We start from the raw sequence: 60,948 nt of genomic DNA, 5'->3' as shown, positions 1-60,948 counted from the left end.
TAAGTGTGGTTTTGGTGTGATCTTTGCAGAGCAGACATTCGTAGGGACAGTAGCAACAGTCCTGAATTTGTCCAGCTGCAGACTGATGAACACACAGGTCTTTATAAATGACTTTGTAGCCTTTTCCAGCTCCATGTGTCTCAATAATGCTTCTTCTAATGTCCTGTAACAGTTGGGATTGAGATATGGATCACACTTAGCAGTCTTTGCTGAGAACTGGTTACTTTTGTTCATAGGGTGAAGCATCTCTACAGCCCACACTTCCATTTATTTGTTAATCTTTTATTTATCTCCTTAATTGGAACACAAAGCAGCTTTTGGAGAAGCACAGAAGTTTGCATATTTTATTTCAGCCTAAACTTTGAGTTATTACTTAAAATGTAGGCGTTGTAAGTACAAAAATCTGTGTGATATTAGCTTAGACAGACTACATTTGCCCACGGTTTTTACTTGGATGAAGATCGGACCATATTTCATGAGAAATCAATGTAGGAGTCCTGGTAAATCCAAAGCATTCACGAACTTTAATGTAAAAACTGTAATGTACCATCTGCCCACTGGGGGGAGACATTGAGCTGCTGTATGTGCAAAACAAAAAACCCTAACTGATAGGTTGTATCCATTTGCTCAACGAAACTTAAAATCTGTTATAAATTAATCCATGACTACTCCAGTTTTAAAAATGCAACTTTTCATTCATCATTTGTGACCTTTTTTTTTTTTTTTTTAAATCAGGCTTCATCCAGTTAATAACACACTATCACTCACTTTTTCCCGTAAGAGCTTTTATGACTGAGATCATTTTGCAGTAATATTTTCAAAACTTGATTATTAACAGTTGTACTTGGCTCTGGGACACACCAGCACTTGCTGTTTAGCGGTTGTTGGTCATTTTTTAAGATGGAAAAGTTCACTTTCTTCCTTCATTTTTTAATCTGCAATGCCTTGTTTTAGAGAGTGTTTATTCCTGCTGGCAGCTCTTCCAGACTGTATAAACTCTTTGGTATGAAGGTATTTACCTGCGCTTAAGAGCACTTTTAATGAAAAGAGCCTCTGTGTGCTTTGTCAGGCTCGTGTCTGACTTCACTTGGCATGATTCACCATCTCTAAGATCTCTTAAAAATAGTTGCAGTGATTCATCTTGCTGTACATCACATGGAGACGTGGAACATGTCGGGTTCAAAGAACAAAGGAAACGACGACGGGCCAAAACTCTGGCGTGTTCGCAGAGGAAAACACACACAGATTTATAACAGCAGAAATCTGGCTTGGCTCAGAGTCACACCAGCGCTGAGAGGAAATGCATATTTGCTGGTTGCTTTACGTTGTCTGTTTCTGTGTCCCGGCCTGTTTTAGTTGACAGTGATGTCGTAAAACTAAACACTCTGATGAGACGGAGGATTATAAGTCTGGAAAACCGGGTGGAGTGAACTAAATGACTGTTTAATAGGTAGCACTTTTCTCTCTCACACACACACACACACACAGAGAGACACAGACACACACACACACACACACACACACACACACACTCTTCTGTTAATTATAGGTGATAACTTCGCTCCAATACTTGCAGTGTCATCACATAAAATAACTTTATTTTAAAATTAAAACAACACAGATCTTTCTTTCCACCAGCAGCTGATCCAGTGCATCACAGCTCTCTCTTATGAATCATAACTCCTTTGGTGATTTATCGGACAGTAAGAGAGCACCGATGGCTTCATGTTGTTCCTTCAAATGTTGAATGTACAAACCACTGACCTATGTGCACATGGTGGATGTAAAAAGATAGAAACCTCTCTTAAAATGCAGCTTGGGGTGAATTTATGACCAAAACCAGCTACCTGAAGTGATTCTCTGACAACTCCCCATGAAGATTTCACAGCATCTTCCATAAACGGCTTGTTTCTTAAACTGGACTCTGAGTCTTCTTGGCTCACGAGGTGACAACATTTCATGAAGTCTTCTCCAAAAGCAGCAATGAAGCAGAGCGATGTCTGTTTCATCCTCTGCTACCTGACCCTTTTCCCTACTGTGGCCGTTTGAGGTTTCCCTGTAGCTTTGATAAAGTCCTTGGTGATCACTTCCTCCTCGCCCAGCCTCCGGACGCAGCGCTGGACCACTCGGAGGACCTTCTGTAACCTGCGGTCCAGAGCTAAGAGGTGGGGCTCGGTCAGGACCGGACGTAGAGGGTCTCCCTCAAGGGATTCCCTCATCACGTCGCTGAGCCTGAACTCTGATCGGGCTAGGAGCTGCAGCCTCAGCAGCGTGGAGCGTTTTATCCTGAGGAACAAGAACAGAGGAGCGAGTACATGAACCCATAAACCTGCCAGCGGGTTTGAAAAGCATGTTGTCTATAAGATATCACTTAAATTACATCATTTACCAGAGTCAGACACTGTAAAAACGGAAAGAATCGTCAGATTTTCACCTTTTTGTTGGGCCAAGTAACCAAATTTAAGCCTAAAATCAGGATGTTTAATCAAAATCACTTCATTGTACATACATTTGCCCAAAATATATTGTTTATTCTAACCAGATTCTGTAAAAAACTAACATTTCTGCTGTACTCAACACAACTGAGAAAGAGAGGAGACAAGCAAACAAATAAAACATGTAAGTAGAAAAACATCAGTGGCATGTGGAGCCCACATTTCTTTCCAGTTTTTGTAATAACTGTGGGCACTTGGAAAAATGTTGCACACATGTTGATTCTAGCATTTTTTCAATTTTGGAAAATAAGTAATCAAAAAAATCTAACTTTTGTTTTTCTTTTTTCCATGATTTATGGCATAACTTTCATACTGCATGCTGCACATTTCTGAGTTCTTGCTCCTTCTTCATGGTTGTGCTGTTTCCATACAGGTGCAGGACTTTGTATAGCAGTTAAAAATGAGCTCAAAGTGAGGAGAAATGTGACAGGAGCAAAGTAAGATCCAGCTTGGAGTTCAGAGGGTTAACTTGGTTTGGTTCATGATGCAGCAGCGAGACGGTTCACAAACACTCGGCACAGGGATACTCATTACTCCAGTCCTGGCTGAATTACAGTGGCTCCTCATTCATTATAGAATCCAGATTCTGTTGGTTGCTTTTAAATCTCTACATGCTTTGGCTCCAGTCTACTTCTCGGAACTCTTAACCTCTTATTTTGCACCTAAACTGCTCAAATCAGACAATCAGCATCTGTTAAAAGTTCAGCATTCCAGGCTTTAACAAAGGAGTGTCGTGCTTTTATATGCTTTATTTGTCTCATTTTTAGAACAGCTGAGTTCAAAAAGCTTTTAAAAACCCACCTGCACAGATTGGCATTGTATTTTATATTGGTCTTTCTAATGTTTTATGGCTGCTCTTTTAATGGTCTTTTCTAACATTTTATTGTCTTTCTTAGTGTTTTATTGTTGCTTTTTTTTTTGGGTAAATCACCTTGCAGCGCTGGCTTTCCAAAGTGCTACAAAAATAAGTTAATAATAATAATAATAATAATAATAATAATAATAATAATAATAATAATAATAATAATAATAATAATAATAATAATAATAAAAATAAAAATTAAAAAAAAAAGATTTGTAAATGCTGCCTTATAAATTCCAGACAGCTCCTTGTGGGTCATTCCAGAAGTGGAGGACATTTTTTGTCCCACCCATCACATTTCAAAAAATCCATGTACAAAACACTAAAACAAGCAGTTGTGTAAATGTACTTTTCCTGAGACCAAATGTTAAAAAAAAAAAAAAAAAAAAGATTTTTAAAATACCAAATAAGTGTGGAGTTCCCCCTAAAATGCTGTTTTTCTCTTGTCCCACCCCTCTGATGACCAAATTGAATCACAAATAAAACAGTTAAAATGAAATTTAAATCTCCCTTTTTTTGGGTATTTTTTTCACTGATATCTCTGGTAATTGTGGGAATTTTTTTTTTGAATCAACACAATATTTTAAATAATAATTATCATGGTTAGCATAACCTTTTTAGCTGGTAGAAGAAGAATAAAACAGTGAACCACAATACACTGGAAGTTTTCCTAAAGAATGGGGAGAGCAAAGCTATGTCCTCTCATCTGTTTTTCATATTTTCATAACATTGTCATTCTTTTTACTTTTTTCTTTACTGTTTTCCATCAGTAAGTTTGTCCTCTTGGTCGGCAGTAACAGCTAGCTAAATATCTAGCTTCTGCTGCTGAGAAAAAGCTAACATTAGCATGGATTAGCAACCCTGCTAGCAAACAACAAATAAAACATGGAATAAAAATGTTACCACTGACGTGTAAACTGAGCCAATCAAGCCTTTGATCGTTTATTACCTAATATTGAGGAATATGTAGCAGAAAATTGTAAAAGAGAAGAATTTTTTTTTTGAAAAATTTTGAAGCCCAAATGTCCTCCAATTCTGGGATGACCTTTATGTACTTGCACAATTCTGGTAAAATCTGTCAGCTCTAACTCCACAACAAACCCATTAGACTGACTCTACTCACATGCAGCACTGAGACAGAGGAGCCAGGATGGACGTCTCATCCTGAGAGTGTTTCCCAAACCTGAACACAGGATGTGACACCAAATGTGATGAAGAAATGAAACTTCTACACGTCAGTTCACAACAATATAACTCCTGCTTTATAATTCTGTCTCACCCTCTGGCATTGTCCAAGTGGAGGAGGAAACCTTCATCCCCAAATTTGGTAAAAATCTCGTAGTGGTGTCTGTCCATGTTACCTGTAGTAGAAGGCAAAAACTTGCTAACATAAAGGGAAAGATTGGTTGATGTGGCATTTTTTAGTGCTTTTATATACAGTCGATAATCCAGTGGATTAAAATACCCGTCAGAAAGTCGAAGATGGACATGTCTATGATGTTAAGGAGCCTGTTGCCTGAGTTGTACGGATAGAGCTGCTTCACTGTGTCGCAGTAGAATGGATTCACTTCCCACCTTTAAAAAACACAAACGAGAGGAACGAAAAGTGATTTATAGAGAATATTATTAGAGAATCGAATAAACATTTGTTATAATGTTAGCAAACTGTCTAAATTTCCATACAAGATTTATTTTGCTCTGTTTGTTAGAGGCTGCTCTTACAATTCTAAAAGTCAGTAAATAATCCCTATATTATTTTGTTCTTTATATAATATTAAACTGATGTAACCCAACTACAGTGTCCTTAAAAAGGCAGGTGGTCTCCACTGCTGTCACTGATTTCAGTTATTTATGGCACATAAAGGGAAATCATTTCCATTCATTTGTTGCAAACTGACATCAAAAGTTACAAAGCTGATGAATGAAAAGAAATATAACTTGAAAGAACAACTCTTTTGTCCTAAAATGGAAAAAAAGATGAGCATCAAATTTATTTAATACCTTTATGTAAATGATATGGTTTCAGTAGCAGAAACATCCTGGCTACCATCATCTCCATCCATCTACAGTCTCCCTCTTTGCCACCTTAATATCTGTTTCCATTTTTATGTAAAGTGACGCTGAGTAAAGTAAATTACGCCTTCATATAAACACCCACTTAAGCTGTGAACCTGAAAACAACAGTTGAGCTGCTAAACTGCTTTCAAGACATACAGAAGTCAAAGTTACCAAATTTCCTGCTTCTAAACACAGATAAAGCAAAGATATTGATAGTAGGTCAAGATAATGGAAAAATCCAATTCTTCATTTATCATATCAGACAGTTTCTTTCAACTAAAAATATCTTTTACTATTTATCACTAATTGATTAGACTCCTGTAATGCCTGCAATCTGCTCATCTATCGCTTTGATTTTGACCCAGGTTTTAAAAATGAGCACATTTCACTGACTTCACTAAAGTTGCTTCCTGTTGTCCTCAGCACTGATTTCAAAATGTTGCTGCCCTGAAAGGTCTCAACTCTGATTACTTATCTGAAATCTTGTTGTGCTATCCTGCCACGAGATCCTCGAATGTGTAATTTTTTGATGTTCAAAGATCCAAAATTGACAAAGAAAAAAAGACGGTAGAATGTTTGAAATCAGGGCTTCTTGGTGACCTACCTGAGTGGATCAGGGCCTTTAAAATGTCATTTAAAACACACTTTTAAATGCTTTTTTGTGTGTTATTTGTGTCTCTTTTTTAAATTTATTATTATTATTTTAACTTGTGTGTCTCCCTTTGTGTTTTTAGTATTTATGACTGTTAGTTTGTTTTATCTCAGTCAAATTTTAATCTGTTTTGTACATTGATCTGCATTTTAAAAGTTGCTGTATCAGGTTTATTGTTACTAGTACTATACACTCTATATTATAATAGGCAGTCCCAGTGTCGGCCAAAGACATAGCCCTGTCAGTACTGATGTCAGGATATCCTCACTGAACAGCACAAAAACCATTAATCAGCCTACCGTGCTTTAAAATAATAATTTCTCTCGGGTGAACAGAGGTTGGGATCTTACTCTTCGCGTCCGGTGAAGGTGTAGGAGCGTGTCCAGGGGTTGGGGATGGAGATGCGGGGGGCGATGCTGAGGCCGGGCAGGTAGGCAGACAGGGATCCCTCCAGCAGGTCGGGGCGGCCGCACACTGCATATTCAGTCTTACACACATACAGGCACTTGGCAAAGAAACACGTGTTGTTGGCTGTTTTGAAAGCAAAACGAGAAAAGAAAAAATGAGTTCACACGCAATGACAAGCTTTTCGATCAACTCTGCCTTTCTCTGTGCTGGACGCCATATCATCAGCAAAGAAAAACATGAAACCAGAACCTAAATAATTCATCGATAAGCTTATGTTTATACTGATAGGCTTGTTTGGTCACCTTGTTACACCCCTGCCAGGAAAAAATACTTTATGTACACTACTGTTCAAAAGTTTGGGGTCACCCAGGCAATTTCATGTTTTCCATGAAAACTCACGCTTTTATTCATGTGCTAACATAACTGTACAAGGGTTTTCTAATCATCAGTTAGCCTTTCAACACCATTAGCTAACACAATGTAGCATTAGAACACAGGAGTGATGGTTGCTGGAAATGTTCCTCTGTACCCCTATGGAGATATTCCATTAAAAACACATTTTAACATTAACAATGTCTAGACCGTATTTCTGATTAATTTAATGTTACCTTCATAGAACAAAGTGTATATAACTTTTTCAAAAAGAAAAAAGAAACTATAAAAATATTTGAGCTGCTACAGACTTTTAATACTTCAACATTTTTCCGTTTAAAAAAAAAACAACAACAAAGTAACACAAACTACAGGAGACACGAAAAAAGTTCCACATTTTGGTAAAACCAGATATTTACCAAGCAGGTATGAGAGTGGTGTCAGTCTTTTTTATTTTTATTTAATTTTTTTTTTACATATAAATCTGAAGAGCTAGACAAAAATGTATAGTTTAACCTCTTCCATCCAGGAGATCCTTGTACCAGTCTAAAAATGTTTGGTTGAGTTGCAGCTGAGAGGCTTGAGAACAAGTTAAATGAAACCAGTGTCGCCGCCTTTTTCGTACAAGATGGTATTTTGCTCGAATTTTGATAATGTAGAAGTAAAAATCTAAGCTTTTGCTGAAGTTGTTCAGATCTTACCCTAAACTGGTAATAAGAACAGTTTATTAGATCTGAAAATTCTCCAAACTGTCTCTTATCCATACAGATTATTGTGATACAGACGTCTTTATTGGGGTGGAATTTTTAAAAAGGAGTTCTCAGGGTTCTTTACCTGGTGAGGTGAAGAACACAGCTCTCAGGTCTTCATTGTGGGTCACTTGGAGAACTTCTCCTGTGACGTTCACCAGCCTGCCAGCGACCGGCGGGACCCTCTGGAAGTCCAGGATCCTGAATCAGAAGAAAACCCGCATAGAAGTGAGTTATCTGCTTCTACTTTTCAGTCCCTGCTTGCATAAATGTAAATGTATTGTGGACCTCCTGAAGATGATTGCAGTCTCATCTCTGTCTCCTCACCTCATTTCACAGGAGCCCACGCTTCAGTTTTACTGATTCTTATCAATGGATGCGTCCCCTCGACAGCCTCCGCACTGTGTAATTCAGTCGGCTGTGTTTATACACACTATCAAGAGCTTACACCTCCCCGAGGGCCAGTCGTGTCTCACAAACAGTAATCAAGCAACAATCAGTGTGTGGAGCTGAATTGCTGTTTTTAAAATTGATGGCCTTCCCCAACCCCTGATTGCGAGTGATAATGATAAGGGCCTGTGGCAGCCGAGTCAGACACAGCAGAGAGAGACGACATGCTGCCACGGACTGAAAACATGTTCAATTAAAAATAGGAGGGGGCAGAAAGTGTGAAACGGATGTCCAGAATGTGAGCAGATATACAGTACACTGTTTTGAGTGTAATTCCAGTAACTGTTTGAGCTGCTGGCTCCTCTAGTTGTTGTCTGCAGCTTTATGTGTGTGGCTTCTTAATGACACCGTCTGGCTCCGATGACTGTATTTCAGAGCGAATCACCTCACCTCAGCTAATGTGCTATTGCATCAAGATGTGTGTGTCCTCATCTGTGTCCAAACACTGTGGTTTCCACTGATCAGCGAGTTGGGAAATCCTGGGCTGGGCTCACATGTTGCAATCTTTCTGGAGGCTTGCTGACGCATTCTGGGGTAGAAGGAGACTCTTTTTTTCTGTTTGTTGGAGAGTATGTGGAATTTTTATCATTTTTTTTTTTGTTTTTGTTTATCAGTGTGTGCTATTACAACAGCGTGTTTCTGTGATTACCATCTAATTTAATTACTGTTCCTCTAAGGCACAGTAAATGTTTTTGATCATTTCTGTGGTTTCTACCATCTGAACTTCAACAAGACTAAGAGTCCACAACCGGGGTGATGGCACGAATGCTGATGCACGCTTACGGTGGTATGTTTACCATATTCAACTGCAAGTTAATGTTCTAGCATTTGCTAATTAGCTCCAAACACAAAGGGAAATTTGACCTGATGATGACATTTATGAAAAGTCATCAAAGTTATTGCAGTTCTTCAGTCAGAACCGTCCGTACCAAAGGCCAATCAACTGATATTGCCATCAACAGAACAACTAGCACGACTGAATATTAATATAATGAACAAGAGCATACACAAGCTGTGAAAGAAATATTTAGATCCAATGTAAAAGTACTCTATTACAAGGAAAAATCCTGCTTAAGTAAAAGCATAAAAGTATTAGCAGCAAAAATGAAGTTAGTACTTCATTTTTAGTACTTCTTGATATATATCATCATTAGATTATTAAAACTGAAGCTTCAGTGCATCAGCAGCAGACAGCAGATGAATCTAGGGGATTGTCAGATGATTAATGGGAGAGAAAAGAAGAAAAAAAAAGTTCTGATACAAAAATCTGTGTTGAATTTTTGGACTTTTTGTCTATGATTTTTATGGATATTGGATTTGAACATCTATTGAAATGAAATAGGGGCTACACAGTGGCTTGGTGGTTAGCGCTTTCGCCTTGCAGCTAGAGATCCCTGGTTTGCGTCCTGGACTTCCAGGGATCTTTCTGCATAGAGTTTGCATGTTCTCCCTGTGCATGAGTGGGTTTCCTCTGGGTGCTCCGGCTTCCTATCACAGTCCAAAAACATGCTGAGGTTAATTGTTTATTCTAAATTGTCTGTAGGTGTGATTGTGAGTGTGATTGTTTGTATATGTAGCCCTGTGATAGACTGGTGAACTGTCCAGGGTGTCCTCCGCCTTCACCCTAAGTCAGCTGGGATACGCTTCAGCCTCCCGCAACCCTAATGATTAAACAGTGCAGATAATGGATGGATGGATGAAATTAAATCATGTGAAGTGATGTCAAGTGTAGAAGAATGAATCACTTTTTGGTGAAGCTTTTAACAGTCCACGTATGTATCCTCAGCTACACACTGAGAACAATGTGCTGTATTTTAAAAGCTCATTATTTTATCCACAGTGTCAGACCTTCATCGCAAAGGTAACTCACGCTATCATATAAATGCAGGGAAGTAGAAAGTACATTATGTCCCTCTGAAATGTAGTGGAAGGAAATTGCAAAGTATCATAAAATTGAAATACTAGTAGTAAAGTACCCTAAAACTGCGCCTAAGTAAAGTACTTGAGTAAATGCCCTTATTAACTTTCCACCACTGGTGTACCCATGGAAATAAGTGGCACCAATAAAATAACAGATGTGTAACCAAAACCAAAATTACCCCCAAGCATTGCTGTCGCTTCGTTTTAAAGAGCAAACAGTAAAAACAGCCAGAGTGTGAAACTGCAAACACAATAAAGTGATAATGAGGCTGCACCTGTCCAGGTGGAAAGCAGCGATCTCTGCGTTGTGTCTCTGGAAGTCGACAAAGTAGAACGAGTCCTCTGGAGTCTCCTCGTCCCTCTGCTGCCTGAGACACACACAGACACACACAGTGATGAAGCTGCCAGTCACTATGGTCTCCTCTGTAACATATAATCAACAAGACATTTACTGTAATGTTAAGAAGCAGCCTCAGGATGAACACATTAATTAAGACACTTACTGCTAGACTTACTGTACTGTTATATAATTATGTAACTTAATGCAATTTTTCATGGCATGTTGGATTTCACATCAGCTCCATGCTTCAACCGCACACTCAGAGGCGGAAAGTACATTTACTCAAGTACTGTGCTTCAGTGTAATTGTGACAGACTTCACTCAAATATTTCCATTTTATGCTGCTTTATACTTTCACTGTTCTTCATTTTAAAAGGAAATTATTGTACTTTCAGCTCATCTGACAGCTTTAGTTCCTTTAAGATGAAGATTTTACAGAAGATGAAGACAACATAACAAGCTTTTCAAATACAACGCATTATTAAAGATTAAACCAGTGGCTTTCAACTTCTTTGAGCTTTTGATGTCTTACAAAAAGCAGTGTGCAGCCAGTCAGATTGCAGATGTCTTTGAGTTCCACCAAATGGATTTTTTTCCCCCCTACAAACTGCTCACTTGGTTTCATTTCCATATCTGTTCAAATGATCCAATATCTCACTGAAAATCAAAGGTTAATAAAACTGAAACATGAAAACAGATTTGTGCCTCAGAATTTTGTTTATTCTTCTTCCTTCTAACATAAATCATCCGATGACACCTCAGATTTATCTGCTGTTTCTGTGTATAAAAGCGAATATAAAGTAGTTCAAATCTTCCGCAGCTGCAACAGTAACATGCTGCTGACACACGGATGCTTCACTATTAATAATCTAATGGTGTCATATATAATAATATATTATTCAAAGGGAACAAACCAGAATTTTTACTGCTAATACCTGTAGGACTTTTCCATGTAATGGATGTAACGGAGTATTTCTACATCACTATATTGCTAGTTTAATTAAAATGAAGGATCTGAATACTTCTTCCATCACTGCATATATAGTGTTTTTGATCAAAATGAGGTAATTATAAAATCTAGATTCACCTCATTGGTTTGAACATGGCTTTTGCAAAGTTCTTCATTTTCAGAGCCAGCTTCAAGTGATGTCCGCTGGGTTTCACCACTGTAGGAGAGACACACAAAGAAGATGCATACGAGTTTAAATGAACCAACTTTCTATCTGTTTATTATTTAGAAACTGACTCCCACTTTACGCCGAGTCAAATCTGTGCTTGAACATTAGAGAAAAAATGAGCATCAGGTAACAGAGTCGGTCTTGGAGTTTTCAGCTTTGAATCCCCAGAGGCCAGTTTGAACTATGGAATATTTTCTGGGTCTGCCTGTTCCCTGTGATAAAGTAATTGGAGGTTAGTCACACAGCTTGCGCTCTTTCAGCGGGCAGCATTCCTCCCTCTCAGTCAGTGTGTATATTATGTCACAGCAGTAGGCCAGACTAACCACACACACGCCGGGGACCTTGCAGCTTTTTGTGGCTGATGAACGGCGTCGCCCTTTTGGTCACTGAAATAATGAGGAAGTTTCATGAGGTTAAATTTAAACACGAGGGACTGATTGTTTTGCTGCTCACTTCTTTCTTGGCAGTAAATCATGTTTGTGTGGTCACAGAGACAGGACAAAATGAATAGAACTGGCTTCATCTGTATTGGTCTGTGTTGGAGTCAAACACATACTATGAAGTTACGATTATGACTAAAATATTTAAAAAAACTGAGGTATTTTTAATCCTTAAGGCTCACATTAGTAGCTGAGAAGCACATTAGACACATGTGTTCTATCCATTTGTAAGCCTCATTAAGTTCACTTAGCCAACAGCTAGCTGCAACAGTACTCCATCCATCTATTGTTTGTCATGTCAGTGACTTTCAATTATCCATCCGTGCATTTGCAGCTTTGTCTTGCATGTGGCTCTGAGGTAAAGTAGGAGATGGCAGCGTAGGTGGTGGCTGCTGTGCGAGACGTTGGCTTCCCTCTGAGCACAAAACACATCAAACATTCAATTAAGAGCTCTGTCTTTGAACCCGAATGAATGCCTGGTGTTTATGCCCCAGAGCAAGTGTCTTACACGAGGAGACAAATCTGAATTTTGGTGCCAAACCAACAGCAAAATCCGCATTATCACAAAGGCGGCAGTGTGTTAGTCTTCCGATGGTACCGCCAGGCAGAGAGGAGAAGCAGGGAGGGAAACAAAACAGAGAAACAAAGAGGCGAGTCAGAAATCATGCTGTTACACACTGCGCGCAAAAAGCAGAATTACCCAGCGTGAGATAACGAACATAAAAACCCAAACTCCCTGGAAAGTCTCATGAAAGGCAGGGGTGAGCAGACCATACCTTGAGTGCAATCACAGGCTCCTTTTAGGGCTTTCTCATCTTGAGTGTAATCTGGAAGAGAATTGATCAAAATACAGGTTTTATATGTAGAACACTGAACAAAAATGACCATACTGAGTGTAAAGCATACATTTTTTAAAACCGATTCCCTGCATAGGCTACATAGGTTTTAAATCCCATTCACCTGCGCTGACGACTGCCATGTTCTGCATGTCCTTGAGGAGCTGCAGGACAGCGGGGTCATCACGGGAGTACAGAGCGTAGCGGTTGATTCCCAGGTGGAACTTCATCCAGCTGGCGTCAGGGTCGTAGGTCACTTCATGCTCGGTCACGCTGATGTTGGCCACAGCTGCCGCCTCACTGTACAGCTTCATATGTCTGAGGAGGAAGAACAGAGGTTACAGGACATTATGATCTCTCCAATCTAGTACCAGAACTTTAAGAAAATAGTTGACATATTCACTTGCTGTAAGGAACTTTTTCTGTAAAACGACTATAAATTCTGTGTTAGTTAAAATCAAGGTGGCTGACTTAAAGAGGCCAGGGCTTCTGCTTTGGCTGAACCTGAGTCAGCAACTGTAACCCAGTAGGACCCAAATATAGAAAAAAAGAGCAAAAAATAAGCAAATTAAACAAAAAAATATACATATATATATACAATCAAGCCTAAAATTATTCATACCCCTAGCAAATTTTAACTTAAAGTTACTTTAAAATGTAAACAAAAGCTGAGAAATGATTTTTTCCATAATGATGCCTCTTGCACATCATCTTATTATCTTTTGGGAAATACCTGCGTCATTTCCAATCCCCCAAAAAAAGTTGCTGGTTGAATGAAAGTAACTTTAAGTCAAAATTTGTTACGGGTGTGAATAATTTCGAGTTTGACTGTGTGTGTGTGTGTGTGTGTGTGTGTGTGTGTGTGTGTGTGTGTGTGTGTGTGTGTGTGTGTGTGTGTGTGTGTGTGTGTGTGTGTGTGTGTGTGAGAGAGAGAAAATATAATAACACTAAAACTAAAATAAAATTATTATTATTATTACTATTATTATTAGGTATATATAAACCCAAATATATATAAAAATATTGCAAAACATAAAATAAAACAAAATAAATAAAAGATAACAAGTTAAATATAACAGAAAATAATAAAAAGCATATATATATATATATATATATATATATGTAATAGATAATATAATGACATATAATAAAAAAATAGAACTGATGTATTTTTACAACAGTGGGTTTTACAGGGTTAAACTACTTCCTCGGTCATTGAATAAACCTCTCAAAATTCATCTTTCTAAGTTCCACATATAGAAATTTTCTCTTTTAGAAAAAAATCCTTTCCTGCCTTAAAACGGCCTAATACATGAATCTATAAAATCGATCATATGTCTTCTAGCAAATAAAATGACACATAAAAACACCATATGGGCATGTTAGCAAGATAAAAAAAAAAGCAGTTTTTATTGGAGAATGTCTTCAAGCAACTGCTATATGGGAATCCCAAGCAGGAAGGTTAAAATTACTCCGAACATTTTTTATGGCCAGTGTTTCATTTTGTGTAGCCCACAGACTTGCAGCTCTGTTTGGTTCCAGAAATTTGTGGCATGGACTTGCATTCAACGGGTTTTATTTTAGAGCAGGTCATACATAAATGCATTACAAACAAAGGAAAATCTGAGAAAGCGTGTTGGGAGACAGACATTTACTAAATATACAAAACACATCGTGGTTTACAGCTAGTTTTATTTGCCAATTTACACTTGTGTCCATCTCTCATTTACTATATTCAGCCCAGTTTTATATTAAATTTCTCACTTATGGGCTTTATGTTGTGTTCAAATGCAGTTACAACAAATTTAAAATTTCCGCAGACTCCTTCCATTCACCTCCAGCTAAAGCAGAAGCAAGAATAATTGGATGCCAAAAGAAAGCAGCCTGTGGTGAGAGGAGCACCACATGGCTGGAGCTGACCACACTGAGTGGGTCTGCTCAAACAAACTTCATCAGAGGCTGGAATGACTTTTGGAGATAATGGGCTAAAAATATGTGTTTGTTTGTCGGTCATCCTGCCATCTCAGCAGCCAACCAGAAGTGACAGATTGGGCTAATCAGGACTCTGGACAAGTGCAGACCACAGAGTGTGCAGCAGTACAGAGAGCTGAAGTGGAAAAGGGATTCTTGCATGCAATGGAATCGCACAACACACGCAGCATGCACATTAAAACTGCCTCATTTGAGCTGTGTGTGTCAAAATGTGTTTATTGCAACGTTGAGATGCTGCTGCTGCTGCTGCAAGATTTTGCAACAAGCCTCTGGGCTATCCATTGTTTTTGTGCACATTTGTAAGGCAGCAGAGAGCGAAGATCCATTCCTCATATTTCTTCTTATTTTCCACCTTAAGAGCCCAAAATCTGTATCTCTCGGAGGGAGTGCACTGTGTCGGGATAGACAGACAGCCTCACAAGCCAAGACAGCTACAGCTCCCAAAGATTAACTTGGATTTTAGCTGCTTTAAGTCCCTGTTTACCTTAAAGATCCAGACACAAGCTCTCAGAATCACATGTTTGTGAGGGGTTTCTGCTTCAGCCCACTTGACATGAGGCTTTTATGACGCACAGAATTGTGAACACATTCTGCTATCTATCTGTGGGTGTATATCCATCACCACGAACAAAGTGCATTCATGGATGTGTTGTGTGTGTGTGCTTTAGGGTGGGTTTGACTGTAGTGTCACTGACCCTGCCTCTCGACCACAGTCAAGCCTCAACGCGTGCTCTCCCAGTGGGAACATTCAGCCAAACTGAACATGTTATTCTTTCAAAACGAAGTTAAGTAACACTGACAAGTTTGGATGACTGGCGTTGTAACATTAGAGTCACCGCAGAGAAGATAAACCTCAATGCGATTTCAAAAAGTGACACCCAGAAGCTTACCTTTCCCAGCGTGACACCTTCCTCCTGTAGTACTCGATCAGCTGCTCCGCCTGCAGCAGCCTCTCCTCCGGCCCCAGCGATGGAGTCTGGATGTTGTACAGAGTGTGAGCGAACAGCTTCTCCAGCTTCGAGCCCCCGTCTGCAGGTTCAGGTGTAGCACTGTCCGGCAGCGGCACAGAAGTCCAGTTGGAGAGCAGCGGCGTGGCCAGACCCCCCTGCCTGGGGAGGCTGAGGTTGCCGGGGCCACAGGAACAAGAGTGTGGTCGCCCCAAACTCCTCAGCTTTGGCAGGAGGATGAAGTAGAGGTCAGCAGAGAAGACAGCTGTCAGGGTTGCAGCTAAGAACAGACGGTCTCTTCTCAGCATTGTGGAAATTGGAGTTGAGAAATAAAAGAAACAAGAGAGAAACAAAAGTCCTGACTATATGCCGCTCCAGAGTGTGCGAGGCATCACTTTGCCTTCCTCCGGTCTCCCACACAGTCAGCCAGGCAGAGGCAAGCAGTCACAAGATTGGTCCAAGTCTCTGTCGTTCTCTTTTCTATCTGTGTTTCAGTCTGTTCCTTCCAGCCTCACTTCTTTTTCTTGTCCTCCTCCTCCCTTGGCAGCAACTAAAGAAGGAGCAGAGCTGAGAGCGAGCATGTGTTAGCAACAGTCACTGACAGTTTGGCTGCTTTCAGGGACCTGCTGCTCTGAAGGAAGAGAGAGAGATAGAGTGTGTGTGTGTGTCACTTCATTGTGGGTGTGTGTGTGTGTGTGTGCGCAGGTATGTACACAAACATCAAATGACCGGGTAGCAGATTGAGAGAGCGAGTTAAAGCAGAAGTCCTTGAAGCAGGAAGGGGTGGACACGATGCGCTTCTCCTTATCACAGCAGATCTGAATGAAACCACGTCCAGCTGGTGTATTCACTCTGATGCAACGCATGTGTTGGTGTGCAAGTCCAGTTTTCATTACTGTGTCTGTAAGCTGGCTGCCTTCCTCCACGATTTCTGGCAGGAAGATTGTGAGTGTGTAAATTTACAGTGAGTGTGTGACTTGCCTTGACATCCCTTCTTTTTTTTTCCCAAGAAGGCGTGGAGACGAGCCTCCCTTCCCCTCTGTCATCTTCTTGTCTCCACCCTCCTCCTCCTGATTAAGTCCACTTTCACTTCTCCTTCAGCTTATCAAATCTTCTCTCCTCCGTCATCCCTGCTTGAAACTTTCATCCTCTTTGCGCCTCTCCTCTCATCCCTTCCTGCCCCTCTCTCTTCTCCTTCTCTTTTTGTTTTGCTTCTTTACGCCACAGACCTCCAGTCTGTCTCGCTCCAGGCAAAAAATTCCCAGCTGCACTTTCCTTCCTGCTGCAGTTCCCACACATGAATCCTTCACTTTTCTCTCCTTTTTCTCCGCTGACACACACGGAAAAGGCAGCGCAGGACAAAAACAACAAACACAACTTCTTGCACAACTTCAAAATGAGGAAACACGGGGAAAAATAACACCACGTCTACCTGATTCCTTATGAAAACATACAGTGTATAAATTACGACTGCTGCTTGTTGCCCTTGTCTACCCTAAAAGCCCTCGGCAGCTTTATAGTGAAGCAATGAAAGTCTCACAGGGCATTTCCCAGCCTGCATCTGCGCTGTTGTTACTGTGGTATTTTGGAACATCTGTCATCTGCTTGGGTGTGTGTTTGTGTATGTGTGTGTGGAACTCTGGCAACATTACGCGTCGATGTCTGGGAGTAGCTCTCCAGGGTGTTTTACGCTCTCTGAAGAGAAAACAGGCTGAGAGAAGCTGATGTTGGAAATTAGTGAAAGGAAGCTTTAACTTGCCATTTAGCCAGATTGTAGAGGAGCTTCTGTTTTTGCCTCAACACTCACAGACTAAGTGGGCGACAGCCATGTAGAAGTTTTTTTTTAAGACCACAACCACAAAAAACAAAAGAGATACTACTGTCTAAAAGCAGATATTTTTGAGATTATGCATTTGGGTCAAAACAACAAGCAGAAATCTGATTTATCACGAGTGAATGAACTTTCCATTTTAAATTGTGCATTCTGTTGTACAAGACTTTTAATGTAAAAAGTCCCAAAGCTAACCGTCCCATGTGAACCCTCAGGGATAACTAAATAGGAAATGTATGAACTTGTCATTCTCTTCATTCCACTGCACAAAAAAGGCAAAGGCGTTCGCTTGTGGTTGAAAATTTAATCACTTAAGAATAAAGTAGACCCCAGATATTTTTGACAACACAGTACGTTTGGTGGAGTTCCGTAACACTGCGGTGGCTTACGGATGCTTGAGGGGGCAAAATGCTGTCAGGATGACTTGCTCTGTTTGTCCCAGCTGTGTCTGTTTTTATTTATCCCCGAGAAACAAACTCAAAAACGAGCTCTGAGCTCGCTTCCTCCCCCACTAAAACATCCAGACCGGTTCTTAAAATAACCAAATTTTCAGGGATGAGCAGAAGAGCGAACGCAAAGAAGTTGTGAAATCAAATATGGAAAGAAAACATACCAAAAATAGGGCATTGAGTCACCAATTTGTGCAATTCAGCAGAGCCATGATGACAAGTGCAGGGTGGCATTTGTTGACATAAAAGGAGGAGATGGCTCTGATGTCTGTCTTTCTGGATGACTGTCTGGATGCCCTAGAAGTCTCATATCAGGAAATGTCAAATTATCTGCTGATGAAACAACCACAGGAAATCAGATCACAGCTGGAATATAGCAGAAGTGGGGAGATAATCGTAACTTAGCTCAGTTTAGCATCAAGACACTGAGGGAAACAGTCAGTCAGTCAGTCAGAATTTTGTACCTTTCCAAAGGTACAAAATTCTGAGTAAAAAGTACTGAGTGGTGCAGTAAGTCAAGAACAATATTGTTGGTAGAATGAAAATAATAAAGTACAAAATAAGTTGCTCCTCCAGTATAGGTGCAGTAAAGATGAAAAAAGCCCAAAGTGTCCCACTCCTTATTAATAGACTTCCTTGGTATACGTCGGCAGTCCTCCAAATATCCGAGGCATGCTGTTTTCAATGTAAAAAATCCTTACTGATAAAGCATAAACCAATGTGTTTTGGGAGTTTTCATTGGCATAACATGATGATATCTGCTCCAATATTTCTTGAATGGGGGAAATAGCATGCTGGGATCTCCATGGGTTGCATGGCAACCTCACAAAGGCAACAAGACTGCAGGTAGTGTCTGGTTCCAGTCAAACAAACAGCACAAAGCATGAGAAAACATTAACACTGCAATGTGATGTTTTTACACTTCAGTTCTTGTGAAGAGTCTCAAAAACTGGTGTGATGTGCTAACTAGTGAGCAGTAGATGTGTCGATTAGGTGGATTTCTGCAACTTTGCATGGAGTCAGATAAGACACTGACTCCCATTTCCAGTCCTTAAGCTAAACCAGCATATAGGCAAAGTGTATTTCCCAGTATGTCATAACTATTCTGTTATTTAACAAATGGTTCAGTATCTAAAAGAGATGGACCAAACATGAGGAAATGAGGTAGGAGTGAGTGACACAGAACAATGAAAACGAGGGAGAACAAGGTAAAAAATAGACAGTGAAGTCCACAGTATATCAGTCTAATTCAAAGTGTAAATCCTCCAGGCACAGAATCATTATCACATATTCAAACAGGCATATTTAATTAACAGTTTCAAGACGACTCTCTAAAGCAACGGAATGCACAGACACAATGTTCATGTTTGGATTTTTGTCTTTATCTGACTGGAAACTCACTTTTCCTTCCAGATACTGTGTGCAGAGCTTTGTACTGCCAGTCAAACTCTGATACCACACCCAGCGGGTTGTGGGAGAAAAAAACGGAAGAGTAAAATAAAAAGCAGGTTTCTCATCTTCAGAAATCATATTTTTTTCTTGAATATGGAGTTTACAGAGTTATCACTGAGACATTTCCAACATTCTTCCCTCGGAAAACATTTAAAGAAGTGAGATAAATCACTGGAAGTCTTTTTAACTCTCTCGCTCTCTCTGACCTCAGTGGTCAGTCCACATGAAGCAGCAGGAAGCCTCTTCCATGTCTGGGCCACAAGTGCACAATGTGGCGGTAAACACACATTATAGGGAGCCGAGGTTGGGAGAAGAGAGAGGGAGGCAGAGAGAGGATGGAGAACAGAGGGAGAGATCAAGATTAAAATCTGCAATGATTAAGACAAAACATGAAAAAGAGGAATCAGCAAAGACAGGGAGGCACCAATCTATGAGAAATAAAAAGAAAATGCATTTTAAATAGAAGGGAAGCAATCATTTCTTCCTCCATCTAGCCCTCTTTCATTATCCCCTCCCATCAATCTTGTTTTTTTGGACAAATTTAGCCTGACCATGGAGTACTGCAGCCACAGAAGCGGGACAAAACGAAGTGGAACTGCGCTGTCACATTCCTCCAGAATTGATCGAGCCTTTTATAGTTGCATATGTTGACCAGTTTTTTATGTGAGCCACTGCTGGATGTCCACAACAGGGACCGAGCCGAGGGGTGGCCATCATGTACTAAGGTCTGGCCACCCCGCACATCCAATAGTAAAGTCTATTACAACTCAGAACTGACGGTACATCCAGTAACTACTATTTTTCTGGTAGAGCTGTTTATTACTGAACTAGTTTTCTTAATACTACCCTAACCCGAGTTTGCATGTTCTCCCTGTGCATGCGTGGGTTCTCTCCGGGTACTCCGGCTTCCTCCCACAGTCCAAAAATATGCTGAGGTTAATTGATTATTCTAAATTGCCCGTAGGTGTGAATGTGAGAGTGCTTGTTTGTCTTTGTATGTGGCCCTGCGACAGACTGGCGACCTGTCTAGGGTGTCCCCTGCCTTCGCCTGAGTCAGCTGGGATAGGCTCCAGCCCCCCCCGCGACCCTAGTGAGGATTAAGCGGTGTATAGATAATGGATGGATGGATTTTCACGAAGAAAGCTCAGTATTAAAGAAGCTGATTCACCTACATGTACAAATGTGTACAATGAGGCTTAAATTTGTGCTAAGATTCAGTGAAATAAAAAGTTAAATAAAATGATGCATTATTTGATAATTTTTAAGGTAATTTGTAAGTAAATGTTAATACAATAGAACAAGAGCTTCCTATAACCAGACCTATAGTTTGTCAGTTGTATCGAATACAAGTCATTTTTGATGTGGAAATCATTTTATTCTTTTGTAAAACCACTGGATTACAATGCTTCCATTCACAGAAACAGAAAAAATACCCCCAAAATAAAACCATATATAAAATACTGATAATTATATTCCATATTATAAAAACAATTAAACAGTGTTGAAAAGATTTTCAGCTTCTTTTGGTCTATTATTTACTTACTAGACCTTAACATTGTGCTTAGATGAAGACATCTACCTGTGTTGTTAGACTAATGGAAAAAATATGTTTGACCATCTTCTCATGTAAGTTTTAACAAAACGGTCCTGGGTTCAAATCTCAGCCTGGGATCTTTCTGTGTGGCATTTGCATGTTCTTGTTTTTGGTTTTCACTGTCTGCTCCGACTTCATCCCACAGTCCAAATTAACTGGTGATTCTAAACTGTCCGTAGGTGTGAATGTGAGTGTGCTTGGTTGTCTCTCTGTGTGGCCCTCTGATTGGCTGGTGACCTTCCCAGGGTGTAACCCGCCTTCACCCTCAGTCAGCTGGGGCAGACTCCAGCCTGATTTCCCTATAGCTGCTGAGAAAACTGTTGTAAAAGTGTGACAGAAAACAACTTTTACCAAAAACATGAGGATTGCTCATCCAAATGACTTCAAACTGTACTTCCCCAGGTCCCCAGCAGTACACCCACCAAGTCTGAAGCAGACGCACAATGTCAAGATATGAAAAGAACAGTCAGACACACAAATTCTCACAGATTCTTACATTTACTAGTGGCATTTTTCCGAGCACCAGAGAAGAATAAAAAAAGATGAAATAGATTCATTATTTGTTATTGCAGTAAGGAGATAGCAGCAGAGCATAAAGATGAGGTGTTTATAAAACCAGCAGGAGGACAACAGGAGGGACGGGATCCAGTAATCAGTACGAAAACTCACCTGCAGGACCTGCAGAGTCTGATGAGGTGAAAAAAGCCCATCAGTGGTGATTGTTGTGCTTGATGGCATCAAAGAGACGTCTCCTCTCCTGACGCACAGCTACTGTCTGGCAAAAGTCCTCACACAGGTACTGACACACAGAGATAGGCCGATGATGGATGGGTGGATGTGCACCAGGGAGGGAAACAAGACAACTGAGGTGAAAATGAGAAATCACAGTGTTTACCCTCACCAGCTGCTGATTGCGTGTTTGCATATTACCATAGGTTGCTGAGGTTGCTCTTGATCACTGTCTGCCGGGCCGATGGATGAAGCTAAAGTGGACGAAAGGAGACAAGGTTAAGTGTGTAAATGTGTGCATGTGTGTGTGCCTGGGTGTGTCTGCAGAGAAAGCACAGCTAATCGCTTATTTTGGCAAGTTCAGAGCAGACAGCGAAAGGAAAGAGTAGGAAATGTCTTGCAGATACACTCACGCACACCCTCAGACACAAACGTTGAGTGTTTGTGCACTTTTAAAAAATCTGGCCTGAATCTTTGGAGCAGAACATTGCCCAAATGTTCCAGAGTTGAGCTCCAGACTTTAAAAGAGGAGAATGCGAAGAATGCTCTGACTCTCCTCTTCATAATGTGGTGAAATTGAATGTGATTGAATCAGAGTATCAGGTTTAACTAGCTTGGAAGCCCATCTTGACCTGCACTGTTTAACCATTTTTTTTATGAATACCCTCAGCAGCAGCTACACACACCCACGTACATGTGCAGACGGATTGTGATGAAAGTGGTAATTACTGCAAGGGACATTCCCAGTGCACGGCCAGATGTGACCGGCACAGACCCGGGTCAGGGAGAGGACATCTGTATGACTGTGGGCAGCACACAAAAACACCTGCTTGCATTGGATAGTTACCTTCAGGGCAGCGATCTTCCTGTAAAGTCTGACCCTTGTTGCTGGGGTCAGGTACTTCACTTTTCACCTCAGTGGGTCCCAATTTGCCACTTTCAGTCCTCTCCTCTTTGTCTTCTTTCTGGTTGTTCTCCCTGTTAGAAGCAAATGATATCACTCCCTGCTGAAGTGAATCCACTTGTGCAAACACAAAGCTGTTTACTTTAGATACAGGCTCACAATTTTGTTCAAGGACTTAGGTCAGCGATCTCTGTTTGATGATATCTTGTCACTGAGGCTGATATTTGTGGGAATGTTTGTTGCTAGGTTTGATTTAAACCAGAACAGTTACTGTTCTCCATTTCTGTGGTGCAGTTGGCGGCTATCTGAGGACTCTGTGTGCTCCTTCGAAGTGTGTGCTTGCAAACATTTTAGGACTACTTTACTGGATAAGGTATCATTTCAACATATGCAAGGCTTCAACTTCAGAAATTTACAAGCTCATAAGAGTCGATAGAGCATTTTTACATCCATAATCTGTTGACATCTGAATTGTTTAAGCCATCTGTGGAAAAATAAGGTTAGAAAGAGTTTAAAAGTGAATGTGGGTCAGCTACTATGATGCACAAATTATGCACACATGGAATTCTTTTATGCAAATAGTTGCTGCTTGGTTAAAGTAATAGCCCAAACGTTTATAGCCCAAAACTTACAGGAGAGATATGAAATGTCTAGTGCTCTGTGATTCTTCACAGAATCAGAAGCCGCAGAAGCATTGACAGAGGGTGGTACAGAGCCACAGATACCAAGGATATAAATGACAGAGGAAAAACAAATTATTGTAATCTGACCTTTTTCTCTGTCAGTTTCTTCCCCATGAACAAAGACATTAAATATACACTCTCCATGAGCAATGCCTTCAGTTTCAGTAGGATCACCCATGTCGTACATCTCTAATTTAGAGACCACAAGCAGACGTCTTGACATGTCTTGACCTGACTAAAACAATAATGTTGCAATGACTTTTGCCCCACTGTGAGGTTCACATATTCAGACATTTATTTATGTTTCTAAGCGAGTGCTGACTCTGACTTTTACTTTAACTGTGCTTTTTTATCCCCTGAAATTAAATGACTCCCGACAGCTTTCTCCTTTATGGTCCATGTTACCCAACATGTGACAGAAATACAGTCAAACAGGCAGCAAAGACCCAGGCCAAGCCAGAGTTTATGACCTTTAACCGAACGGACGGCTCTATTAAAGACTGAGATGTTTGTGGAATGGAGAGGGAAGTTTCTTTTGGAGGACACGTGACGGAATTCCTCTTCAGAACGTCTATATTACATTTGGTAGAAACCATTCATCCTTGATGTCATTACTTGTTTGGACATGTTTTGATTTTGACACAGGCAGATTTAAGATGCCAGGTACACTCTGCTATGTGTAAGCAGACCTGAGCGATCTAATCCCAAAAGGCTGCCATGGTTACATGCGTCAACATTGAAATTTGAACTGTATAATCCAATGTGCTTCACATTATCATGTGTATAGTCATTTTTAGCATTTATGGCTTTTGGTGAACCATCCATGGATAAGTTAGCACACCACTGAGTGAAGTTTAAAAAAAGTTGTCTAAAAGTGACCTTTTGGTTTATTTTTTAAATCTACCTTTAGATTTGATTTTGTTCTAATAAATTAATCAGTAAATAAGCAATTCCAAGCTCTTTCTATTACCTTTTATGTAGGCAAACTGAGATATCCTACAACAGGAACAAGCTGCTTTACCTCACCTATGGTAAGTAGCAGGGTCAGTAATATTCCACATCACTCCCTGTCCAAAAATTCCCACACGATCTCCGTCCTTTGTCCACAGTCCAGCTGAACCGTCAACTGATGCTGTGAGGATGAACACTCTGTCAGCTACCTCAAGGACTTCCACACATACCAAGGCCCTTTTATGAGCCTTCCAACACCGCAGCAGGGGAGGTCGTTCACAAGCTGACTGCACGGAAAGAAAATACATCAAGTACAGGAGGATGTATGGTACAGCATACACTGCAATTTTTCATTTCCATTCACCAGCTCACCTTGGGCTGGATGTCCAGTGCATAGGAAGAAATATCCCAGATCTGAAGCAAACCTGTTGTGTCACCTGAGACCAGGATGGAGTTTTTAGGCTGATCTGAGCTCAGGCTAAGCACAAACTCACCTGGCTGTTCTGGAGCATAGAACTGACCTGGAATAAGAAGAAAAACTGTATTTTACTCATGCAGTTGCCCAAACATAAAGCACACTCTAGAAGAAGGTTGTATCTATAGTTTCTTGTATATTTTTCTATGCACTAGAAAGGTCTGCAAGCAAACCTAATTATAATCTTATTTTGCACCAATTTCAAGAATTCTATTTTAATTTTAAATGACAAATGCACCTCTGAGACAAATTGCTATTCTTAGCTGCTTTCTGTTATGTCATGATCTGAAATTCCTCACTGCTAGAAAAATGCATGGACGCATACGGTATACAGACACACAAAGTCTCACACACACACACGCACACACACCCTCACACACACAAACCCATGCAAGCTCATACACATATGCAATGGTCACAGTGCATGAATCCCACACCACTAAACACAGATGGGACCTGGAAAGAGACATAGTTGTGGGCTGCCAGGAATGGCACCGGCAGGAGGCCAAGTCGGCAGCTCAGCCTGACTGTCACTGCCTGCGTTCGTTTGTAAATCCATCTTACTGGAGGAGGGTCATTAAAACTGACAGCAGCTTGTCAACTGGTTATAAAGTGAGAATTTTCTTTTAAATGAATGCATTTTCGTCTTTTTTTTTCCTGAATGACCTCACGTAAATCCCTCATGTAACTGTTTCTTAAGAGTCCCACTCACCATACGTATGTTTCTGTCCAGTGATGCTCCAAAAGCACAGCCAGCCAGCCTGCGATGAAACCAGGACACCCCTGCTTCTTAACTTTTTGTCGCTGGCTCGATGTTGAAGAAACAAGAGGCTGTCCACAGGGAGTGCCACTCTGGATGCACACAAGGAGAAAAAACAGAACAGAAATAAAAATATAAAACCAACAACTGAAAGAAACTTTGGTTCCCACCAGTCTACTTCTAGAGTTACCAAACTTTGCATGCAAAGGTTCTATAACAACATTAGTATCTATTTTTTTAGGCTTCATGGTAACAGAAATAAGCTAACCTCTTCAATTTTAAGCAGTCTTCACATTTTGTTTTTAAAAATAGACGTTTGACTGGGATTTGTGATTTTATTGATAACTACGGAGGTATATAATGTGTTGGTTTGCAGCTCATCTCCTCTTTATCTTTACATCAAAGATCGCAGAGCTGAAACAATCAGTTGATTATTCATTCAGTACACCCTTCAGAAAAATAATCAAGAGTTACTTTGATTATCACTTGATGGCATAAATCATTTGTTCCAGCTTCTCAGTTGTGGGTTTTTGTCTCCTTTATGGTCTTATGTGATAATAAATGGAATGCTAGCTTTGGCTTTTGAGGTTAAAAGCAAGAGATTTCATGACCTTTCCATGAGATCTCTGAAATTATGGTATGTGTTTTTCACAGTTTTCTGACATTTGATAATGAACTGAATTTGATAGACCATGTGTTAACTGATTCATCTTGAAAGCAGTAATCAAAGCAAAGGGTGGCTATTTTGAAGAATTGAAAATATTTCACACTTTGTTTTTTACTACGTATTTCCATATGTGTTCATTCATAGTTTTGATGCCTTCAGTGAGAATCTACAACGTAAATAGTCATGAAAATATAGAAAAACCACTAAATGAGAAGGTGTGTCCAAATTTTTGACTGGTAGTGTAAACCAAGTAAAATCAGCTCTGTTTAGAGTTTTCTGATGAATGAATAAACACTTTCATTTAAAGATATTATAGTTGTGAGTCTTATATTAAGTTGTACTTTTAAACCCTCATAGATTTCAACATTTTATCCAGACAGCACACACAAGGTTGCCTCCTCTCACCTCGCCTGTGCCTCTCTCTGTAGGTGGAGTGTGGGTCCTTGTGTCTCCAGTCTCCAGATAACTACTTCTCCATCATAACTTGCTGTGGCAACAAGCCCCAGGGCAGAGCACTGACACACAGCCAATATGTCTGATTTGTGGACACCGCTGGACTTCCATGACATGTCTGCTCTCACATTCATGTCCTATAGACACAGCATATTATAAAGTTGAGGAAACATTTATATACATTGTTAACATATCACCAGTGCTAACGTACAGAAGGTTTTCCAGAAAAATAAAGTCTACTGTTGTTTTCAGGTTGTACTTTATGCATAAGTTTGTCGGTTGAGATTGTGAAACTCTCTGTGCATGGCTTCCCACTGGCTGACAGTTTACAAATGGTCTGAAATAACATGTAATTGTTTGTGTTGCCTTCTGGAAAGCAGGTCTATTTCCTTCTCCAGTTTGCTGATTTTGTTTACACCTCTGGGCTACCATGTTGTGGTGAGCTCTTTAAAATGGACTGTGTGGAAGCTCAGCATGGTGGAGAGAAATACTGGAGCAGATGAATGTCTTTGATCTCACCAGCTGCTTGTGTAAATGAATATGGAATTTGCGTCATTTGCTGATATCAAGTCATTCCATTCTAAATTTTTTGGACTTGGAAATGTTTTTTCAAAAAACCAACTTAAACCAGTTTACAATAAGAGACATTATAAGTGGGGGGAAATAGTGTTAAGAATCTGCTGCAGAAGCAGGACCCTGAATGTTACCACTGTTCTCTTTAGGGGAAGAAACCAACCACAGAGCAGATGGCAGTTAAAAGTAAAGAGGTAAAATGTAACACAAGAATCTGACGCATGAAAATATAGTCTGCACACTCAGACATTTATATATTTATGCATTAAGATCCGTGTGCCGGCATGTATAATTGTCAGTACTCTGAAAAGATTCCAGAGATTTTTCTTAGAAAGGCAGAAGATTTAAAGTTTATTGGATATAATGGGATAAGTTTAGTGTTACTGTCAGAGGGAATATTTCCTGAGCTTAATTTTGGACAAAGTCTTCTCAAGCCCAAATTGTTGTCAGCATTCTTAAGAAAAAACACAGTGTTTTAAGTCTGTCCTAGATTAGTCACTATGGTGACAGGTGTTTGTGTGGGACTCGTCATTCTGCTTTCAACATCTGGGAAAAAACTTGCAGAGACACAGCAGAAGTGTGAAGGCTGAGACTTTAGGAAGGAGACTAATTTCATAATATCTTAAGATGTTATATTATGAGTATCTTTTTGGTCATTAGTGCATGGGAGTGCTGCAGGTCCCACACTCACCTGTCAATCAAAAGATTCTGTAAATGTAATTAAAGCTGTGGCTTTCTTTTTAATCTGTGGAACTTCAGCTAATGAATTTTGTAACTTTGGGAATGGAAAGGCAACTTTGGATTGCTGGGTTTTTGCTGTTTGTAATTCATAAGGTCTGTACCTCACTATACTAAGTGCTTTGAGATGGCATATGTTGGGAATCTGCTCTACATAAATAAAAGTGAACTTCTCTCAATTGTCCTAAACTGCATTTTTGTCCTAAAATATCTACGAACACATTTGCTCTTGTGTTTTTTTCTCTAGTTATGGGGGGCTTCTGAATGCACACAACGTAAAGTTTAAAGACTCACATGTTCAAGGTTCCATGCAGGTTTTTGGATCACCACAAGCACCATTGATCAATGTTTGTTATGAGTGGGTTTCAATGATACACTGTCTTTTTGATAGTTTTATGTTGATGAGCAACTGTTAGCAGGAACATGCCAAGAAATGCAGTAATGCACAGGAAAGAGTTAGAATGCTTTCACGCAATATAATGCAAGTTTGGGGCATATCTGTTTCCTATAATACCTTATATCACTGTCCACAAAAACTCAAATGTTTCTGTTTTCTAGAAGCTAGATGGAGCCAAAATGACCATCAAAATTTAAGATTTTGTCAACAGTGATACAAAACTTTTAATTATACAGTTATGGAATTGTGGAAGCTACACCCATTGTGCAATTTGCAATTAAGATTTGACACAATGGACAATGTAACAAGCATCTAAAATGCAACACATAGTTATTGATTAAACTAGTGGATTCCAAATTGTTGTCTTCAGATATCTTACAAAAAGCAGTGTGTAGTTTGTTTGATTCTTCCCTCTAAAACAGGGGTAGTCAACACGGTGCCCGCAGGCGCCTGGTTGCCCGCAGAGACCATGTGAATTGCCCATGACACGTTCTAAAAATAACACTAGTCACCATGAAATTCCTTATAAAAAATTATAGTTGCTGTTCTTTTTAAATCAAAAATGCTTACATTAATGCAGATTTTAAATTACAATATTGATTAGATTCGGTGTAAATGAACTCTGACCGTGTCCGAGTCAAAGTTCACTGCGCATGTCAAACCACCACGTCACTGCTGAAGCTTCCGGTCGCAGACACTTTGGGAAGCTAGATGTGGTTTTTAACCCCAAAACATGGCAGAGAAGGGAAAGAGAAAACACTATTTTCGCGATGACAGGGAGGAAGAGTTCTTTTTCACGACAGTGAAAGATAAATGTATGTGTCCTATTTGCGGGGCGACTATTGCGTCCGCAAAGCGGCACAATGTGGAGAGATGCTACTTTAGCCGCTACAAAGCTTCCATGCTAACTAGCCACCTGGTAGCACATAGACTGTATGCGCACTACGGACAGGAAAAGCCTGGGACTTAAAGGCAGCTTTGACATCTACTAGGCGGCGAAAAGTTTCTTCGTGGAGAAAAATGTACCATTAGAAAAGCTTGTTTCATTGAAGACAGACGGGGCTCCTCCATGACGGGTCGCCATGCAGGCTTCATTGTACGATGCAGAGGTGATCCAGACTTCCCAACATTCCTACATTACCACTGCATCATTCACCAGCAGGACATATGTATGTACAAAAGTGGCCGGATTTGATCATGTGATGACTCGTGTCGTGAAGATCACAAATGGCTCCAAAGCCAAACAACCAGGACATTGAAGGTGCTGCTGGAGGAGCTGTCAGCTGATCATGGTGACCTGTTACTACACACAGAAACCCCATGGATCAGCAGGGAACAGTTTTGCAGCGTTTTTTGTCACTGTTGGCCGAAATCAAAGAGTTGATGCAGTCCAAAGGGGAAGACACCTTGCTGCTTGAGGACACTGAGTGGATTCTTGCCTTTGCATTTTTAACGGACATCACTGGGAAACTGAACCATCTGAACTGTGAGCTGCAAGGTAAAGGTAAGACATGATGAGCTCTGCAATGCCAGGCTTCCCACTAACACACATTTACAGACAAAGAAAGAGGTAACATGTTGTCATTCAAAACACCGTGCCATTACACAAAAATGTGAAAAATAATTAGTTGAAAACATGTAATGATTTGTTGTTATGATCTGTTAAAAATGTTGCAATGTTGGTGAAAAATGCTGGTGATTAGTACTAATGTGATAGGATTCATTTCAAAATGTGAAAGAGTTGATTTTTTTTCTTACATAAATGATAATTTGTACAAACATGGGACAGAGTTCATGAATTGTTCAAAAATGTTACAAAGGTAGAGGTTTGCACTAATGAAGCATGATTTGATGACAGTTAATGATTTCCTAAAAATGTTAGAAGTGATAATTTGCACAGAAATGTAACTGGTGTGATTTTGAACTAAATGCTGCAAATATGCTGATTCATACAAAACTGCCAAGAAAGATATTTACAAAAGTTTCAGAGATGGGATACTTCTGACTTTTAAATATTGGAACAGATTTCCATATATATATATGTGTGTGTGTGTGTGTGTGTGTGTGTGTGTGTGTGTGTGTGTGTGTGTTTCCTACCGTCATTGTTGTGGAAATCGTTGTTAATAATTATTGCAAGGAATAAATAACATAAATGTGATCAGACAGTCTTTTTACATATTATTTTCATTATTATTGTTTAAAGATGATGGTGCAAGTTTGCTATTGAGGAAGTTTGTATCAAACAAGGTGCCCTTGGTACTACTCAGTACCCTTGAAGTTGCTCTCAGGTTCAACAAGGTTGGTGACCCCTGCTCTAAAACTTTCACATGGTTTCATTTCAGTAAATGTTCAAACATTTCAACATCTCAGCAAAAATCAAAGATTAGAGAAAAACTGAGAACAGATTTGGGTATCAAAGTGTAATAATAGATCAGTCAGAGGGACCAAACTAGTGCTTTTACTTGAATACTTTAACTATATTTTTCAGCACATAATTATGTACTTATGATGGAGTATTTATTTATTTGGCCTTTTATCAGCTTTATTGGATAGGTGCAGTGAGAGAGAGACAGGAAACGGGAGAAGAGTCGGAGGAAGACATGCAGCAAAGGGCCTCGAGCGGGAATCGAACCCGGGCCAGCTGCGTCGGGGACCAGCCCCTGTACATGGGTCACCTGGTCAACGTGTTGAGCTATACAGGTGCCCTGTGATGGAGTATTTTTAATACATCGCTGTATTGGTACTACATCTAAATACTTCATACACTACTGTTCCTCGCTCTGCTGCAGCAATATACTGTTGTACTTCTTGTGACATCCCTGTAAAGTGTGGTTACTGCACTCCTGACCATATCCAGCAGCTTGAAACTTTCGTCCAGAGAGCGCAGGGAAACAGTGTTTTCAGCCTGATGTTAAATTACTCTCATTAATTCTATTTATGTGAAACAGCTGTGGGTTATAATTTAAAACACCCTTGATTTTACCTTCCCTCCTGCAATGTTGTACTGAGCGATGCGTCAGCTCCACCCCACCGCCAACAGCTGGTTGTCATGGAGACAGGTCAACCCGGTGACTTCAGAGTCGCTAATAGGCTCCAGCTTGTGCAGGTTAAGGCCACTGAGTAAGTTCCACACCTGTTTGGGAAGAGGTCAACACAAGGGTCATCTTATTAAAACTCTTATTTTAACTAGAACTTCATACATATGAAAAAATTCTGTATGTAACTGATGTATCAAATTCACAGTATTTCTGTACATACGGACAGTGGTATTAAACCTTAATAGTGCCATTACGAGCCCCAGTGATCAGCCTTCTGTGAGAAGAATCCAGTGTCGTGCAGACGAGTTCAACCTCTCCATGAGCATTTACAATGTGAAGCCGCCTCCTCCCCGTCTCTACATCCCACAGAGATACAGACGAGTCAGTGCATCCGGTCACCACCTGTCTCAGGGTGGGGTTGTACACAGCACAGGACAGGGATGGACCCCCGTGAATTTCAGTTCCAAATTCCCTTCCTTCATGTGTGAACCAGCCGCCTCCTCCTCTTCTCCTTTCAGCCAGATTGAGCACCGCCAGGTAATCTTTGCATCCCACCACTAAATGAGGCTGTGTGTCCTCAGGAAGAGGAGGGCTCAGCAACAAGAAAGGGAAGCCGCCATGTTCTGGGATACGACCCGGTTGCAGGCAGAGAAACTGCAGGCGGATGATTTTCAGACAGTGATGGGGAGAGATGTCCCAAACCCTCAGTTCCTGACAATGAAACAAACATCAATCAATCAATAAAGAAGTTCTGTTGAGAAAAAAATATGTAAGCAATAAGTTGGTTATTTTAGGTGTCATATTTATTGACTCACAGCATCTCTGGAGTAGCTGAAGATCTGCCCGACAGGTTGATATATTGCAACATCCAACACAGTGGTGTGGTGACCCTGCAGTGTAGCTACAGGACTTGTGGTCACATATCGAGTCCACAGTCTGACTGTTCGATCACAACCTCCTGTGACCATCAGCTGCAGAGATGCACTGTAGTCAAAACATGTAGCTCCCTAAAATGAGACGAAATGCAAAGGAGGCTGAATAATGTCAAGGAAAATGTACGTGAACTTGTGTTTAATGTGTCTGCCTTCTGGAAAATAAAGGCCCACATTTAATAATACATGTCAATTTAGCCAGCCTCATTACTTTGGGGAATTTCTAAGGGTGCCCACAATGTTAAAATGTCCAGACAGTTAATTGGAGCATAAACTTAGTGGGCTCATTTTTTAAAAAAAAAGCCATTGTGAATAACAGGAAACATCACCACCCACTTTAATAATATTTTGTTTTACTCCTTTCTCCACAGTCAGTGCCACTGGCTGCTACTGCAGGCAGGCTGTGGAGTGAACTTTATAAATGAGTAACTTGACACATGTCATATTTGTTCTTCTCGATAAAACTGGTGAGTTATGTGATGTTATCATTATGCAATGACATTTAATGCTGTATAAATAATTTTTCTACAATTAATTGAAAATAGAGTTTGCTTTCTAACTTCGACCCACCCTCTTAGGTCAGTGTCACCTCGACCACAATACTGTGACCCACAGGTGTCCTTCTGACCTCGATTCAAAAGTGGATTGTGACATCAAAATCCATCCACTTGCCTATTAACTCCTTTAGACATTTTACAAATGTCTACAAATAAATGTATCATACCTAAATACTCTGTATCTTTTAACAACTTAATTAGATAACAGCTACAATATATAATGTTGCAGTTTTGAGACCACAAACAATTAAAACACTGAAGTCTTATTTAAACTGTTGCTGTTATGTGTGTTTTTGAAAGATGGACAGATGCACCGACTATTTTATAAGTTTAGTTACTCGAGGGAAAATCTGTAGCAATATTTAGTAAAAAGAAAATAAACTGACCTCTGATTCAACATTTTACATATCAGCCTGTCTGATCTTGTTATGTTGGTTAGCTGCTTAAATTTCCAAATGTAAGGGTCCTTCTTCAGTGACACGTTCAGAAAAACTACAGACGTGGTGTCGCTCTCTGATGATGTCATGATCACGTTGGTACCGGGTTCAAACATCACTCTGTTGATTGGTTCCTGGTGGATTTTGGGGATGTAATGGTAGGAGACCATGCTGCTATGTTCACCAAGGTCCTGTTGGGTGAAAATATAAAGCCGGTGTATTCAAGTGCTGTTTGTAATCAGCAACTGCTTGTGAAGGTTTGTTCTTTCACTGCTTCTACAAAGCATTCTCTCCAATTACTGACTCAGTAACTACAAGAATTAAAACCTACTGGGAAGTAGATCCTCTGTGGGCCGCCTTCTTTCCTGGATGAATTCTTGAAAAGACCTTTAAATGGATTCAGGAACCATATCAAGTGGACTCCTCCTTTTTCATCCCCCAGCAGTAGCAGAGGAGGCCGCTCTAGACACTTTAGGGTAAAAAAACACCTCAATTAAAGTGTTACATTGAAGGCTCTATTAGTTGAAACAATATGTTAAATGCGTAGAGGTCCTACCTGTACTTCATGCCAGTAACAAAGAGCAGTCAGGACACTACGAAACCCTTTGAGCAAATGTGAGGCAGAGAGTTTAAAGAGTGAGAAAATTTCTATTTGAATTTACAGCAATACACTTTCCTACGTGTCCAGAATTTAACGACACCCTGTATTTTCATCAGTGACCAGTTCTGTTTAATAGAATTTAGTACTGATAGCAATCTAGTGTACCGAATAGCTGGACATCCTCTAATACAATGGTCGGAGAGACACTGACAAAGTGCAAGTCCCTGCAGTCAGTTGCTATGGCAACCTTCTGGACGTTGCTCATGTACACAGCGTCAGTGGTCCAGCCTCTGAATCTCCTCGTGTTGGCCACTTCCTCCGTTGGGTCTCCAGCAAGCTGGTTGAAATAGAAAAGTGTGAGTGTGTAGTAATTCCGTGTGGATGTGAAAGCAGTAACATGGTGTCACTCACCCCTGAAGTTCTGAGGATGTGTAGGCTGCTGTTCCAGACAGTGACCTGACCCCCCTTACTGACACTAATATAGCGGCGTGGAGGAGGATGAGAGACAGCAAGCACCCGAACTGTCGGCTGCCGCTACAGAGCAATAAGTACAAGACAACTATAATTAATAATAATAAAAAAGCTACTGGGGGAAACAAATATTACTTGTTGAAAATAATTCAGAACTAAGTGCTGGCAGATGGAGAAAAAAAATAAGAACATTTGTTAATCCTGACAGATATTGCAGAACCTCTGGGCAATTGGTTATAAAATGCTTCATCTTTCATCCATTATATTATTAGAAGCTTTATTTATTTTAATTGGTGAAAACAGCTAAATGTGTTCTTTCATACTTGTATACCTGTAGACCATTATATAAACCCTGTGTGTAGAATTTGATGGACCTAAATGATGAGTCCTTCAGGGACTAAAAAGCCAGACAGCAATGCCCCAGGGTGTCCCTAGGTGTTTTTTGCTGAAAATACTTTGGCCTAAAAAAACATCTTCAAAGACAAAATGCAAATAATAAATCCATATCCATCATAATTTGAATTAGGTTGAGTTTAGTTGAATTAGGGGTCAGGTAAGGTCAAGGTTTGGTAATGTTATCATAGGAATTATACTTAAGAAAAATATAAATGCAGCATATTATTTAATATTTTATTAAATTGCGCCGATTCTTTATAACATAGGGGGATAAGCATTTGTTGTTCCAGCACACATCATCTGTACAAAAGACTATACTTTATAAAACTATCAAGTATGTACTGTACTGGAAAAGATAATGGGCAGAGGATGTGGAGAGTTTCAGACCAGAAATCATAAGTGAGTAACAAGGCACACATCAGTGATGCATAGAGTTAATTAGGTTGTCGATGCTGCTATGGGAATGTCCTTCCTGAAGGATGTGGAAAAGTTGACAGACATTTTTAGGAACAGGATTACATTGTCAGATACGTTCATTCAGAGAATCATGTGACAGACTGTCTGTATTACCATGTTGTCTGAAAATATTACTTAGATGACAAATGGGGAATTTGTTGAGATTCAAATGCTTGACTACAGCCCTCACTGACTTGCCAGCATCCAGCAGGCCAACAGAATGTTCTCGTCTGTCTTTTGTCATATCTTGTCATTTGAATAAAGCTGCATTTTAAGGTGGTCTTTTATAGTCAGCGGTTAAAGGAGTGTCTGTGTACTAGTCATACTATTATATCATTGTCCTTTAAAGACACACCTGACTAGGGTGTGGGCTCTCTACCGTTAACGGTGTTTGTGCACATTTGGCTTAATGTAACCCTTTTCTAACTTTAACAACAGAAGTAAGATTTTCAGCTTTTTCTCAAGGTCAGAAGAGAACGCCAATCAGATGCTGAGTTTAGATTTTTGTATTTGTTTTATTGTATTTATAACAAAATTTTTAACAAAATTAATAATCTCATTCAGATTTAGCACTATTTTTACTCATCCTCAAACAAGAATGTTTTCAAGTCTATAAGTGGACTCAAAGTGGGTGCAGTCTTTGTACCATGAGTGTACTCATGGTCTCTATGTAAAATGACATGATCTTTAATTTTGGTGCCTCCTGTTGGTAATTCAGTATAATTGTTCAAACATTGGAACATTTAACAAAGATGCACCATTTCATTTAGCTCATCACTTTACCTGTTACCTTGTTGTGAGAACAGTGTGTGATCTGAGGCTGGGCGTCCAGCAGGGCAGCTGTGGGAATGGAAGCTCGCTGTCTCTCAGTGTACTCCAGAAGCAAGAAGGAACACAGCTGCTGCCATTTAATTTGCCCGGTGCAGCTGATATCTACCTGGATATGGAGAAGGTCAAAAAGTCACAGTAGCACTACTTCATCTTTTTTTGACAGCACTGTGAGTTTATGTAGCGTTGAACTGCGGGGATGCTGTATTACTGACTTTGTATCGCCATGGGCTCCAACATAACTTATGTGCTGTTTTTCCAAAGAAAGTTCAATCTGTCTTCTTACCTTACTGAAGAATCTCTCGACCCACGAGTCCTCAGTATTTGGACCGATCACAGACCTCGGAACCTCCCGAAACTCTTCAAACTTCATTCCACGATCTTCACCTCCACCTCTAGTCTTTCCCTTTGGCCTGTTTTCCTGCATTTGTAGTTCAGCTTTTGGACAGGTGAATGCATTTCTGAGGAGCTGCAGGTGCTCTGGGTTCAGTTTCTCTGCAGGACTGACACCACAGTCTGTATCACTGCAGAGACAGAAATGTTAATTTGTGGAGAAACAGAATAAACTGTCAGGTACAGAAGACTCACAACTGGTCAGCAGTCCGCCGGTTTAATCCCTAAGAAGCAGATGCCACTCTTAACATATTCTGAGTTACTATTACAGGACATAGAATTAGGGATAACATTTAGTCTTTACAGTTTTTCAGCAAGTCTGGGTTTTATGACTGCAGCCAGTGAGTCAGGAATACAGATGGATTAGTATGAAAAACAGAATAAAACATTGTTATTCCTGAAAGCATTCCAAAAGCTTTGATGGATAAGTTTAATGTTAAGGTGGGACTAACTCCAAAGATCAATCAGGAACCCCTCTTGGCATCACTTATTATTGTTTTTCTTAGTGAGTTAATTGGGGTTATCTGATTTCTAAAATCTGCTGAAAGGCCAGGCTGACAGCAGAATGAAAGCAGCGCTCCCATGTGGCAGCACTTGGACAATACACTGTTAATCCAACACCCACAAAAAAATAGTTTATTGTCACTATTTTTTGGACTTAAAGGGATAAACGTTGAAGGAGTATGTTAGGTTTAGGAAATGTGTTTCTCTAGTGTTCCACCAGCAGCTCCTGTGTGGGCCGGTTGCTCAGGGAGACTGCGGACATAAACAATAAGTCACATGTTTCAGCATTGTGGGTTCTTTTTCACATCCATCAGGTCACGCATGAGTGGTCCTTTATCATACACATTTCTCACAATCAACTAATGGAACCATAAAGTCATTAAGTAATAAACACATCGTAATTTGCTGAAAAGGGAGTTTAAAAAGGCTGTTGCATCTGAAAGAGTTTGCGGTAAAGCTGTGACGATGAAGGAGGGAACAAATGTTTAAGTGGAAAAAATAGGTGAATTTAGGAAGTCAGAGGAACACTTGTTGCTAATGTACAACTTATTTTGACTTTGTAAGATGTTCTGTAAGTTCTGGGTGGATGGAAAGATGGATGGACGGACAGAAAATACAAGACTTGGGCCATTTTGTTCACTTTATTGAAAGAGTTGGGGGGAAAATTGAAATGAGAGGATGTCGGCGTGAATACTAAATGAAAATACACACATAGTATGCATTAAATTAAAAAAAAATATTTTTGTTCATGCAGTAAAAATTACATAGTTTATTTTCATGGCTTATACTTGTCAAGAACAAATACATAAGAAATATGTAATAAAACTCACCAAAACCTGCTGTGTGGCACCTCTGTCTTATAAAGCATCCAGAGATTTTTGTTGTTTCTTAAGCCGCGATTCCACAAGCACCTACTCGGCGCGATGCGGCTCGGCTCGTCTTTGTTTGCGAGCGTTTCCATATGGATTAGTGCATGGTATCAGGCACGATTTTCCGTACCTCCTCGGCTGAGGTTCCAACCGAGATGAAGTGAGCCGAGATGTGACGTCTACATAGTGCAGGCCACTGATTGGACAGGAGTGCAGCCCACAGATTGGACAGGGAGTGACGACACACGAGAGCGACTCCAGCACGAAAACAAAACCGGCATTTAAAAAAAAAAAAAAACTAAACAGCAACGGTGCGCATTGCTCTTCACAGACCTCTCTGTCTTCATAATTTTAATATGACAGCCAGACCTGTACCGTGGGTGAATGAAGAGGTCGAGACTTTTCTGTCTTTGGTGGCGGACCAAAGAATACAGAGGGAGCTGGACGGAGAAAGTTTATCAGGAGGTCTCTGAGCGGATGGCCGCCCACATATACAGTAGACTGTATATAAAGAGGACAGAAGCAGTGTAGGGAGAAGCTGAAAAAGCTCAAAAATGACTATTGGTCCACCAAGGACCACAGCGGCCGGCGTGGGTCAACCAGGAGGTGTTGGAAGAGGTTTAATGGAAGCTATTTACTGGCACCGCACCGACGAGCAGCAGGAGGGAGACTCAGCTGCTGCATTATTGGAGACGTTCAAGAATGGTGAGTGTTTTGTGACTTCAAGAAACTTTTACATCATTTATCCCATTGGTGGCAAGCTTCTTTTAAGCAAACAAGTATATTTAGAAAGTAACGTTGTTGTCTCCTGTAGCAGACAATAAGCTAGCTAGTTAGCCATCGGCGCTAGCTAGTTAGCCATCAGCGCTAGCTAGTTAGCCATCAGCGCTAGCTCCGTGCTCTGCTTGTATTTCGTGCTGCTGTTTCTAACGTTTAGCTCTCAGAAGCTAATACATCAGTCTGCATGACGAACTAAGCTAGTGGTCGTACAGGTTTATTTTTTTCACAAGTTACAATGTCGTATTTTTCGTGTACTTAGGGTGAATGTTTATTTCTGTTCAAGAATCCCTTTCCACATGCGAAGCCTGCTCCACCTCCGTCGCGGAGCCCCCAGCTCCCCTGCCTCCTCTCCACCACCAGCAGCGGCTCCTCTCCAGCACCAGCTTCGACACCAGTACCAGCTCGGACACCGACCCTGTCAACATCAACGTAACAGCAACGTCTTATTACCGGTAAGACATGGTAAACAGAGAGCATGGTTGATTTTCGCATTATTATTATTACTACAGGTGTAAATGCCTGCAAGCATGATCAGAACAGTGAGACCAACGACCAAGAATTCAGACTGGTGTAAATGCAAACTGTGCAGCAGCCAGCCCAGAAACTGATGAAAGCTACATGTAGCTACAGTGACACATAAACAGAACACATGCAGCTGCATTTTTTTCCTATTGACTTAACAAGCAAGTCACTCTAATTTACTTTCTCGTGCAATGTAGTATTGTAACCATTCTTCTTATAGTCACTAGGTAACTGTGAAACTGAATGAAAATATACATAGAAATAAGAAAACACAGCTGTTCTTAGGAACTCCAAAATGTGAGACATTTTATAATTTGCAATTTGTTTTATTCCAACATGTCACTATAAAATGACACTGTTTTACTGTTTTGTACTGTATTTAAATAGACAAAAAATCTCACACATTTCCCAGATATTTCTTATTATTTTCACTTTTTTAACATTCAATGCAATATTCCACTATTTTTTAATGTATTTTTCATTCTTGCTACTAGACTTTCTCCATTTTTTACAGTGTGTATGTTAAAAGTAAAATAGATAAACTATAATATGAGGGAGATGTAGAAGAAGCTAAATATATACAAGTTGGTTAGAGATGTTGCAGAGCTCTGTGTGCACATCTCTGCTGAATAAAGACACACAAACTGTGGATTTAAATGGAACGATGTCTGCAGAAATAGAAGTACAGCCTGTTGTACACAGTAACTTTACTGCAGTAAAACCTCCATGTATTCGTTCTGTAAAGTGCAACAACATGATGCTCCTCATTCAGCTCCTCTGTTACATGATATTAAGGAGCAGAAACCTGTGAATCATGTCCGTCTTTGACATCAGTAACTGAGCAGCTTCAACATTTTCTGTCCTCAGACTGATTCTGAACATTTTCTGTATTTGTCCTCTTTGACTGTAAAACTGTTTTTTCTGTCATCAGATGAATGTAAACATTTGAGGAGCAGAAACTGTTTGCGTTTGTTGATGCAGCAAAAGTGAAATGTTGCTTTGTTTCTGTTTTCAGTCTCGTTGCCCCGCCGCCTCCTCCCCCAGGTCTCCCCCTCTCACACCCACACACTCTCACTTCTTCCCCTTTTTCTCCTCCTCCTCCTCCTCCTCTCCCTCATCTCCCCCCTCACCCACCTTTTTCTTCGCCTCTCCCTCCCCTTGTGCTCCCTCCTCACCTCCCTCACCCACCTCCTTCTCTCCTTGCTCTCCTTCCTCACCTACCTCACCCACCTCCTTCTCCTCTTGCTCTCCCTCCTCACCTACCTCACCCACCTCCTTCTTCCCCTCCTTCTCCTCATCCTCTTCCTCCTCCTCCTCCTCTCCCTCATCTCCCCCCTCACCCACCTTCTCCTCACCCTCCTCTTTCCTCTCCTCTTCCTCCCCCTTCCTCTCCCTTCACCTCTGCCCCCTTCTCTCCCATTCCTTCTCCTCCATCCTCCTTCTTCTCCCCCTCCATTTCTTCTCCCTTCTCTCCCATTCCTCCTCCTCCATCCTCCTTCTTCTCCCCCTCCATTTCTTCTCCCTTCTCTCCCATTCCTTCTCCTCCATCCTCCTTCTTCTCCCCCTCCATTTCTCCCCCCCTGTCTCCCTTCCGCTCTCCTTCCTCCTCGTGCTTCTCTGACCACACTTGGTCCTCCTCGCCTCCCATCTTCTCCTCCTCCTCCTCCTCTAACTCACCCTGTCACTCTCCTCAGTCTCCCTCCAGCTCCCCCCGCAGGTCGCCAGGTTGCTCGTGGAGGAAGGTTCTGTTCCCAGAGTCCGACCACCACGACAGCCTGGTGGTCCTGCAGAACCTGTCTGCAGCGGGAACTCTGGAGTCCCGACAGGTAAGTCCGGATCGTAGGACCCCTGCTAAGCCTCGTGTGAAGGCAGCGGGTCCAGAGCCAAAGTGGGCCGTTAATCTGAGGGCCCTGATGCAGGCGAGGGACAGACGACGTGGCTTCACTGGAGGTAAGAAGGCAGCTGGGCCTTCAGGTAACTCATTTTAAAACCAGCAACCTTAACTAAGTTTCATGTGATTTATGTCAGATGTGATCCAGTCAGATTTTATTTGAATGAATCTGTTGTGATTTTGTCTGATGGATCTATTCTGATTTTATTTGAATGTATTTTATCTTACTCTATTTCATATATTTCTGTTTGAATGTTGTGATTTATGTCAGATGTGATGTGATCAGACTTTATTTGAATGAACCTGCAGTGATGATGTCTGATCGATCTACTCTGATTTTATTTAAATGTATTTTATCTGATTTTAGTTGATATCTTTATGTTTGAACATCATGATTTACGTTGGATATGATCCGGTCAGATTTTATTTGAATGAACCTGCAGTGATGATGTCTGATCGATCTATTCCAACTTTATTTGAATGTATTTTCTAATAATAATAATACATTTTATATGTGTAGCGCTTTTCATCACACTCAAAGACACTTTACACAGTCACATTATAAAAACATAAAACACATCACAATAAATTAGTTCTGTATATTAAAGCAGCTCTGAACAGGTTGGTCTTGATGAGGGATTTAGCAAGTGTTCAGGTTGGTGCAGTCAGATGTGGCAGATGTGTTGGAGCACATAAAGGTTAGTATGATTCACCCTCACATTTTACATCATTCAGTGAGGGGAACACTCTGCAGCAGTTCAGCTGCCGTCGAAAAAGGTAAGTTTCTATCCTTTCTCCCTTTATTCTCTTCACACGCTGCATTCAGTGATACACTGTAAAATTTTGGGACAGATGCTGCCGTATTTTTTTCTGTTTCTTTTTGAGACCTGATGCCCGATGACTCCAGGACCTCCAGCCAAACCAGATGAGACTCAACTCCAGCACTTCCATGCAGACGAGGGACAGAGGGACAGAAGGACAGAGGGACAGAGGGACAGAAGGACAGAGAGACAGAAGGACAGAAGGACAGAGGGACAGAGGGACAGAAGGACAGAAGGACAGAGGGACAGAAGGACAGAGGGACAGAGGGACAGAAGGACAGAAGGACAGAGGGACAGAGGGACCGAGGGACAGAAGGACAGAGGGACAGAAGGACAGAAGGACAGAGGGACAGAAGGACAGAGGGACCGAGGGACAGAGGGACCGAGGGACAGAGGGACAGAAGGACAGAAGGACAGAGGGACAGAAGGACAGAGGGACAGAAGGACAGAGGGACCGAGGGACCGAGGGACCGAGGGACAGAGGGACAGAGGGACAGAGGACAGAAGGACAGAAGGACAGAGGGACAGAAGGACAGAAGGACAGAGGGACAGAGGGACAGAAGGACAGAAGGACAGAGGGACAGAAGGACAGAGGGACAGAAGGACAGAGGGACCGAGGGACAGAGGGACCGAGGGACAGAGGGACAGAGGGACCGAGGGACCGAGGGACAGAAGGACAGAGGGACAGAGGGACAGAAGGACAGAGGGACAGAAGGACAGAGGGACCGAGGGACAGAAGGACAGAGGGACAGAAGGACAGAAGGACAGAGGGACAGAAGGACAGAGGGACCGAGGCCACGAGACGACGACACCCAGAGACGACCAACAGCCATGAGTGGAGGAACAGGAAGGATGTTAAGGAGCGTGGAGGAGCAGGATGCACTGCTAATTTAAATGGGCTTTAGTCAGAAGACGACAGATACTGCATGTTTACAGAAGACTTTAGTACATAGTTATGTCTGTATCTCTGACTAAAGGAAGGTGCTATAAATCTAGACTGCTGGGTGACTTCCCATGATGCACCTCTCCTCTTTGGAGAAAGAGGAAACTTTGGATTTGTTGGGTTTCACTGTTCTTAACCTGATTATATGAGGTTCCTGGAGTTGACATATGTAGTAAACTGGTAGAATATAATTAAAATGTAATGTGACTGAACTGAATATCAGACTGAACACATTTCATTTAAACATGTTGGGGACAAGTTCATTCTTTGTTTGACCTGATCGAACTTGAAAAGAGACAAACACCAAAACAAGAAAACTGCATCTGTTTGTTCAGGAGTTTGACATCATCAGCCTTTCCTTTGATATTAGATTTCAGAGAACCACATTTTATGGCTGGGAAATTATATTAGGCTGAAACAATGTATTTAAAACTGAAAAACATCTGTCATGTTGTTCTAAAACTGTACAGCATTTGAATCAAGAACGGGTTATTTGTAACTTGGGATAAACACAAAAGAGAGTATTTACTGAATACACAAATGTTGCATCCCATAGTATTAACACACTGAGCTCATTTCTAGTGGTTGTTTTCTGAGATTACCAAAATACAGTAGATAATGAAATAATACAAATAAAACTAATAACCAGTTTATTCCTTATTTTTGCAGAGTTTACATGAACTTCTTAACAGCTGAAAATTTTCCTGAAAAACTTTTTTCTCATCAGTTTTGTCTAAAATGACTTTTTTTGAGAGAGAGAAATGAAAGAGAAAAAACAGAATCATCTATGTAGAAATCTTGTTTATGTATTTTTACACATCATTCCCAAAATGAAAGTCTTTTAATTTACTTATTTCAAATGTCAGTAAGTCTGTATCATCACAAAGTAACTGCTTTTGCTTATTGAAAGAACGTAGTTTGTGTTGATTTAACAGAATTCTTGCTGACAAAGAAAAAACACTGTGGTAAGCTGTATGACACAAGGAGGCTGCATGCCTTGATGTAAAAAGATAACTAGACTGGAAACATCAATGCTGATTTTATACCAGCACATCTTAAATAAGAACCAGAGTCAAATATCATTAATCACATAAATCATCTGGATGTAGAGGTTGCTTAAATTTCACATATATATGTACATATCTCTGCATTTAGAAAAAAAGTGTTTAGCTGTTTAACTGCCTATATATTCCAGCATATTTTTGTTTTAAAAAGTATAAACTATGAATTGCAGGCATGTAGCGTAAATAACAATGTGTTGCTCAGGTTTGGTTGTTTTCAAAAGAATGCACTGAATTTGCTAAAATAAGAAATCCTATGTTGATATTTTTGTTGATTACTTTTGTAGACAAGATATGATACTTACAGAGATAGTAGAGTCGCTTAGCCAGCCTTGTTCTGTAGTAAATAAAGACAGATTCAGAATAACTGCTAAGATCCTCCCTGTCACTTGATGGCGCTGTGGGCCCTGAACGCACCACTCACTGTCTCTCACTCCACGTTTGTTTTTAGCGTCACCGCAGGAAGTTCGGTTTTAAAACACTGAACAACAGGCAGAAGAGCAGCTGCTGTACATCACAAAGACTTACTTTACATTCAGCTAACAGTAATTCTTGGCAGTAAGTGGCAGTTTGGTGATTTCATTATCTTGTGGACCTTTAGCTGTTTCCAAAATGTCGGGACCGCTGCTGAAGTTTGAGACCGAGATGTTCCTGAGCCTCTTCGGCTGTGACGGGCTGCTGGTGGTGGCTGAGGGGATGGGGGTCGACCGCATCCTGCTGCAGTTCATGCGGGTTTACTCGGAGCAGGGCAGCCTGGTCCTCCTGCTCAACACAACCACACCTGAACAGGTAAGCTTAGCTTAGCATGCTACACATTACCTGTGAACGCCTCACCCGTTGCTAGGTGGTAGGTGCTAGCAAGGCGGCTAATATGGACAACAGTAAAACAGTAATAATCCGGCCTTTTTCGCTGTTATCTTGACGTTTCGGTATTATTTTACCTGCTCTGTACCCTGCATTAAAACCTGTTTAGTTTTTACGACTTGACAATGATTTAAAGGACCAGTTCAACTTATATAATGCAGTTTCCCACCTAGCAAAAGTGATTGCAGCCCCTTCATTGTATCTGAAATGGTGGTGTTGCACCAGAATTGCCTGGTTTCATTCACTGAGGCTGTAATTTGAAGTTTATGGCTTATATCGTAAATGCAAAAGAGATCACTTCTGTTTATATATATATATATTTAAAACCCTTCTGCAACGTAAATGTAAACAAGGTTATTACACATACCAAACACACACAAAACATAGAAAATAATACAGTATTATTACTTATAGTCATTCTAAATGTCAGGCCAGATTACATAAAAAACTCTAACGTTTCTTGGTCACAATTATGCAGTTAAGACAAATTTTCACAAAGATAAACTTTTGCTATCACCACAGCCATAAAATTATGTGTATTTGGACGTTCTGACCATTTGGTCCAGATAAAAGCAGCTGTAGACGTGTGTAATCTGGATGATACAGCTTTAATTGTCAGTTTTGGGTAGATGATCAGTTTTTGGCACAACACCTGTTATTTGTTCAAAGACACTGTGGCTAAAAATAATATCCAACAGCAACCTGACATATTCCTACCAGTAATTTACATAACTGAAGCAACAGAGCATCAGTGCTGTTCTGTTTGTCACTAACACTGCTGTAAAACACCTCATCTTAGCTGCCTCTTTGTGTTTAACAATATTTCAGACAGAAGTGTTGTCACACTTCAGAGAAGGAGAGCCTTTTATGAGGTAATAAATGTTGGATTCTAAATTGGAGTGTCTTTGCCTTTATCACAGAAGTGTCTGTTTAGATAAATGAAAACATTTTGACTGTCCCACTTCCCACAGGAAAAAATCATATTTGATATCTTTTGATAAATATTACGATGGAGATATTGAAGCAAAAATGATGATATGATCTTTGCTAGGGCCTGTACCAAACAAACCTGTTGCCTCATTTCTGGAAAATACAATTTGTAGTCCTGAACATCTCTATGTAACTGCAGTGCTTCATTTATAATGCTTTGTTGTGACACATTTGTAGGACCCTGTGATTTGGATTCTGCACTTGGCCATATTACAATTTTGATAACACTTAACTTATTTGTTCAGACCTATTAATGGAATTCCTTAATGTTAGCTGGCAATCCGAAGACTATCCAAGTCATTCTGATTTTAAGTATAAAAATCCTTTTTCAATATATGGATAAACCAGGTGTGACTTTTAAAATTCTTTCATGGATGGATGACACTGAATCAAAACATGCTGAGTTATTCTTGTATTCATAAAGCATTTTAGACATCACCGCTTTGCTTTGCACCGCATTCATTAAAGCATAATGTTGATCATTTGCCTGAATTCATGGCTGAAACATGGAATTAGAGCAGAATCAGCTCTGCTGGGCCATAGCAAATATCTTTGAGGCACAGTAACGAATATAGTCTGTTTTGAGTATTCTATTGAAAATGCTCTACTCATCACTCAGCACCCCTATAATCACGGCTCCCTTGGATGTGGAAGACGACGCTGACTATGCCAGGCTGGTGAAGGGGAGAATTGAGAAGACTCTTCTAGGAGAGGTATTCCAACCTGCTTTGTTCCCTTTTGTATTAATTGATCAGTGCCATCAGATAAAAAAACTGATAAGTGGTTCCAGAAGAGGCATTGTGCGAGACATGAAGAAGTAGAGAGCTGTAATAAAGTCAAATTCTCTCGTGTTTTCTATAGATTTCTGAGTACATAGAAGAGGTTTTTCTTCCAGATGACTGCTTCATCCTGGTGAAATTATCACTGGAGAGAATCAGACTGCTGCGACTGGAGGTACAACTTTCTTACTGTTACTACAGCTTTCTGTGAATGTTTCAAACACATCCCCTCTTTCCCACCTAGACTCATTAGAAATTTATTCAGTTTTGTTCCAACTTGGGTCTTATCTTTGTAGTTGATCATACCCATCTTTTTCACCCTATTGTTTGTTATCTACTATCCAATAAAAGCAAAATATGGCCAAATATATTTTTTTAAAAACACCACAACCAGTGATAAAACCTTTCTTTATTAATGAGGCAATAACCCCAAAACTGTCACTGCAGTTGCTAATAATTAGCACACTAGACCTTGCTGTGTAACTGAGTTAGTTTTCTAACTGACAGTTTTTTGTTACAGTAAAATGATGCTTTACCATGTTGCAGATTAGTGTTTAACTTGCCTTACCAATAAAATAAGACTAGATGTAGACACACTATATCCCTCTGTGGTTGTAGTATCATTCTTAGTCAGGTGATCCAGTGGTGATGTCTTTAAATACTTTGGCAGAAATGTGCTTCTTCTGTTCTTGCCCAGAGTTGGAAGAGAAGATTAACACCACTCAAACTTGTTGGCTTAACTTTGCACAAAGACTGTAAATGTGGAAATACCTTGAGGCACCTTGAAATCTCACTAATTTTGCTGTTTAGTTGTTTAGTCCGAACAAAAAACAGAGTGTAAAATTAATTCATTGTGGTTTTTGTGAATTTTGAGGTGCTACTAGACATTTTCATATATTAACTGTTTCCATGTTTCCAGTCTTACGCTAACCAGCTGCTGCTGGTAGTTTCAGCTTTTTCATACAGACACGAGAGTGGTTTGATCTTATAAACTAACCTGCACGAAAGCAAATAGGAATATTTTCTATAAATTTCAAATAACTAAAGGCAGATCGCTCAAAAATATTTAGGAAATTCAAAGGGACTGTTTAGCAAAAGTTACATAGTCTCACTTTATTGTTGGATTAGAAAGAAAATTCCTGTGAAGGCCATCACATTTAAGCAGACTGTGTAGAAAAGATGTGCGTAGCTTTAACCCCACATTTTTTTCTCATGGCTAGCAGGGGATGGCATCTCTGGTTGCAAAAAGAAGGCCGATTGTATATGAGTGCATGAGAAAATGAGCCTAATTCTCACTTGATTTGTTACCTCAGTAAACATTTTCATAATTGGGTTTTATTCTCAATTGCTAGTTTCAAGTGTCAGTCAATACGGCATTATGTTCATTTTATAAATTTTGGTAGTATCCACAAATTTTTACCAGTCAGATCCACCACTCACTCGACACGATCGGCTTCAAAAGATCAACATGGTGACGGCCAAATACCAAACTTCACAATGTTAGTCCACAAACCAGTGGGTGATGTGGCGGTCGCTGCGTTCATCTTTTATGTGCAGCCTATCCATTCGAGTAGTGATTTGGTTGCCATGGATACATATACATCTTGTAGGCAATACAGAGAATACCATCTTCCTTTATTTTGAGCCGTTCAGTCCCTGCAGTCTTTGTTCTTCTGCATAATGCAATACATGTGAAATGTGCTTTACCAACAGCAGCTGCAGCAGAGTGCTCTCACACGTCATTGTGTGTTCCTGATAGAGTATGACAGAGTAGTGCTTTTCCAATGCGTGATAAGAAAAGCACTAGAGGCTTTGTTTGCATATTTTTTGTTCATCCTTCAGGTAAATGCAGAAACAGTGCGTTATTCCATCTGCATGTCTAAACTACGAGTCAAACCTGGAGACATTGCTGTGCACGGCGAGGCGGTGGTGTGTGTGTCTCCACGAGAAAACAACAAAAGCTCCATGTACTATGTGCTGCAGTCATTAAAAGAAGAACTTCCTAAGCTGAGAATCTGATGTGACAGTTCAAAATAAAGTTAAAAAACTGATTTCTGTGCATACTGGCTTTATTTTTTCTAACCTGAAACGCACACTTTTACCAAAATAAATATTATAGCTGCTATTTTCTTAAAAGGCTGCTGACCTCTAGAAAATGTAAGTCTAGAAAATGCAACCAACTTTGTGTGTCTGCCCTTTTGTGATAAACAGGTGGTTTGCAGTGCAGTTATATGACTGAAAACAGCTGCTGCCAGAAAGAGTCTGCTGAGAGCAGTGAGAGTTTGCTTAAATGGTGAAATAATTGGCTGGAAAATCAAAATGACTAAGAAGCTGAAATGTTGGAGCTAAAAAGTCAGGTTATAATTTTTGGGGGGTTTGTTAAAGCAACACCTTTCACATTTTATCATTCTATCTTTTGTATTATTTCTAAACCACAGTGCAGTAAGACAAATAAAATGGAAAAAAATATCTGTGCTGTTATGTTAATTTACGTAGTTCTCATAAATTGAGATATGATTCAAGTAAAGAACTACTTGTGTTCTGCTATGAAAAGGAAGCACAAAGCCCTGCATTAGTCACTGCTTTTTTTAATTAACACTGATGTCATTTCTCACTTCTTAGGTGGTGGTTCAAGGCATACCAGAGGTCGCCCGAGCAGTTATTCACATCGACGAACAGAGTGGCAAGAACAAGTACAAACTTCTGGTGGAGGGCGACAATCTGAGAGCTGTCATGGCAACTCACGGAGTGAATGGGAGTAGGACCACATCAAACAACACATACGAGGTAAGAGTCAGTGGAGAGTTAAAGCCAGTTGTGCTTTAGGTTGCTGTCTGTCTAAGCAGTATGCTAACCTGGATGTTTTCACTTTTTCATAAAGCTTTTGCAAAATAATTTCTGGTTTTGTGTTGCAGTTTTTTTCACTGCACTGCACAGAAATCTAAAATAGTTTACTTACACTGCTAACGAAGCACTGCTAACTGTGCGATAAACATGTTGCATTTCGAAAAAATTTTTGGAAAGCTTTTAGTGTGAAGCAGGATCGTTTCAGTTTGCATGTGATCACATACAAACGATGATTGTACAAACAGGAGCACAGGAGTGAGACTAAGCACTAACGAAGCAGACATTCTGGTTGAAGCTACAAAAGAACAGAGAGCTAAACGGCCCTTAAGGCTGACACACTGTCCCTCTGTAGTAGGTTGGATTTTTTTAATCCAGTTTAAGGTGTGATAAGTTGTCTTCAACTGTTATTTATTTCCCTTGAACAAAAGAGGTTTTCAAAAACTGGGATAGTCTTAAAATGAGAGGTATTTTCCAACATTGGTCTGCAAGATTACATGAAGGTGATTTATAGCAGGACAGTTGTATTGAGTCAGGAGTCTGCAGAATACAGATCTGCATTCTACAACGCCAAACACCTTTACCAGTTGTAGAATGACCACTATTGTTCTGCAGAGGTTTCTGTTTGGCTCTGTTTGGCCTGGTTTATGGTCTCTCAGGAGTATTTAGTCCCTTAGACTGTCCCAGCTTGAAGCCCAGTGCAGGTTACTTACTGTCGAAGGAAGAAAATGATTTTAATGTTTGTGGGTGGAAGCTGATAGCTTGATTTACATTAGGTAAAGGCAAATGTGTATGTGATGATGATTTCACATCTCTCCTATAAAAAATAGTAATTAATCTTGAACTTAGGTCAGTCGTTATTTATACAGCACCTTTAAGATAATGGCTGTTGAGCCAAAGTGCCAGAGAAGTTAGATGGCAGATTAAGACCCTACATCATAAGAGAAAATACCATGTGATTGATTTATTTGTGGATCTAGCCTCAAGACTAATGTCAGAATGTTTTTTCTTCTTTACAAGCTGCTCTGTGTCTTTGTTCAGGTTGAGAGGACTTTGGGTATTGAGGCTGCAAGATCCACCATCATCAATGAGGTTCAGTACACCATGGTCAACCACGGAATGAGCATCGACCGGCGTCACGTCATGCTTCTTGCTGATCTTATGTCCTATAAGGTATGAAACATTGCTCTCTCTCCCTGTGTGCGTTCATGAGTGTGTGTGTGTGTGTGTGCGCACACACACTCACTACCGGTCAAAAGTTTTAGAACACCTAAATGTTTCCAGTTCTGTATTGGAAAGTATGCATGTTCATGTCTCATTGTACTCTGAAATGAAAGCATAGAACACATAAACAAATGATGTTCAAAAAAACCTATTTAGAAACCAAAATGTATTCTAAACTATTGACTCATCAAAGTAGCCGCCTTTGCCAGATACAACAGCTGAACACACTCGTGGCATTCTTTCCACAATAGAAATCAAATATTCTTCAGAAAGTTCTTCCCAACCCTGTTGCAGAAGTTCCCATAAATGTGTGGCACTTGTAGGTTGTTTTACTTTCACTCTTCTGTCCAATTCATCCCAAACCAGCTCCATGGGGTTGAAGTCTGGAGACTGTGCTGACACTCCATGTTTTCAAGCTCATCGTCTGGTTCTTTGTTCCTAAAGTAGTTCTGGCAGAGCGTGGACTGATGTTCTGGGTCATTATCTTGCTGTAGGATAAACCCCTGACCAGAGGGTTCTGCATGGAGCTGCAGAATGCTGTGGTAGCTGTTTAGGTTAGGGATGTGGAAAACAGATCCTTTAATAATGACTGGACTGAAAAGTAGGCATTTATCATGCCAACCTTCCGAAATGCGTCACCTGTATGCCTCATTTGCAACGAAACTGTTGCTGTTGCAAAAGAATATAATCTGTACCGTCACCACAACACTAAACATACAAATTTCAAGGATTCATATCCTGAGCAGTCAGAGGCCCGTCAGAGAAAAATGGCCACATTGAAATCTGCCTGCACCCGTGCAAATGGCATTATTACTCGAACTTTAACTGATCAAGAGAGAGTAAGGTGTGCATCTCTGCAGGCTGCCTGGGTGCTTTGCAAACATAACCGGCCTTTCACGGAAAGTGAGCTTTTAAAGGAGAGCATGGTCACCGTTCTGGTGCCCCCGACAAATCCATGGACAGAATTATTGCATCTGTCAAACAAATGCCTCTCTCTGCTTCAACTGCTGCACGTCGTGTCCACGTCTTGGCAGAGCATGTCCAGCCAGCTGTCATTGACGGGATCAAGGAAGCCAAATACATTTCACTGGCTATTGATGAGTCCACTGACAACACGGATATTTCACAGTTGTGCGTTTTTGTCAGATACTTTGATGGCAAAGATTTCCGAGAGGAGCTGCTGGCGTTGCTTCCGCTGGAGGACAACACCACAATTCTCCACAAACGTAGTGAAAATGATGCCGTTGGACGAGGCGTCCATTCAGAGCGAGCTGGCTGAAATCCAGGCTGCTCTCCATGGTGCTGAAAGCCTGAGCGCATTCTGGGTGTCTTGTCCCGAGGACTATGGCACATTGAAGACGCTGGCTATGTATGTGCTCACCATGTTGGGTTCAACCTACACCTGCGAGGCTGCGTTCTCCAAGATGAACTCGATAAAAACACACGAGAGGAACCGACTGTCAAACCAGTCTTTGGAGGACTGTTTGCGCATAAGTCTGACAGCGGCCAAGCCTGATGTGAAAAAGTTGGTGTCAGAGGGGAAATGTAACTTCAGCCATTAAGCAGTGTGAGGAGCCCATTTCAGCCTTGTGATTTGAAATCGCTATAGCCCACTTAACGTTTTATTTGATGTGCGAACATTATTTGTGACCTGTTTTGTTCTGGTACCAGGTTAGTATTTATTTACCATGCTATTTTAAGTTATGCCAGTTGGTTTTTCCTCCTTTTTTTGTCCTGAGAAGTCTACTAGTTTGAAGCTTGTTGTTGAGACTTTGAAATAAAAACCAAATGTTAAGTAAGGGCATGAGGAAAAGTTATGTTAAAAAAAAGAACTGTGTGAAACAATAAATGTTAAACAGTGCAGCGAGTCTGTCCTCATTTCGGAATGTAGCCTAAATAGAGTCATAAATGGTGGGGATTACTGATAGTTAAGAGTCTCAGTTATTGTTGTTTTCAGTTGCTTTAATAGTGTGGACCACATGATATTTTCTCTTTGATCCTCACAATTTTGGAATCCAGTCGGGGGCCGGTTCGGCGGGCCGGATTCGGCCCGCGGGCCGCCAGTTGATGATCACTGCTCTATATAGTTAGCCCTCCTATTACTTTTGGGGTCAGTTTGACTCCATTCAATCTTTAAAGTCTCTAAATAAATGATTGACGTTTTTTTTTTGCTTCATATTTAATGACGTTTCTTAATTTGATGAGGACGACTGGGTAAACATAAAATGAACATGATGATATGTTTTCAATGTCCTGTACACATATTATACGCATCGGTGTCCTTTGTTTTAGCTGTATAAAACAGCTATCAACATTTTACACACATTTGTGTTGGTTATTTTGGATGATATTGAGGTCAGCACAATATGCACTTCTGTAATCTTCCAAATGCTTCAAGGTCCTGCTGTAACACCCGTATGGTTCAACGTGTTACGCGGGTGACGTATGGACAGAGCTGGCCCCCCGACGCAGCGACTCAGGTTCGATTCCCGCTCGCGGCCCTTTGCTGCATGTCTTCCCCCAACTCTTCTCCCCTGTTTCCTGTCTCCATCTCACTGTGCCTAAATAAAGCCGATAAAAGGCCAAAAAAATAGCGTAAAAAAAAAAAGATTTGAATTTACTTTTGTAAATTTTACTTTGTTGTTAGTAAGTTGCTGCCACTTACAGCAGTGTTGACAGGCTTTTTTGAGAAAATGCAGTCATAGTCTGTTCATCACACCCGTGTTTAATTTGAATAAAGGATAAAAGAAGCACTGTAATGCTTTGTATTTCTTTTTCCCATTTTACGCTCTGAACATAATGAACCATGATCTCAAAGCTGAGTGTGTGTGCCCAACAGTGATTTTTGTGTACTGCTACACCCTTACCTCTTCCTGTGTAATTCAGTAGCATTTGCCATTTATTGTCCTCTTGCACTGCTGTGACTGACACTTGGCTTTTCAGTGACTGCTATAGCTCTTAATTTTCTATGCTGGAATGAACGAAACACGTGTCTTTGTCCCAAAAAACATTCATGCATGTTGGTTCTTGTGGATGATTATCTCCACATTCTTCAGGAAAACCTCAAATCATCAGCCAGAAGGATCTTGGATGGAGTTAAGTGTTCCAACAAGACAATGACCAAAAACATGGTAAAGGAATGGTTAAATCAGGCAAGAATTAAGGTTTAGACTGGTTTTAACTCCTGACTTTAACCCCATTGAGAACCTGTGGACTGTGCTGAAGAAACAAGTCTGTGTGAGTCAACAAATTTAGTTGGACTGCACCGATTCTGTCAAGATGGGTGGTCAAGGACACAGCCAGAAACTTGGAGATGGCTACTGAAAGCATCTAGTTGAGGTGAAAATGACCAAGGGATGTTTAACCAAATATTACCATTGCTGTTTGCACATTCTTTTTGAAGCAGTGGATTTTGTCATATTTCCAAAGTACCTGTCATCTATGAAAAAACAACATGCATGATTGTTTTTTGTGACAGAGTGTGTTTTAATGATTCCATGACAATAAATTCAGAGTTACGGGAGTCACTGGAAACTCAGGACCACCATGAAATACATGTTCTTTGCAAGTCTATGTAAATCTTTGTTCACAAATGTAGTTTGTATTCATGGTGCAATGCATAGCCCTGAGAGCCATGAGTGTTGCTGAAGAAGAACTGTTATCTGTCTGTACATATACAGCGAGACTTAATGAAGAGTGTCTGCAGTGGGTGGGTGGATGACTTCCACCAAAGATAGGCAGAGTTGTGAAAACTCAGCAGTGTAGGCCAGTGGGGTGGTGATTAACGGCAGCGCTGAAGTTACCGAGATGGCAATCATGCAAATGAAGTAGATAAAAAAGAGGAGAATGGAGCTGCTGTTTGTACAGATTGGGGGTCAGAAGCAGTGTGAATATGTTTTTAAATCCAGAAAAAGGGATTAAAAAAAATCTTCTTCTGCATTTTTATCATCAACTTTGAATAGAACGTCTGATGAGTAGTCAGTAATGTATTCTACATCTATTTAATAGATGTATTTTTGTATATTTTAATATAATGTATTTTCCTTTCACTGTGTGAGAATGACTGAGCTGAGCCAGAAAACAGTCCTTGAAGGAGGGCTGAAAAACAAAAGCAAGAAATTCTCTTGAAATGGAATTGCAGATGGAATGACCTGCTTAGCCTGCTGGAACTGGTTATGTGGAGGGAAATGAATGGATGGATGAATGTGTCAGCATTGAAGAACGGTCTGTGTGCACCTATTGCTATTCTGCTGTGGGTGGAAATACGTCCCGGTTTCTTTGTATGTCTTTACCCCAGTCAGTCAAAATCATATTAGGCATGCAGCAATGGAGTTCCTGCAAAATCACCTCTGAGGGAATTTGTTTTGGTGGAACATTTGTGCATATAGAAGTGAGCACCTTCATTAAAATGGCTAATTCACTGAAAGAACCAAGTGGACCTGCCTGCCATTTTCAGCACGGTGACTAGCACTGTGATTGTTGCTTTTTCCAAAGTAAATGGGAAAACAGTAACACTTGAATAGCAAAAGGGGAAAAGAATATTACATGAAATGCTGCTGGAAATGGCAGGCACCTACCTGCAACAGCACATTTGGTGAGTCAGACTAAAAATGTGTTAAGAACATGTCCAATGTTCAGGATTCTTTTTTTTTTTTTTTTAAGGCTTTTTGCTGTCTAAAACGGGGAGGAAGTAGCTCAAGGGACATTCAGATTTGTTAATGAAGAGTTATTGGAGTCTTAATTCATTCTGTTTTGTTAATGAAATGAGTAAGAAACCACATTTTCAGAGATTTGAGAACTGATAGGACTGATTATAGAGTTGAATCTATGAAATCAAGTCTTTCAATACTCAGCCTTGTTTTATCATCCTGTTTAATAAAGCTTTAACTCTGTTGTTTTTAGACTTCCATAGTAAATGACTGATTAAGTGTTTCACCTTTTTCTCCTGCTGTTTTGTTTTCTTTTTTGCATTTAGCCACACTTTAATCTGTAGTTAAAACTTTTTACTGTGTCTCTCTGCTCCCTGACTGTTCCACCTGCCTGCAGTCTGATTGCAGCAATGAGAATCAGCTGCCGTAATTGACTCACACCAGTCACCTGTTTGCAATTCCACCTCCCAGCATATAAGCCAGCTCTGTCATTCACTCTCTGCTCCACCATGAGCTCTGATGGCCTGCATCAACTCATGACCACCAGAGCTTCTTGGACACGATGCTGCCCTTGTACCCCTGCTGGTTCCTGTTTGGGTTTCCTACCTACCCCTTCAGCTGAGTTTCTTCCTGTTGTAAGTATCCAGTTTTGATGGATTAGTTTAGGTTATTCATTTATGGTTTTCTTAAATTTCCCCTCTGTTTTTAGTTTAGGGTCTTTGTTGAATTTTGTAGTCTTGTCTGTTTTCCTAATCAGATTTTGCTTGTCTGCTTTCAGCCCTTCCTCCCTGACTGTTCCACCTGCCTGCAGTCTGATTGCAGCAATGAGAATCAGCTGCTGTAATTGACTCACCACCAGTCACTGTTTGCAATTCCACCTCCCAGCATATAAGCCAGCTCTGTCATTCACTCTCTGCTCCACCATGAGCTCTGATGGCCTGCATCAACTCATGACCACTAGAGCTTCTTGGACACGATGCTGCCCTTGTACCCCTGCTGGTTCCTGTTTGGGTTTCCTACCTACCCCTTCAGCTGAGTTTCTTCCTATTGTAAGTATCCAGTTTTGATGGATTAGTTTAGGTTATTCATTTATGGTTTTCTTAAATTTCCCCTCTGTTGTTAGTTTAGAGTCTTTGTTGAATTTTGTAGTCTTGTCTGTTTTCCTAATCAGATTTTGCTTGTCTGCTTTCAGCCCTTCCTCCCTGACTGTTCCACCTGCCTGCAGTCTGATTGCAGCAATGAGAATCAGCTGCTGTAATTGGCTCACACCAGTCACCTGTTTGCAATTCCACCTCCCAGCATATAAGCCAGCTCTGTCATTCACTCTCTGCTCCACCATGAGCTCTGATGGCCTGCATCAACTCATGACCACCAGAGCTTCTTGGACACGATGCTGCCCTTGTACCCCTGCCGGTTCCTGTTTGGGTTTCCTACCTACCCCTTCAGCTGAGTTTCTTCCTGTTGTAAGTATCCAGTTTTGATGGATTAGTTTAGGTTATTCATTTATGGTTTTCTTAAATTTCCCCTCTGTTTTTAGTTTAGGGTCTTTGTTGAATTTTGTAGTCTTGTCTGTTTTCCTAATTAGATTTTGCTTCCAGCCCTTCCTCCCTGACTGTTCCACCTGCCTGCAGTCTGATTGCAGCAATGAGAATCAGCTGCTGTAATTGACTCACACCAGTCACCTGTTTGCAATTCCACCTCCCAGCATATAAGCCAGCTCTGTCATTCACTCCCTGCTCCACCATGGACTTGCATATCCTGCATCAACTCATGACCACTAGAGCTTCTTGGACACGATGCTGCCCTTGTACCCCTGCCAGTTCCTGTTTGGGTTTTCTACCTACCCCTTCAGCTGAGTTTCTTCCTATTGTAAGTATCCAGTTTTGATGGATTAGTTTAGGTTTTTATTTATGGTTTTCTTAAATTTCCCCTCTGTGAGTTTAGAGTCTTTGTTGAATTTTGTAGTCTTGTCTGTTTTCCTAATTAGATTTTGCTTGTCCGCTTTCAGCCCTTCCTCCCTGACTGTTCCACCTGCCTGCAGTCTGATTGCAGCAATGAGAATCAGCTGCCGTAATTGGCTCACACCAGTCACCTGTTTGCAATTCCACCTCCCAGCATATAAGCCAGCTCTGTCATTCACTCCCTGCTCCACCATGGATGCGCACATCCTGCATCAACTCGTGACCACCAGAGCTTCTTGGACACGATGCTGCCCTTGTACCCCTGCTGGTTCCTGTTTGGGTTTCCTACCTACCCCTTCAGCTGAGTTTCTTCCTATTGTAAGTATCCAGTTTTGATGGATTAGTTTAGGTTTTTATTTATGGTTTTCTTAAATTTCCCCTCTGTGAGTTTAGAGTCTTTATTGAATTTTGTAGTCTTGTCTGTTTTCCTAATTAGATTTTGCTTGTCTGCTTTCAGCCCTTCCTCCCTGACTGTTCCACCTGCCTGCAGTCTGATTGCAGCAATGAGAATCAGCTGCCATAATTGGCTCACACCAGTCACCTGTTTGCAATTCCACCTCCCAGCATATAAGCCAGCTCTGTCATTCACTCTCTGCTCCACCATGGACGTGCACATCCTGCATCAACTCGTGACCACCAGAGCTTCGTGGACACGATGCTGCCCTTGTACCCCTGCCGGTTCCTGTTTGGGTTTCCTACCTACCCCTTCAGCTGAGTTTCTTCCCATTGTAAGTTTTCAGTTTTGATGGCTTAGTTTAGGTTCTTCATTTATGGCTTTCTTAAATTTACCCTCTGTGAGTTTAGAGTCTTTGTTGAATTTTGTAGTCTTGTCTGTTTTCCTAATTAGATTTTGCTTGTCCGCTTTCAGCCCTTCCTCCCTGACTGTTCCACCTGCCTGCAGTCTGATTGCAGCAATGAGAATCAGCTGCCGTAATTGGCTCACCACCAGTCACCTGTTTGCAATTCCACCTCCCAGCATATAAGCCAGCTCTGTCATTCACTCCCTGCTCCACCATGGATGCGCACATCCTGCATCAACTCGTGACCACCAGAGCTTCTTGGACACGATGCTGCCCTTGTACCCCTGCTGGTTCCTGTTTGGGTTTCCTACCTACCCCTTCAGCTGAGTTTCTTCCTATTGTAAGTATCCAGTTTTGATGGATTAGTTTAGGTTATTCATTTATGGCTTTCTTAAATTTACCCTCTGTGAGTTTAGAGTCTTTATTGAATTTTGTAGTCTTGTCTGTTTTCCTAATTAGATTTTGCTTGTCAGCTTTCAGCCCTTCCTCCCTGACTGTTCCTAGTTCATCCTTAGCTTGTATCCATAGGTTTTTTTTTTTTGTTTTTTTTTTTTTAAAGTCCTTTTTCTGTTAAAACCAGTTTGTCTGCTTCTGTGCTTGCATCTGGGTTACCAGTTATTTATTGATGCACTTTCTGCTAAAAACAAGATAAAGCATGAAGGCACTTTCATTCTTGAGGTATACTTACAAGATGCCTGCAATGTTGCATGACACAACAGCTGAGGTGATTAAAAATGTCGCATCTATTCTGTGTAGACTCTGTCCTCACATTAGTTTATATCATGGTCAAAGGTTGAGCTGCTGACATGTTGCATACACTGACATTGCATGAAAACACAAAGAAATGAAATATCCAGTTGAAGTGAATGTATAAATCCTCATAAATGTTTAAAACCCACACAGGTGAATTTCCTCATGGATAAAATGCAATGCTTCATATATATGCACTAGTGTGTGGCTTTCAGCTTTCTATACTTTAACACATTTTTTTTGATATTTTTCTCCCCCAGACCATCTGCTACAAAGCATTACTGGGTAACAAATACACCTAATGAAGATCAGAAATATTCAAGCAGAAACCTTCAGCTTCCATGAAGATTGAAATCATTCTGCCATGAAGACCTAACAACCTTCAAAGACAAATTGAAAATGGGTAAGAAATGAAAGTACACACTGTTTAGTCTAGACCATCATTTGTGCCAACGTCTGTGTTTTTAGATTCTATCAAGATGGGAAAAATAAACATTGATAAAAGTGTAGTCTGGGTAAAATACACCACCTGCTTAAGCATGACTGGCTGGATTTTTAACTGACCTGCTGATAAATGTTTCAAAGGTGAACACGGACCTTTCTGGAGGATGTTGCACAAGGAGTTTTGTCATTGTTGCCACAGTCTGGTTTCGACACCATTCCACTCGACTCCACTCCACTTGACTCGACTCCATTCCACTCGACTCGACTCCATTCCACTCGACTCCACTCGACTCCATTCCACTTGACTCCATTCCACTCGACTTCACTCCATTCCACTCGACTCCATTCCACTTGACTCCATTCCACTCCACTTGACTCCATTCGACTCGACTCGACTCCATTCCACTCCACTTGACTCCATCCACTCGACTCGACTCCATTCCACTCGACTCGACTCCATTCCACTTGACTCCATTCCACTCCACTTGACTCCACTTGACTCCATTCCACTCCACTTGACTCGACTCCATTCCACTCGACTCGACTCGACTCCATTCCACTCGACTCGACTCCATTCCACTCGACTCCATTCCACTCGACTCCATTCCACTCGACTCCACTCCACTCAACTCCATTCCACTTGACTCCATTCCACTCGACTCCAATCCACTCCATTCCACTTGACTCCTTTCCACTCGACTCCATTTGACTGCATTGATTGCCTTTTGTATTTATAGATTATTGTGAGAAATTGCAAGAATTGATTGTTTTTTATGTTTTGTACAAGTTTGTTGTCAATAAAAACAAAAACCTTTATTGAAAAAAATTGTTTGGATTGTAAGCCATTGTCACAGGAAGAACCTCTGTCGCTGCAACTTGATGCTCTGTTATTGTTGCAGGAAGAACGTCAGTCGCTGCAACTTGGTTCTCTGTTGTTGTTGCAGGAAGAATGTCAGTTGCTGCAAGTTGTTGCTCTGTTATTGTTGCAGGAAGAACCTCAGTCGCTGCAACTTGATTCTCTGTTATTGTTGCAGGAAGAACATTGGGCGCTGCAACTTGGTTCTCTGTTATTGTTGCAGGAAGAACGTCAGTCGCTGCAACTTGGTTCTCTGTTGTTGTTGCAGGAAGAATGTCAGTTGCTGCAAGTTGTTGCTCTGTTATTGTTGCAGGAAGAAGTGCTGCGAAGCGCTGCGTCACCCTGCGGAGCGCTGCGTCACCCTGCGGAGCGCTGCGTCAACTCGACTCGACTCGACTCGACTCGACTCGACTCGACTCGACTCGACTCGACAAATTCTTCAATGGGAACTCTATGGTAAACTAAATGTAAGAAATTGACAAAAATACTGCTCAGGTCTCCTTCTTTAAATCAAAATACCATTACTTACATTCAATAAGAACAATTTAAACCACACAACAGATGGTAAACACAATCATTTATACATATAGAAACAAAAATGTACTGCACCAAACATTTCCTACCAAACTGCTGTAACAACAATCCTACAACTCTGAATAACAACTTTATCTACTACCCAACCACACTTACTATCATATTGTTCATGATTGTCAAAAACTATTTATTAGAAACAATTGCTAACTAACATCCAAACAAATTTCATAAGCACAATGTAAATATGACAAGCATATAATACCTGTAAACCATTTGTAAGAATATGTTCTATTTGCACACTATTGCATCAATCTCATAACAGACACACAATCTCTGCCATAACCTAGTAAAATCCCTTCACATAACTTTATCTTTTTTGCATAAATAAAAGTGTAACT

The 60,948-nt window shown here is 40.6% G+C and overlaps 3 protein-coding genes across 3 annotated transcripts; 1 reads left to right on the top strand and 2 right to left on the bottom strand.

The window, feature by feature from the left end:
- Positions 1-1,570: 1,570 nt before the first annotated feature.
- Positions 1,571-17,196, bottom strand: fam20a (FAM20A golgi associated secretory pathway pseudokinase). The gene is made up of 11 exons (XM_023285005.3): positions 15,643-17,196; positions 12,885-13,078; positions 12,701-12,751; positions 11,394-11,472; positions 10,242-10,334; positions 7,682-7,797; positions 6,418-6,598; positions 4,823-4,932; positions 4,637-4,718; positions 4,481-4,540; positions 1,571-2,286 (listed from the first exon to the last, which is right to left on the bottom strand). The coding sequence occupies exons 1-11, from the start codon at positions 16,005-16,007 to the stop codon at positions 2,016-2,018; spliced, it is 1,602 nt and encodes a 533-aa protein (XP_023140773.2). The 5' UTR covers positions 16,008-17,196; the 3' UTR covers positions 1,571-2,015.
- Positions 17,197-17,515: 319 nt separating this feature from the next.
- Positions 17,516-32,396, bottom strand: LOC111578309 (WD repeat-containing protein 49). The gene is given in 8 exon segments (XM_035954968.2): positions 17,516-22,008; positions 22,602-24,579; positions 24,665-24,813; positions 25,480-25,619; positions 26,600-26,784; positions 31,339-31,488; positions 31,631-32,104; positions 32,209-32,396. Coding segments are annotated over 7 exon segments (1,467 nt in total). The 5' UTR covers positions 32,362-32,396; the 3' UTR covers positions 17,516-22,008; positions 22,602-24,363.
- Positions 32,397-41,052: 8,656 nt separating this feature from the next.
- On the top strand, positions 41,053-52,417 carry LOC111578308 (DNA-directed RNA polymerase III subunit RPC1-like). The gene is made up of 6 exons (XM_055004351.1): positions 41,053-41,089; positions 44,512-44,644; positions 46,329-46,422; positions 46,571-46,663; positions 49,111-49,275; positions 50,374-52,417. The coding sequence occupies exons 1-6, from the start codon at positions 41,053-41,055 to the stop codon at positions 50,509-50,511; spliced, it is 660 nt and encodes a 219-aa protein (XP_054860326.1). The 3' UTR covers positions 50,512-52,417.
- The last annotated feature ends 8,531 nt before the right edge of the window (positions 52,418-60,948 follow it).

Source organism: Amphiprion ocellaris, chromosome 18 (assembly GCF_022539595.1).
Source record: "Amphiprion ocellaris isolate individual 3 ecotype Okinawa chromosome 18, ASM2253959v1, whole genome shotgun sequence".
NCBI classification, from domain to species: Eukaryota; Metazoa; Chordata; class Actinopteri; family Pomacentridae; genus Amphiprion; species Amphiprion ocellaris.
Note: the sequence above shows the minus strand (reverse complement) of the source record. Positions and strands in the feature narration are given on the sequence as shown.

Bases quoted from the DNA above. Each gene is read 5' to 3' on its own strand.
- LOC111578308 (XM_055004351.1), top strand. From the start codon at position 41,053: ATGCAGGCGAGGGACAGACGACGTGGCTTCACTGGAG. The intron at 41,090-44,511 runs GTAAGAAGGCAG...GATGTTCCTGAG, and splicing joins ACGACGTGGCTTCACTGGAG to CCTCTTCGGCTGTGACGGGC. The intron at 46,664-49,110 runs GTACAACTTTCT...CTCACTTCTTAG, and splicing joins TCAGACTGCTGCGACTGGAG to GTGGTGGTTCAAGGCATACC.
- fam20a (XM_023285005.3), bottom strand. From the start codon at position 16,007: ATGCTGAGAAGAGACCGTCTGTTCTTAGCTGCAACCCTGACAGCTGTC. The intron at 12,752-12,884 runs GTGAATGGGATT...ATTCTCTTCCAG, and splicing joins CATGGCAGTCGTCAGCGCAG to ATTACACTCAAGATGAGAAA. The intron at 11,473-12,700 runs GTATGGTCTGCT...TCTCTCCTACAG, and splicing joins AGCCTGTGATTGCACTCAAG to TGGTGAAACCCAGCGGACAT.